Here is a 71,786-nt window from a genome sequence, read left to right as displayed (position 1 = left end):
TGTCAGATTCCCACGGAGCAGCTGCACGGGTGAGGGCCAGAGCCTCAATTCCCTCTAGTCCTGCCGTGCCTCCTCCTAGTGCCTGGTGCCCCAGGTGCCCTTCTGCACTCTTGGGTGGGCTTTTTCAAGGTCATGGGAAAATGATGAGAAAACAGTAGTGTGAAGGTTTTCCTGCCTGTGACCAGTCAACCTCGTATCTATATGGTTTTCTTGTTCTTCCTCTGTGAAAATGGTAGGGATGACTTTGGCCTCACATCAGGGATTAGAAAGAAGAGTGGCTAATGGTTTTGCTCAGTTCATATAAGTAGCTATAAAACTGTAAAGCATATTCTGCATGGGCACAAAGAGATTACCTTTATACCCAGCTGACTTTGCAGATAAGTAGCCCTGAAGTATTTCAAATAATGCAAATGGTTGGGGCACTTCTAATAACTTGATTTGCAGAAGCACTTCATACTTACTGTAGTGCATGAAATAGAGATAATCTGATTTTTGTAATGACTCTTCACAAGCGTGACTGACGGGGCACAGGCTGACTTACCTTTATTTGGAAAATGGAAACTAATAGGTGATTTTCCTCTGACATATATGCATTTTACACCAATGCAGTGCAATAGAAAAGTTTAGGGGGTTACTCAGTTAAACATTTGGAACTCGGAGGATTATCAGTTCTTTGTTCTGTCTTGTTTTGGTACTAGTACTGCATCTCAAATGTCCTAATTTCACAAGTACTCGCAGTGTAGGAATAAACACCCCAAACTTCCAATACAAGTAAGATGAGCAGTCCTCGAAAGTAATCTCCATATTTCAATGTTGTCACCCACAGCATAATTTGGAAGGACAATCAGGGGAGTTGTTTGACATCACACACACAAGGGGCATCAAACATCTGTGCCATTCAAACAAATTTCCATTTCTTGGTATGGATTTTAGGGCACTGCTGTGGAGGCAACACCTTCCCCTCTGGTGGTATGGTCACAGGGCAGAAAGGTGAATGGAGGTCAAGCTCTTCTGCGCTGATGTTGTATCTGATTATTTTTCCAAACGAAGATTGATGCTGCCAATAGGCTCTTGTCCTTTTGCTCAGAGAGGAGGACAGGCCGTGCGCAAAGAGTGCCGGTCCCACCATCCAGAGCTCTTCTGGGAAGCTTCTAAATTCCCAGTGTCCAACTTCACAATGAAAGACGTGCAACGTTTTGTTTAATCAGTGATGAGAGTCAGAAGTAAGCCAAAGGCTCTAAAAGATTAGGCAGATGAATCATCTTAGGAAGATGTAAACAAACTGCAGGGCAAGAGAAATACAAGATGTGATCATTAGTAGTAAATTAATCCTGAGTTTGCAAAGCAACAGAAGTGTCCTGTGTGTTGCTGAACTGCATAGGTATCCCATCCTAGGGGGGGGGTAAGGTCTCCTTTCTGTTCAGCTGTAACCTGCCGGGCGCTGTCAGGACACCTCATTACTAGACCATTGTTGAGAACTGGAGGGAATTCAGATAAGAGCAATGAAAAGCCTTTGGGGAATTTAGAAAGAAAGAATAAAGTAGTTAAATATGTATGCTCTTGTCAGCTGGCAGCTATAGGGGAACGCAATCATCTGCAAATACTTGAAAGATGTAAACACTGAGGAAGAAGATGACTTATTTAGCATAATCTGTAACTAGGCATTAAGGACACAGAGTACAGACATGGACTAGTAAAGCTAATAGCAGGAGAAAGTACTTGACGATAGGATGTGTTAAGGAATAATCTCCCAAGGAAAACACACAAACTTCAATGTTGCATGTTCAAACCTAGACAGTGCACAAGAAGGAATAAAGCTGTGCTTTTATGAAGAGGCACTGACTGTGTAATCACCTCTTTTCCCATCCTTAGATTAATAGACACAAAGGCTCAGTGGACCAAAATTGTTTCCGGTGAGGCCTGAAGAATTATGCCAGAAACGTCCTACTTTGGGCATTTTCAAATACTCTAAACCAAACACAACCACGTATATCTTTTTCTGATGGTTAATCTAGTATGAGTATTTTCGCAGTGACAGGTACCATAGCTACCTAATCCTTCTTTCAGATAGCTGGAAAGGACTCTGAATGCACAAAGCTATCAATACAGAATATGATGGTCCATCTGATTTGGGATTACAGAAGAAACTTTTTTGTTTGTTTGTTTGTTTTTTGTTAGATGGATATTTTAGGTTCCCTCATGGTAAATACTGAAAGTTTTAGAAAATAGGTAATATGCTATTTGGTGTAGTTACAAAAATTGAAGTATGATTCAGTTCTATGAGAGACCTAGGCAATTATTGGAGGAATTATTTAAGGAAAGCCTCACAAATCCAAATGTTGTATATTTTCAGTGTGACTTTTAGTGAAGTTCAGCAGCATATGCTTCAGGTGACTTCTCTCTGAAAATGCATGTACTTTATTTTTGATTTCAGAAAAAGAAACTTCTTCAGAACAGAGCATGTCAATAGAAATGGTCTTAAAATGATGTTCCACTTTTTCTGGGTCTTTTTTTTTTTAATAATCAAGGATAAAATGTATGTCCTCAGTCTGCTTAGTTTATTATTTATGTCTTTATGGGTGTTTTTTAGAAATTAATTTTGTACTCTTTTTCTGAACCTGTCTTGACAGAAACAGCACTCTGCAGAAAGGGTTAAAAGACCGAGTCCCTCCTTGCTGAAGATATCAGATGATAGAGAAAAACAAATTACTTTTCATTCCAGTCTTTGTACACAAGGTTTTACTTAACCTTTATGTTAGTAAATGGCACTTCTGCTCTTCCAGGAAGATTCAATATAATGTTTTAAATATCTTAAACGCTGAATTAACTGGTCTGCTGTAATCGCCAAAGTGTACTCACACCTATTTAACACCTGGGAATTGGTGTGTGCTAACATGCATCTCCTGCCGAACACTAAATCTCGCTTTCCTTGCTGTAAATGTTATTTTCTGGAGCAGTTAGTGAAATACCTCCTAACACAGCCTCTCTCTTCAGACTGCTGCAATGGGGTGATCACAAGCTTCGTATATTCCCGCGCCAGCGAGGGATGCTCTGTTTAAGACAAACAGACGTAGAGTAAAAAGTACTCAGTTGCCTGCCTTTGATTTCATTTTCAATAGCGCAGCCAGGAGACAGAGTATGAACTGGGAAGGTTGTTAAAAGATGGTAACAGCAAACGTGAGTTCTTTCATTGCCTGTCTCCCACCGCCTGCTTGGTGCTTTGGGCTGGTCTCATCCAAGGGTCTTTCTCTCATCTTTAGCTTTTCATGACCCCAGGCTGTGTCTGACCTGGGACGCGAGTCTCCCCTGTTCAGACTGGAGCCCCGTATGTGCTGAAGTGGCACGAACTGCTGAACTGGGGTGAGAGATGCGTGCCACGTCAGCCGTACCTGCCGTGCTGGGAGGCCACTTTCTTCTAGTACCTCGGTGGTCATGCAGAGGCTGCTTAATGAACTTCCCAGGGTGCAGGTAGTCCTCCAAGCCACAGTGACTAAAAGCAATGAACCTTATTTTGGTTTGTTAAACAGAAACTGTGTTAGTGTAAGGCAGTGGTGGAGGCTGAATCCGAGGGAAACCCTAGTACTAAGGTGAGATGTTTCTGTTACTCACACTCTTAGATATCTGTTTTTCATTTTGAACTTAGGTTTTATTGTGCTCTCCTTCCAAATGAAGTGAGCCTTCACATGCCTGGGTATCCTTCATACAGATTAATATTACTGTGAGCTGTTTCTTTATCAGTGCTATCAAGATATCAGAATTTAGTAATTAATGTGCCTGATAATATAGTACAAGTCCTAATTTTACAATTGGTATAGTACTAATATTTGTAGAAAATGTAAAAGGTTGTCAGCTATATCAAAACTTTTGTGCATAACACACAATACATCAAGATTAAAAAAAAAAGACAAGTAGAATGCTAAAAATTAATTCCATGGCTTGGCTGCGATATCTGTGTATTGACCTAAGAAGCACAGAATGACCTAGAGTTTTTTTTCCTTGTCTCCTTATCCTTCCAAGTACCTGTAGAAAGAAATTATCCATTGCTTCTGACCTTAATACTGTCCCCTTTTAATAGTGTTTTGGGTACCCAGTTAATGATTCAAAAAAGCAATTTGGATTGTCTAAGGGACTTTGTAGCAGCTGATGCGAGGCAAGTGATTTTTAGAAAGAGCATGATGGATGTAAACTTAAAACCAGACCCAGAGCCTGCACACGCATGCTGCTGTTTCTCCTGCATGTGATTAGCAGGAGAGATTTTCAGAAGTATCAGGACAGGAGGTGAAACGGAGCCATAGAGAATTGTCTTCCTAAAGCTCAGCAGAGTCTGTGAGCTGCACTGTAGCTGGTCGTTTGTGCATGCCTTATTAAAATTTATGCTGCATTAAGGAGACTATCAAGAGGCATCTCTTTGCCTTAACGAATGGTAATGAAGTTTTCAGAGGTATCCATTCTTTCACAAAAGACCATCTGTCTTTGGCAGAACAGGTTTTGCTGGAGCCTTGACTGATTGCTGAAGACAAGTTTAGCTATTCTGCTTGGCGAGGAAGGATTGCTGTGTATACTTCTCCTCTTTTGTTTTATCTTTCTTTGGGGTGATTGATGGACTCAAACCAGTCCTTTCTACAGGATGTGAATGCCATGCAACATCAGATGTGTGATGAATACTCGATATTCCCATGCTGAAATTGATAAAAGCCTCCCAAAACCCAGCTCAGACCTTCATATTATGAGGGCGCCGCTGGCTCTCTGACTCTATGGGTTAGCCCAGGGCTGCTTGTGAGCCCTGCGGGATGCTGCTAGCCAGAGAGAGCCATGTGGGGAGTGAGGGGTGGAGAGGAGGTAGAGGGGAGCAGGATGAAATACAGGTGTTGCCAGTAGAGAGGGGAGCTGGCTTGTTTACTTGCAGGGGAGGGTGGAAACAGAGAGGTTAAGAGGAGTGGGACAGGCACCTGGGTGGGTTTCCTGGAGAGAGGTGAGGGCTGGGGAGAGGTGTCCTAGGTCTGGCCTGCTGACCTGGGCAGTGGTGATGCCCTCTGGAGCGCCTTGGTGGGTGTCTTGTCAAGAGAAGCAGGTAAGGATGCAGGGAGATGGAGGGGCCCAGGGCAGAGGAGATCCAGGAAAAGCAGATGGCATCTGTATGTGGTTTGCTATGCTTGGTTTCTGGTGTCTAGGAAAGAGCAGAGGCCCTGTATGGTGAAGTACCTCTGTACAGGAAAGGGAAATGTGTTTCTGGGCTTTTTTTGTCTTCTTCAGCCAAATAATTTCCAGGAAAATAGTGAGATTTTACAAAGCATTAGATAATGAGACCTCTCGTGCTTTGTCAAATCTGGTTATGAGGCAGACCCTGGGGCTGGGCAGCAGACTTGCTGTGACTTCATCTTCATCTCCGGACCCTCGAAGAGGAATCAGCTACCTCGTGCCAGGAATGGGAAAGGAGGCCCTCGACACCCCTGTATCTAGCAGGGAGACCCCAAGCCAGCACATGGGGAGATATGGAGGGGTCTGTTAACACACTCCCCAGGGCTTCTATAGAGGTTTTGGTGTCTGCGCAGAGGTTTTTCTGTCTGTCTGCGAGCACAGGTTAGCACCCTCCTGCGGGATGGAGGTGTGTCTTGCCTTAGGGTGAGGTGCCCTCTTTCACTTTAAAACTGGGGGGAAAAAAAGAGAGTATATCTTTGTGGTCTTTTCATAAGCCCCTAACAAAACGATCTCATTAAGAGTGACTTATGGTAATTTGTCAGTAGTTGAAGTGATGTAAACCACTTCTGTGTTAAAATGCACAGTTTGGTTAAAATAGAAGTCTTTAAATCTTGTAACTCTGATTTACTGAAGTCTGCTTTAACTGACCTGTCGGTGTCTGTTACCCCAATTCAAATATGAAATCCCTGGAGATTCTTCAGCTGTCAGAAGATTATGGATGATTAGCAGAGGAATTAGAGGTCTGCAATACGTTATTGTGTAAAGAATAAGCATGGAGGAAAAGATGATTCATCACTGCTCTACACCAGCCCTGTATTCACGTAACTCATTCAAACTCGGCTGAATTCAATCACCTTGTACATGGCTAAGAAAGCTGGGAGGGAAATGTGCTGCACCCAGTCTGTGTGCATGCTGCTCATCCTCTCCCAGCTGCTGTGTTTGGCAAAACCCTGCTACCCTAATTCCTCGGGTGGGGAAATTGAGGCATAAACTGGCTCTGAGCATGCAGAAAGTCAGAGTTACCAGCAGGGATACAATGCAAACCTCTGGTGGGGATCACCAGTAAGGAGGAACTCATGTGCCTCCCAAAACCTGAGCGTGGGCTGAGGTGACCCACCTGCCTCAAGCCCCTTGGTGGCCAAAGCCAAAATTTGGGGTCCCTGGAGCAGAATCCAAATGGGCTCAGAGCTACACCTGCATGCACTGTTATCTGCTGCTTAAAAGCTGGTCAGAAAGCCAGAAGACTGCTAGAAAGCGTGTCATAATGCCAGGTAAACAAAGCTTGCAGTTTGGCCTTCGGTTCAGGGAAAACACAGCGTTTTTTCCCCTTGTCCTGTTGCTGTGTGAAAGGCAGGTGAAAGTGCTTAGGGGGGAAGGAGTGTTTACCGTGACGCAGGCTTGTTTTGCCACGTGGGTGGCTGGTTACTAGAAGATGCATTGAGGAAACTTGCTTAATGAACCCACAAAAGCCCCCCCCCTTTTGATAGGAAGTTGGTGGCTTTTACTGGTAGCACTAAGTCCCCAAACAAATTTCCTTTTCAACCTCCCCTTTCTGCCATGAGCGCTGTAAGTAACAGCAGGCTCCATGGAAAACCCGAAGGTGACAATGTTTTGGAAAGTAAAAGACCTCAAGCATCAACAAATGCTTGTGACAGAGCTGAGCTGTTTGATGTGAGAAGAGGTGTAACAAATAATCTGTTTGCTTGTCTCAGCCTGCAGCTCTGAGAAATGAAGTATTACCTGGGAGCTTCTGTGGAAATGCTTCAACTTTTAAAGTAAATAAGTAAACGCACAATCCTGGAACTGTTCAATGTTAATTTAAAGAGAAATTAAATTAAAAATAGTCTTCTTTATTTTAAGTCTGATATCTACAGTTTAGTCCAGTCCTTTGAGCATAGCCAATGCTTGACCACATTTCTCATTCACCATTTGCAAGCTGTTTTGCTTGACGTCTTTTACGAATATCAAATTAGAAAGGGTTTGCTTGACTGAAATCTGACTCGACTTTACAGACAGCTCACTGTTATGAGAATCCCTCCCCTTTCAGCTTTCCTTTGAAGAAAGTTATTTGAATGCTAGAAAGTACTGAAACTCTGTTCAGTGCTAGTGCAGAGGGAGAAATGAAAAGCTTTTATGAATTGTGATGGTTTTGGTTGCAGTCTGTTCTGAAGTAACCTGACTGATGTACAGGCTTTACCATTTTCTCCTTGCTTGTTCATCACTACTGTGGGATTTGCTAGTATGCAGTTTCTCAGGCATGAAATCCATTTCCTTGATGTGTAACATATAATCCAAACTTAAATGCAAAGTCTTATTAAGGACTGATGACAAAAAAATTGAAAACCTCAGGACCTTTTATTTGTTTTTCTCCATTGACCCTGCTGCATCTGTACTGGGCCCATTTCCAGCTCAGAAACTAGCTTTCTCATGTTAAAGACAAACTCTTGGCATGAGATTATCTATCAGTATGGAGCATTTTACTTACAGAAACCTGCTCACGGTTTCATACTGAAAAGAGCAGAGCTAGCGGGGGATCTGCCTACAGCTGCTGGGATTGCTGAGTAAACAAAAGTATTCTGGGATCAAATACTAGGCTGTGTAGGGGATAGCGTAGGTAAAGAAAGCCTTTTCTTTCCCACAACCAGAGCTCTCCTCTTTAACTTATTACAAATAACAGCAAAACCATGGTATTTCAAAGTGTGAATCCATAATTCAGATGCAGCAGGATGGCATCATGTAAACCTTTTGACTGGTTTTGGGGGAGAAAGGGAAGCAAGGAGTAAATGTGTGATAAAAGAAAAAGCCCATCAGGTGGAACACCTGCCTGATCACTTGGTGGTATTTTTTTGAATTATTTAGAAAGGGAAATTGTTGGAATAAAATTTTGGAGGACTCTTACGTGCTGTCACTGTTATTCCTCTACTTTGTCACAGTCTTCATGGAAGAGGGTTTGAGGAGACACCGTCTCTCCTCCGTGCCGCAGTTCCCGTGCAGTGCCACTAGATGTCCCGTTTTCTATACGGTTTATGCCGCTTTCAAAATCACTGGTATTATTTTGTGTTTGAAATATGGGAAGGGATTTCAGCAAGTCAGCATTTGCATTATTCATGTTTTCACTTCTCCTTTGACTATTACCGTAGCTATTTTTGAAAAATTTGGTGCTAAGAATGGTTTAACGTGGTTTAACTAAAATTCCTACAGTGGCTGAGGCTGGGAATGTGGGTCTGACAAAATGCAAGCATCCTTCTCTGTCACTGTATTCAGCAGAATAACTTGTGCTAACCCGCTTTTGAATTCATGTATAGCAGCACTGCTATACTGGGATATACATCTTAATGAAATCTTTGTACAAAACCCAAGCCCTTGGCTCTGTAGCTACTAACAGCGGGAGGTATTTGGCATAAAGTACTTTTCTGTGGGTTCCTTTGATTTAAAAATAATTTTGAGGCAAAGTTATGTATGAGTTGTGCTGTGTGTTGCATCTCTGTGCAGGTCTGAGCAGAGGGTTTGTGCCTCTGTGCAGCAGTATATGAATTATACCGTGAAATACCACCAGTGCGCATTCCGATGGTGACATTCACTGCTGCTTTCTCGCAGATTATATACACTAGGGCTCCAAAACTAGGCAGGCACAACCGATGCGGGTTTCTGGCCTCTAGATCCCAAAGGACTGTTTCTTGATCTTCTTGCCGTAAGCCCCTGGCAGTTTGTCCCGAGAACGCTCGTAGTGAGTGCTGAAGCTGTCTCTGCAGCTCTGACCCACAGAGCCACAACGTGGGGTAGGAGGGGTGTCGCTTGCCCTTAAGGACTGTGCAGATGGGGGCTGGTGTTGCTCTGAAGTTTGTGTGTTTACTTGTTTCCTCCTGCGGTTAGAGGCACAGCGGCTGCTACCCACTTCTGGGGCGCACGGCTGCTCGCCTTGCTTGGCTCAGCCTCGCTGCATTGCCTCTTACTGCAGCAGTTCAGCCAGGTGAACACTCACAACAGAGAAAGGGAAGTCCTAATTAGCTGTAAATATTTATTTATTTTGGCTGAAGGAAAAAAGGCAATTTATGTCTGCAGCTGTCTTCAGCAAATAATGTAACACCAGGAAGCAAATAAGTTGGGTATGAAAAGAATAAAATGCATCTGCTCGTGTTTGGTAGTTCGGATGCAAAGTTTAAGTGTGCTGATTCGCCGAGTGCCGTTGCACAGATGTGAATGCACCGCCTTTTTCCACAGCTCACAGCCTGCTGCTGCAGACCCTGCTTCTGCAGTGGGACTACAAAGCCTGAGGATTTTAAGAGTGTTGGAGGGATCAGGACAGGAGTTTCTGCCCTCTTGCCCCGTCTCACCAGTCCAGAGCTGCAAGGTGTGCAGTTCTATAGGAGCAAGATTTGCCATGTTTAGAAAAGCTGTGTGTCAAAACTTTAGCGCTCTCTAACCTCAGTTTCACTGATCTGCTGCTACAAGTGCGGGCAAATATGCAAGGGGATAGTGAGGTCTGGATATTCCTCTTCTCTCATCCTGGGAAGATGATTTGGCTGGCTCGGGCGTGGCATCTTATTCCTTCTTAGCTGCACGCATGTCTCTGGGTGTTTGCTTTTTTGAGCAATGACCTCCAGACCTGAAATGTAATAGCAATTTTATTTGTAGGGTTTTGATTACCTGGGACATGGGCAAGAAAGCAGTGTTGCAGGCAACCCGCGAGAAGTCGTTCAAATCACTGACTGGAAATAGACGCAACAAAATGAAGAGCTCAGGATATACAAGGAGGAGGCAGGGAATGGCATTTAACATAAGGCAGTCTGTGGTTCCCCTTGCAAATGTGCTCATCCTGTTGCATCTTGAATGCCAAAAACCAGTCTGGTTTTTGGTCTGGTAACGGATCAGGGTACGTGGCAGTAGCTACATGCACACTGCGAAAACAATGCTTATCTATAGTTTAGGGTTAGTGCTTGTTATTAGTTCTTGGGTAGAGATTTTCATCGAGGTGCTTTTATGAAGAATAAACATTATTTAACCATATCGCTCCTGGAAAAAGAGACTTGGGGTTTCATGGTAGCCTAATAGTGGATCTTGAAAAGGACTCACAGCCCCTGATGTTCAATTCATCCTTCTACTCTGGAAGAAATGACATTACAAAAAGCTGTCAATATGATCAAGAAAACCACGTTTGCCCTTAAGAATACTTTACGTGAATAATAGCTAAATATATGTTCTTGCCGGGGGGTGAAACTCCTTTATGTAAACAGAACTGGAGTTTGCATCGTGGTGTAATTTGTTACTGTGTTCCTGGACCCTAACCTGTCTCTAGTTTACCTAAAGCTCTGCTGTGATTACTGCTACTGGAAGTTGTTGGTGTGCTATATTAATTGTTTTATGCTTGAAAATGCAAATTAAAAACTCCACCAAAAGTCTCTGAGATGCAGAGGCACTGAGGCTTTTTAGAGGAATGTTACCACAGGCATTTCTCCCAAACTAATAGTTTATTTTCAGACAAACAGCTAGTTTAGGAAGAACAGAATTATTCTGTCATGCAGCCAGCTCTTAAAAACATGATGGGGGTGAGAAGTTTAAACTGCTGGCAATGTAGACTACACAGATTTATCAGAAATCCATTATATTTGCTGCCTTGCGTTGCTAAAACTTGGACTCTTTGAATCATATTATCACCTGGAAATCTTGCCTTTCATTAAAGCAAAACAAAAATCCCCAATACGCAGCATTTGTTGCTATATAGAAAGGGACTGACAATATGATCCAGAGAATTATGAAAGAAATGCATATCACACTGCTTGAAACCTAGTCCTATTTTTGAACAGTAGGGCCAGTAATCCACGGAGAAAAAAACCCTTGTGCCTAGCAATGATCAAGATGGGAACGGGAGAATGCTAAGGAATGCTATTTAAACGTGTCTTTGAATTTTTTCTTGAGGCGAGGATTAGGGTTTAGACTGTGGCAGGCCCTTCAACCTTGTATGAGAGCAAGCGAGAAAAGGTTTATGGAATTTTGTCCTACACAGGACTACACCAAAAGTCTCGTGTTTGTGTGGCTTTGTCCATGCATAAACCTTTGAGTGACTTGCTCACCTTTTAAAGTTTCAAAAGAAAGTAAAGAAATGGAGCGTTTTTAATCTACAGTGTCTGTGTCTGGGTGCAGGGTGGCAATGACTTATGAGGAACAATTAAAACAGACTTCATTTATTTACTGGCAGTTTAGGTAGATTTGTCCTAGTTTGGGTGTCAAAACATATTGTAGAAACCAGGAAAGGGGCTTTAGAGGTCTTGAGCAAAGTGCTAAAAATGTTTCTTGTGTTTACAGGAGCACTACACATCCGATGTCAAGGGAATATATGAAAAGTTATGAAAGAAAGAATGGAAGTAAGCTAAGTTCCAGACAAATTATTAAAGCTCTGTAAGACAGTAGTGCCTCCTGATAAAAATGTTGTGTTATCTAGGTGGTGGTGTTTGCTGCACAGAGTCTGCAGTTGAAGCACTCTGTAATTCAGGGTTTTGACGAATAGTGGCTTAGAGGATTGAGATTAACATGTTTTAGAAACCTAATGAAAGGCTGAAGAGAAAACAAGTCAGTGTGGGCTTTTTTTGGTTTTACTTCCAGACTTATTTCATCATAATCAAACTACAATTTTTTGGGCCTGTTTCTGCTGTTACTTATGGGAGTCAAGGCTTGTGCTGTTTCAGGTGAGAACAGCTGTGCAGAGTGCAAAGGTGGGAGGCTGCTTCTTATCCTGGCACCTTTAGAATAATTTATGGATTCTTTTCTTCTTCATCAGTGAATACGTAAACCAAGGAGGCAGTTTTCAGTGACACCGAGGCCCTTCGACAAAGTAAAGAGAGAAAGAACAGAGCAATGCAAAGTCAGTAGCTTGTGACTTGAAACCTGGGTTCAGTTACTGGCTGTGACCTTGGGGAAACCACCGAGCCTCAGCTTACCTTTATTCTCCATTTGAAAATGGAGATAATAGTGTTCCTGTATCTCAAGACTCTTGTGGGGATGCTAATGGTAGGTCCCTTGATGGGAAAGAGGTCATGTTACAGGACCTCTGTTAGAAGTATTTGGGAATAATAAAAGCAAAGGCCAAACTTGTTTAGTGACATTATGCCAGTTCATTTCAGCTAAATTGATTATTATTTCTCTTCCCCCACAGAGAGGGAGACAACAACTCACGGGTGTTTTTTATTTTCTTCCCTCAGATTTTTCAAATTTCCATTAAGCCAACAGAACTGAATTATTTTTCTCTCTGCTCCTCTTTCCTAAGTAGAACTAATGGCCTAACTGGTTAAGGGAAATATCTTTCTGAACTTGCATTGGTTACTCTTGATAGTTACTTAGTGCTATCTCAAAGGTTTGCGATGGCTCTTAAATTGTTCACACGATGCTTGAAGTTCCTGGATGGGGGACAAAACAAGTGCTCTGCTGTTGTTGATGGGCTGTCCCCTCATACACCATCCCTGTGTGGAAGCATGTAGAGCACAAAGCCTAAGTGATCTGCTCAAGATAAATTGTAGTGCAGAATGGCTGGAAATGCAGAAATATAACCTAAGCACCTGGCTCCTTTTCTCCCCCTTTGCCCCAGAGGAGGAGTCCATATCACTGCTCCTCAGGGATGGAAATTCTGTTTCTCTGGAGGAATGAGGCAGCCTGGAGATCAAGCCCTGCCTCAGTGCGGTGCTGCAGAGCTGTCCTCCTAATCAAGATTAGCATCCAGGGCCTCAGACCAGTAGTGGAATCTGGCTCAAGTGACTGATCTTTGCTTGAATTGAGATTATTGCATTAGTGACATCTTTGTGATGTGTCTTTCTCTAAAGAAGATTTCAAAGAAACCTGCACCTCCTCTGACTAAAGAAAATAAAATATTTTTCCAGTAAGATGAATTCAGTTGTCTGATGCTGTAACTGGTACAAATGCTCTTAGCTCCTATTAACCTTTTCACATGGTACTGATGTCCCAAGAGAAATCAAGAATCTGACAGAGCACTGCTCTGTAATGGGTTGTGGATTAGAAGTAATGAATCACTTACAGGAAGTTGTCTTTGCTGGAATACAAGCCAATATTTAGTTTCCAAAGCAAGTCTCAAAGTGCTTTTGGGAAAAAAAAAAATCTTCTACTACTTTGTACTCTTAGCCTGACCTTCAGCAGCCCCCTGATGCTGGCACATGAAGCATGGAAAGAATTTTATCAACTTTCTGTCAGTATTAAAATCTGAGCTTTTTACCTGCCTGTAAACCACTATCACCCTCCCCTCTTCTCCCTTATTTTAATAGCGTTACTGCTTAGTGTTCGCCTCATACCTTCCACCCAAGGTGCTAGAGTGCAGCACAAAGCTCTCTTCATTTGTGCTAATGGCTGAACTGTTTGCTGTCCCTGTGTAAGAGCGGAGGGAAACGAGGCACTGAGAAATTGCCATCCACTGGCAGCCAGTCTGGAACAGAACCGATTTCTTCTCTGTCAGTATTAATCAAAGCATGAACTTGAAATTGCTCTTTTTTTTCCTCCCTCACCTTTGCTTCTGAGTTGTGGTTATTCAAGCAGTTTTGACTGTTTCACTTCCAAAGAGACATTAAAGTGTGGAAAAGCATTTAAGATTGATCTTCAGTTATAATTTCATAAGGAAACGGTCTGCTCCATGAAATTTCTCAAGCCTGAAAATCTCGCTTGGTAAGCCTCTTGCACTTCAGTGCCTCTACAATAGGCTTTTTAAATATTTTGCAATGGGATTTTAAGAGAAAATATTTTAACTAGGACACTAACTGTCCTTGGCCTTTCAATGTCATGTGAAAGTGGCTCTAATGTGATTACTGTGCTCCAACTCTGTTAGATAAATTGAAGGACCTTTCCCTTTTCAGCAGCCATCGGATACACAGCAGAAGCAAACTTTCCTGTAATATGGGCCTTGCTCTTTTTTTCTCTTCTGTGATGCACTTAAAGGTAGCTATGTAGTGTCATGTAATAGCTCAGAAATATTGTTGGTAGCAAAATGATGTAGGGTGCTTTTGGGCAGGAGATGAAGACACCCATTGGACGACTGTCTTGATACAGCAAACTATCCATCTTTCTATTTATTTATTAAAAAAAAAAAAAGTTATTGGTCTTTCTGTGATCTAGGGGCCTGCTCTTGGTGGCAACTGCAAGAGGCCATGCTTTTGAAATGAACTGCTTTTGTGCTAACTTTTCATCCTCTAAGACTTTTACATTGTTTCTGGAAAAACATACAGATGCATTACAGTGTTACAACCAGACTTTGACAACGTTTTCCAGCCCCTTATTAGAAACCCCATATCAAGTTAATTATTTCACGTATCTGATGATTGTTGTATGCAATCTTTGCCTCCCTTCTACAACTGTAACAACTCTGTTGTGTAACTCTGGTGTGATGGCAATTTTGGACTTTATACTGTGGTCAGTGCTCAAGGAAAATTTGCTTGCTTATTTATTTTAAATAAATATGGCTAGACCAACTTGCATATCAGAATTTCAAGCAGAAGTGATAAGGTTTACTGAGATCACGCTTCTTTGGGTAGTGTGTACATACTAATTTTGTCCTATGTAATGTGCCATCCTGCCTACAGGCCCTTGAACCTAGGCCAAGAGGTGCAGGTTATACTGAGGTGTTGGATTTTTTTTTTTTTTAAAGGAAAAATATACAGAGCAATAACTTGGAAGAACAAAAAGTGGCTTTTGGAGCACTTCTTTGGGAGGCAACAAAACCCGTGTTGTCCCAAAGTAGAGAAGTGTTTGGCAAATGAAGATGGTCCCCATGATAGGCTTCCTTTCTTCTCTCCTGTCACCTCCTCTGCAGGAAGATGCTGTGAAGTCCCGTAAAGTAGGGTTTCAGGCTAGCCACTTGTCTCCCAGGTCCTCGCCTTGTCGGGAGGAACAGAAACACACAGTGAGCAAGTCTTGATGTGAATTAATCATCTCATTTTTTTGTCATCATGCAGTTTTGGAATAATATGTAGCTTTTAAAATCCCTTTTCAAGAGCTTAGGCCAAGGAAGTGGTAAGCTCTGACACAGCAGCACTAGCCAACGTACCTCCAGAGAAAAAAACCTGACCCCAGAGCATATCCCCAAATGGTTGCAATCCCACCTTTGCCTCCTGAGGAAATGCAAGGTTGCTAATGTAATCTGTGCTTCTGAGGTTACTTTGGCTTTCTGGCTGCTGAACACTGCCTGGTTGCTTAATCAAGGCACATTCAGCCTCGGTATGATATTTCAGCATTTCGTTTCCCTTTGAAAGTGTGGCTTTGAGACCAGCCCCAGAATTTCACTCTGTATGGACAGGATCTGTGCTTTGAAGCAGACTGGGAACCGGCAGGGCCCTGCTTGCAAAGCTGCAACGTGTGCCAGAGCTAAGTACATCTTTAAGGCCCTGCCACTCTGTTTCTCATCATATTTTATTGCTTTTTATTGTTCCAGGTGTTTGCAGCTCTGTGTTAAGGAAGGATTGAAAGCGCACTGTGCCGGCAGCAGCACTGGGAAGCAGACTGTTACATCCTGGTATGATTCTGCAAGTGTTTGAAGATGCAAAGAGCAGGGAGGGGCTTGGAAGGGAGAAAGACTGCTTTCACCTGATGTGGTTTTTTTCCTTGTGTGAAAATTTGGCTTAATTTAAAAAAAAAAAAAAAAAAAAAGAAAAAAAAAGAAGAAAAGAATTACACTAAGTCTAGAAGGCTTATTTGTGGCTTGTGGGTGAACACTATTGAATACTAGAGCTGCTGTCAGGTTAAATACTTGCCGATGGTGACCATGAAGGTCTTGCATCTGATTCTTATGAGTCACCATCTGTAACTGTTTTAGCCAAACTTAAATTGTTTCCCCTGAAGGCAGTCAGTGCAATATGTGTTTCCCTCCAGTTATATGTTCATGTCTTCAGGTTCATTCTGGATTTTCTGTTGTAGCTATTTCTGCCTCTTCCCTTTGCATTCAAATCGATGCAAAGACTGAAATTCTGTGATGATCAGAAATTTTTTTTTTTCAAACATCTGCTCTTGCCAAATGGACTGGCAAATCTTTCACATGATTTTACTCTAACGTTTCCCCCCACTTCCCCAGGCCTCCTTGCTTCATGAAGTTACGCAAATATTTGCTTGCTTAAACAAATATTCCTGACATTTTAGATTGACTAGAGTAGATTTTACTCCTAACTTCATCTGTTGGCAAGATCGTTCTCTTTTCCTCTGTTTAACCTTTTCCTACCATTGCACTTCATCTTGGATCACGTATTTCGGACCCCCTTGAAAGCAGGAAAATATTCTTGTGATGGGTGCGCTCGACCCCTTGACCAGACCGGCGGTGGTTTGGTGCAGGCTCCGGAAGAGGTAAAGGCCTGAGCCATAGCCAGGCTGTGAACGCCTCTAGTTTCAATCTGTTCCCTGAAAACCCACAAAGGAGCAGAGTGGCACGCTGAGCATCGATGCGCATGAGCTTGGAACATCGATCGTGCAATTAACACATGAATAGCGGGTGGCTTTTCCAAGACTCATCAAGGAACAAAGCAAGTTGTGGGTACAAGAAGTCTCCTGCGTACCTTTTCTCTGGCATGTAATTTGACTGCAAGCCAACATCTTTATACCTTTATCGTAACAACTTTGTCCTATAAACAGGACAGCCTAAGTGAGCCTTCTTTGAGCTCTCCCTGCTAGGCAGCGTGGCTGTATGGTGGTGACCTCCCCTTGAGCTGGGACGCCTCTCAAGGTTGCTCCTCGAGGCAGAGAGACCTTTTACCAACAGCAGGTCTTTGGTAAGTGACCAATATGGCGCATAACCTTGTAGCATGGTGACTTTGATTTTGTCTTGGTAACTTTGATCGCATGCTGAATTGATGCTAGTGAAACATTATGTAAACTTTGCGTGTACAATCCCTAAGACATAAACCATTGACCAAGTCTGAGACTAAGATTGGACGTAGCTGCACCTAAGCTCCATCAGGAGTTTAGAAAGCAGAGGTGTCTACTCTGAACCTCGTGACTCAACGGGAGGCTCTTCCTTACCTTTGCATCTCCGGTCTTTCTGTGAACCGTTCTAACTCAATGTAGCTCAATTTTCCTTTGTATGATTCTTCCATGCAGTAATTAATAGAGTGAACCTTGCCATCAAACATTGTTAAGTTGCACTTCTACAACATCGTATTAAAACCACTTTTGCTAGTACCTTTCTTAGCAATTCCTTAAGTGTTCTAAATTGCCCATTCACGACAGATTGGCATAGTCAGCAGGATCCTAAATCAGCATCCGCGACAATTCTGTGTTCTCGCATCCAAGATTTTTTTCCCTGTCCTTCACTGATTAGAAATCCAAAGGTTACCTTCCGTTGACTGAACGTTACCTCATGTTTGGCTGAGGGTAAGACTGTGAGCATAGATGAGAATAACCAGCTATTGTGTGTAAGCTGCTCAAAAGTAGAAGAGTGGACAAACATTTCAAATACCTTGAAATGAAAGAAGGTAGACTTCCTCCACTGGAAATGAGAAGCAAAGCGTACACAGAGACACTGCAGAACAAAAGGCATGCGTTAATTTGATTCCAAATCCACAACCTCCAACACAAGGTTGAAAGGGAAAAATGGAATTAAAGACATCTGTTTGATAATTTCCTTGAATTTCAGAGTTGCTGTAAGTAAGGATACTAAGTAAGGCATAGGAAACAGAAATCCTATAATCCAGAAAAATCCATCCTCGTAAGTCAGACGGTATGAGAAGAGGTGGGGAGAAAACAAGCTTTTCCCCCCTGCCTCTTCATGTGCTATTATACGCATGACACACTTGCAACATTTTAATTAAACTAGCAGAAATTGTATGTCACGTTGCCTGGTTTAAACTATACTTGGTGTTATAGGAAGCCAAGAATTCAAAGGTTGGATTGCAGCGCTGGCAGCCAGGAGGGGCTTGCTGCAGCGGAGAGGAGAGGGAGGACTGCTGCCTTTCTGAGGCAGTGCGGTTGCATTCCAGGTGGTCAGATGCTAACTGCTAAATAATTTGTTAGACAAACATACACCTTTTTTTTGTAATTATTCAAGGGTTTGTTTTAGTTGTGAAGTTTTTGTATCAGTAAAGGTAATGTACCAATCTTTGGTGTATGCCATTTGCTACAGTAGAGAGATTCCGTTAACATATGTCGAAGTGACAAGGACTACAGCTTTATTAGTTTCTAGACACCTTATTAACTGTTCACATGATACTGATAGAGCCTTTTTTTAACTTTTGTTTTACCCAATAACTTTTCCTTATGACACATCTGAGTCACTAATGAGGTTTGAATTCCATTTGGCTGTGCTCACACCTGTGTCATCTGGTGCTTGGCGTGCAGTTTCCGCTGTGCTTATGTGCCTCGACCTGACCGACAGAATTTTGGAGTGTGCTAAAGAGGGCAGGTTTAGATCCCGCTGCATTTCTTTGTGTGTGCATCTGCACGCTTTCTAGATGGTAAAGCTTGAAACATGATCGCAGCATGGCCTGTATCTGCTCTGGGTGTAACGTGCAAGGAGAAAAAGACTTACTTTTGCAGAAAGAGGTGGGTGTGTGTAAGCAAGGATGTGCTTAAAGTAAAAGCAGGCCGTTTGGATGTCAACCGCTATTTTTTAAACCATTCATAACCCATAATGTTTTCTTAAATATCATTATTCTACATCTAATCCATATGTGCATTTCCACATGCATATTACGAGCAGCTCACTATTCCCTTTGTGCATCTTTGAGCATGTGTAGAATACCACTTCAATGGATTAGATTCAAATTAGACTGTAATAAGTAAATTAGGCCATTTTAGCACACCCTTTAATCCTCAGTCCTGCAAAGGAAGCCAGGTGGGTGGATCTCATGTTTTTGCTGAACTGTATATGCACTTATAGGGCAACAAGGAACGATGGACAAAACACTTAAATTTACATCACGATCTGCATTTCTGTCGGTGTTTTCTGAGGTAAACACACCTCTCTTTAAGACAGAAGTGACCGTTACATGTTAAAATGTTCACGTAGTGAGAGTATGTTCATGTCTTATTTTGGCAAAGACACTAAATTCCATTTGTGTTGCAGTCTCTTTTCCTTCTCTCATCTGACACACAGCTGGATTGCATTTGTATGGGTGAGGGAGCAAGTCAATTAGATGAAAATGCTTGTTGAATAGCCATGCAGACTGTATCCTCGTTGCTCTCCCAAACTGGATCTATCTTCTCTGTACCCGGGTGGCTGAAATGGTCCTGCTGTGAGATCTTGAGAAGTAAAGAGTATCATCACCCAGGATGCTTACCGTACTGGTAGCGTAGAACTACTGCCCCTACGTTCTGTTCCAGCATTGTGCTTGGTTTGCTAACCTAGCTTACTTGGAAGCTAACCTAGGTCAGCTAATACAACGCCTGCTTTAAAATTCGGTACAACTTGTCCTTTAGTGACGGGATGTGATCCTCTTCAGATTAATGAGAGCTGATTTTTGTACAGAATTCATCAGGAGGGGGCTTGAGCACCTGTTGGAGGCTATCTATATGCAAATGTAATTTTTCCTTTAAAAGGTGTATTGGTACTAAGAAACAAAGCACTAATTATACCCTTCCAGGGCATAATGGAAATGGAGGAGAAAGCAATCATCTAAAGGGGACGAGCCCCAGGGAAGCGAAGGGGATGGAGGGAAGGCTTTCTCTTTGCTCCTTCCGAGCTCGCCGCCTTTACTTCCAGGGGACCAGACCTGCGGGGTGCCCCTTCAGTAGGCAGGGAGGGAGAGCTCGGCCCGGGTACCGCCTTCCCCAGCCGGGCCGCCAAGCCCCGGCTCCTTGCGGGGTGCAACCGCTGCCTGCCCGGTCTCCGGGCGGCCCGGGGGAGGCGGCCGTGGCTCGCCGCCCTGCCGGGGTGGGGCCTGGCCCGGCCCCCGGGTGAGGCAAGCAGCGGCCGGGCCGCCTCCCTCCTGCCTCAGTCAGTGCTCCCGGCAGCTCTGGGCGGCGGCGGCTCGGCGGACCGGCTGGCGGTGAGGGCGCTGCCCCGAGGCGAGGGCGGCGGGCAGGGCCGGGCGGGCGGTCACTCACTGTCGCATCTCTCTTTGCAGACTCGGACTCGGCACCGGCCCGGCGGATCCCAGAGATGGCGAAGGTGAGGCGGGCGGCGGTGCCGCGCCAACGGCCGCCGCGAGGGGCCAAACGGCCGCCGCGAGGGGCCAACGGCCGCCGCGGGCCCTCGGCGGGCTCGCCGCTGCCCGGCCGGTCCCGGGACAGCCTCCCCTTATCTGCCTCCTTACTTTTACTCCTCACCCATTTGTTTTAAGTTTCCCTTAAATCGCCCCATCCCCAAGCCTGGGGAGAGGCGGCGGGGAGGGGGACGGGGAAGGCGGCTAATCATGTGAGGCCCACGTCAGGCACAACTTTTTTTTTTTTTTTCCGCCAGTTTCCACTAATTTGGCCAAGTTTTCAGTAGCATGTGTTTATATTGTGCCTGGGTGGAGGCTCCTTCCACTGGAGGAGGAAGGAAAAAAAATACCAGCGTGGCTGTGCCCTGTGGAGGCTCGGGCTCGGTACTCCTGTCCCCAGCTTTCCCCTATCTAACTTAGTTTTTCTGGAAGCCTTGCAGCTATCGCACAGGACTTCATCTGGTGGTTTTTTTTCCTTTGCAGCTCTTGTGTCACTGCTGTTAGGTTCGAGCCTGGATGAAGGCTTGGAAAACAGGGCGGATTCCAGTGTTTGTTTCTATAGTTGCATCTGGAAAGTAAAATAAGAGTTTAATGGCATACTTGTGGGTTTTGTACGGCTGTAGGAGGTGAAAGCCTTCAAGTTGTATGAGTGCCTTCACAAAGGTCAGGGTAATTGCACAGTAATGTAGTAGTAGTTTCATTATTTTAACTTAATGAATGGAATGATTAGTGGTGTTTTAGCACTCCTGTGAATATTTACTCATATTCTGTCTGGATTTAGTTTTAAAAGAAAGAAAGGTACTTCACTTTAAAAAAAAATCTTTATAATAGTATTCCACTAAATCCTTAAAGTTTGGGAGTTTGGGGGTTTTTTTTGAGGGACAAAGAGGGGTTTTTCTTTCTTTAAACATCAAGCCTGATTTGTAGGATGCCTCTTAGGAAAACAGGGACCCCCTACCCATGCCAGTGCAGGGATTCTGACCAGACAGGTCTACTTGGACAGCATTTTATTACGGTACGTGTACCATTGCTTGTAGGCTTGAGGGTAACTACTTTTTAGTAAAAGCATGGAAATTTGCAATTCTCTTGTTTGTTCCACAGAGGCACAAACTTTAATCCTTGATCTTTGTAAAAGGAGTATTTCATTCTTCCCTAGTGCAAACCAGTTACTCTTGTCTTCACATAGTAGAGTTTTCTACTGCCTGAGGTAACACTTGGGGCTGGGTTACTAACTGTGGTGGATAGTGGTAGGTTGAAGTCATTGGAACGATGAGGTCTTGTACTACATAGGCCTTGTCCTCCAGTTTCCAACTTCAGAGGGCTGCTTTCCACCAGTAGTATTCGTTGCCTGTGTGATTATGCAGCCATGAAAGGCTGACAATGTTAAAGCTTTGTAGCCTGCAGTTCATTTTATAAAAATAAAAAAAGTTGAAGAGTTAAGCTGTGCTCCTCATGGCAGGTGTCTGTTCTAAATTTTGTTGTGCCATGAAGTGATGGTAAGAAATGAAAATGCCTGTCAATCATGAAATGTCGAGTGTCAATTGACAGTAGTTAGTTACACGTACAACTAAAGGTTCAGGGTTCACAACGGCTGCACAGCAAAGTGTACTGAAGTCCAATTTAGTCTAAATATATCACTGAAGAATAAAACCTTTGAAGAAGGTAAGTTATCATTGGAGTCTCGGTCACTGAAGCATTTGTACTTGCTCAGTTATGGGATGATTTTTGTTTGGTTTTTTTTTTTTTTTTTCCCAAAAACCTGAGGGATTTTGTGCGTTCCATGTTCAGGACAAAAAGGTTCATTCATTTTGTGGAAAACTACAGCGTGCCGTAATGTGCTGTGCAGGCTGGTCTCTCCACGCCTGTGTTTATCTGCTTTCTTGGGAGGAACGCTGCTGTCCCAACAAGCTGCCTTTTCTCACACATCTGTACGTGTAGTGGTTTTTGTTAATGCATAGATGCACATGGTATGATCTCTTCCTGCTCGATGAACAAGCTGCCTTGGAAATGCTACCCCGTATTTGCTAATTCAGAAATCTGGAAAGAAAGCAACAAGAATATTTTCTGCTTGCATGCTGTGGACGGATCTGTTTTGGTCTGCTACTCCCAAATTTTTCCCTGAATGTGAAGTTGGGAGTATTTTGTGTGTCCATTTGTAAACTGCCGGGAAAGGATTGCTTGCAGCTGGTGAAGGTGTGGCTGCTGTGGGCTATATCTGGAGTTCCTGTTCTGCCAGTGTGCACGTGTGACTTGGAGCACAGGAATAGTATTGCCAACAGCAGCGCTTCAGAGGATTGTCTCTCACATTCCACAGCACAAATGCTTTTTCAGAATCGGGTCCTAAGCAGCTCTTCGGCTTTGTTGAGGTTACTCGTGAGGACAGGTTCTTCAAGTGTTTTTGCAAATGTCCCTGCATGGGTTCCTACGTCGCTGTTGCTTGCTCTTCTCTCTCTCTCCCACCCCCTCTCTTTCTTTTTTTTTCTTTCTCTCCGCCCTGTCTTTGGTATCTCCATGGTGTACTGACTCAGAGTTCAACACAGATGTTGTGTAATTCCGTTTTTTGTCAGGAGTTTAAATTTAGTGGGGCAGATGTGAATATAGTCTGCTGACCAGAGCTTACTCCTTCCATTTAAGTGGACAATCTGAACCATTACTAAACTTTGGTGCTTTGTAGAGGAGTCTTTATAGTTGTGCGTTTGCATCAGCTCTGTGCCTATATTCACCCACTCACAATGTAATTTACATCCTACTGACCTTGAAATTTTGGTAAGGATGTCATGAAATAATTATCTATTTCTTACATGATGTTAGTTTTAAGGCACAATTTGAACAGGGGTCTCTGTGTGGTCTTCAATGGCCCTAAAGGCTTTCGATTTACCCATGAACACTGTGTTGTGCTCTATCTGCAAGATGTCTGTTCTTGTGTAAGAAATCTTAAGGCAGTCTTTCATTTATTCTAGGACGTCACCTTCTGGGCTCTCTTCTGTCTGCTGAAAATAGCATGCCTTCTCTGTTTGTCAACCTGTGTGCTGGAAAACATTCTCTGTTTCCATTCTTGCCACTCCACAGTTTTCCTGTGTCATCTTGTAAACAGATGGCTGCTTTAAAAAAGTCACAGATCACCTTTTCTGCACTAGACATTGGGCTTTCCAGTGGCAAACTGATGAGGCCTTACTTTTATTGCTGCAAGGCAGCATCGTGAAAGGGGGTAGTTCTTCATCTATGGGAAATCTGACTGGTAAGAACTTGCTGTGAGTGGGGACAGAGCAAGGGTAGCCAGGAGGAAGTCTGAATCAGTGCAAGTACGGTCTTTTGTTTGCTGATAACAAATGCTTTGTATTTAACAGTGGCTAAACATGGGATCTTGTGGGTGGGAAATTCTTGTGTGCTTGGTGGGAAAGATTAAAAGGAACTTCGTTAAGTGATCTTACACTTATCTTACAGACAATGCTGTTGCCAGGATATGTTGGCCGCATGACATCAAATTGTGAAGCCAAAGTTGTCTCTTGGGAGAAGTTAATGTAGCTCTGAGGTGCTGGTTAGAAACATCTTGCCTGATGAGATTGTATCTGTTCTCCTTCTGCAAACTTTTGCTAGAGCAGAAGAAACAAAAATAACAGGGATCATGAATTCCTTCATTTGGAGGGGCATAAGTTCTAAAGCAAGATCATCTCTTGCTTTGACGTCTTTTTTTTCCCCACCCCCCCTTTCTTTTTTTTCCTCTGCCTTTCCTCTTCATGCTAATTTTGTGTATCTAGGGGCTTCGTTGGTCTCATTGGTAGGTGTCTGGAGAAAATGGAAGCTGCTGTTTATTTCTAGTGCATAGTCACAGATTGCGCTTGCACTACACGATTGCTTAACTGCAGTCAGTGTATTGGGGAATGCAGAAAGAAAAGAATGTGGTGGGTAGGTTTTGGGTGTTACGATCTTGTGATATTCTTTCTGTTGAGGTCTTGCGTGTTGTGCTTCTCTTTATATTTTACTGCCCAGTGTAGGGTGTTGCTATTTAGTAAGGGATCACTCCAGATTACAAAAGGATTTATATCAAAGACTACTTGTGTTTTCCTTTGTGTTGATGTGCTTTGGGTTCTACTGGGTGGGAAACTTACTAATGAAAATAAAAACAGCCTATGAGGCTGTAGTGTTATTGTGTATCTGTTTGCATAAATGGCAAGGAAGGTTCTTAGAGATACTACAAATAAGATAATTTATTTACCTCTATAAAAAGTTACAAAGTTTGTAAATAAATGTTAAATAGTTGTCTTCCAGTTCACCGGTTTTCATATTAGGTCAGGATGGCGTAGCAGTTGTGATGCTGTGATCCATCTGCAAGAACCAGTTTGTTTCGATAGAATTTAAACTCTACTTAATGTTGAAACTGTAGCTGAGTTGTAGCTGAAATTGTAAATGAGTGTCTGGCTTTTGTCAGAAACTTTTGTGTGGATCTGTTATTTTGTTAGAAATGTCTGGTTCATAGCTCCTATTTCAGATTCTCTGTGACTGAAAGCTGACTTCAGGGGGTCAGGCAGTGATGGTGGTTTAGAACAGGAGCTTGCCCTCTCTTTCTCTGGCCGAAAGGTGCCATGTTTGGGAAGGAGGAGACAGCTCTTCCCTCTGTGGGCTGAGTTTGTTACTGCTGCAGAGCTTTCTGCCGCTGTCCATTGAATTTGCAAATGAGAAATGGGGACTGGAGTAACTACTAAGGGTGCTTCCTTAGTGTTGGTTTAGTGGTTTAGATGGATTTGTGGTTGTTAAACATGGTGTGCCTGAGTATTTCCTGCCATACCCTGATTGCCGGGCCGCGCTGTGGTGCTCTAAAAAGCTAGGTGAGGAGGTTTCTGATGTGAAAGTTAGGGATGGCTCGACACTTTCCCAGTGATGGGCCAGCTACTGTCAGTGTCACATCTGCCCACATGTGGCTTCTGAAGGCTGTTAGACTGTAGGCTGGACTTGGGCCCTCAAAGCTGTATCCAAGCTTGTCTTAGACTAACAGCCCCTGCTGTGGGTGTGCTCCCTTTGCACCAGCATATAGTATCAAGGGCAGCAGATGCAGCCGGAGATTCTGCCATTATAGCTGCCGTCTTTGTGGTACCCAGGTGATGCGGATTTTTATTATGCTGGATGGCAGACCTGCAGCAATATTTCTGTTTCGCAAGCTAGGTGCAGCTCAAGTACTGTGCGAGGGCGATTGTAGCAGGTAGGCAGCCAAAATCCAATAAACGCTGTGCGTCAGAAGGGAATGCCTGGAATGCAAATGGTGCCCAGATATCAAGAAAACTCTTTCAAACTACAGCTGCACCGGAAGAATTTCAGGAACTGTTCATCAAGCTTAGCGTATGTTGAGGCTTTCCACACTGTGCTTTGGAAAAGAGAGTTATGGAAGGATTATTCTTAGTTAACAAAAATGAAGAGGATGACGCAGAGAGAGATTTAATCTAGCATTTAGTGTTCACACATATGTTGTCTGAAACAGCCACAGAGGAATGCTGGGCCGTTGTCACAAGACTTAGGAATTGTGAAGGGGAATTCTACTTGCTTATAACAAGATAAGCAAAGGAAAACTTTGACTTAAAGATCAATAACAGTTTCCTCCAGGACCTGTTGACCATTGGTCATGTCTGAAGGAGAATTGTGGTAGTTCTATAATATTAGTTATGTTAAGATAATATGAAACGGAACAGCAGGAAATACAATTTTAAATAACCCCATGCTGGCTGGCGTAGTAATAAGGGAGGAGGAGGAAAATAGAGGCTTTTCAGTCTTTATCTGTTTTACCAAATTGAATTTGATTTATAAAATTGAGTCCCAAATCCTTGAGATTTTTTCGTGATAGCCTTTGGAATTAGCTAGGAAAATGCCAAGTACGTATCGCTGTGCCTAAATTTGACGTACTGCCTAAAAACTTGCTGTAATGGGAAAAGAATGCTTCAGGGGAATTGCCGTGCCTCTGAAGTGTGCTGGCTATTGGAAAGCATCTACCAGAAAGAAGTTTGTTGTTGCTGTTAAACACCATGATACTTTGTGTTCTGATTTGCTGAAACACAGCAGAGGTAAACCTAACTGATTGCTGCTGCTGCTGCTGCAGTGGGAGGGGTAGGGAGTCTGATGGCAATAACGCCCAGGAGGCCTGAGAGGCAGCAGTGCTTCAGGGCAGTTTCTGGTTAGTGCTCTCCAGCTCTTTTCTCTCTGTGCTCTTCTGGCTGACCTATCTTGGATGAGTACATTGACTTGAAACCAAAGCCCTGTGTGGCTGAAATTGCGAACTTGAGGGGAAAGAGGTATCGCAGAGGCCAGATGGCTGTGCTGCCTGTGAAATAATCCGGTGCCAGTCTCAGTAGGTGTCTTGGCACTTCATTTTGTGCTCTTTCTTGAGAGTGGAAAAATGCCCTGCCTGTACTGATTACTACTTTTGTAGGAATTTCCCTTCTTCAGCTTTTAGAAAAACCTCCCTATTCCCAAAACCCAGCTGTTTCCCCTTTTGGCCATTGCTTGACTTTTACAGTTTATAAATTAACTACTGTGCTACACACATATAAGTTCTTGGACTGTCATGTTTAAATAAAGGTAAGACTTTTCTGTAAGTGCGATTGAATTTCCTTTTGTGTCTGACCCAAAGAGAAAGTCCCTGAAGAGCCATGTTCCATGGAAACCTACTGGAATTATTTTTGTGTTTGGATGGGCTGGTCTTTTACCCTTATATTTGAACTGTTATTTCTTTCTAGCTGTAAACTACTATGAGAAATGTAGCTGAATCACTTGAGTAAAAAGTTGCTTATGCCAAAAGAAACACGATGAAAAATTGAAAGCCATTGCAGGATTCAGTGGGTCATATTTACAACGTGATGGAAAAAATCAGTGTAATACTGGTTGAGAGCTCCAGTAGGTTTTTCTTGAGGAGAGGAAGTTCTTACTTCCGAATGTGTCTTGGATCTTTGTGCAGCTTTTTGTGATCTGTGCAATTAATTTTCCAAATTACTTTAACATGTGGTGATTTCTTAGTCATTTTCCTGCATTCAGGCTTCAGTGTTGTAAATACCAATCCTGCAAACTACCATTATGTAAATATACCTGAACTTAGCTGGTGTACTGCTGACTAAAACCATAGTAGTACCTTTTGAGTGAGAGCTGTGTTTAAATACCCACAGACTGCTATTTAGTCAGACAATCGCAAGAAAAATGCAATCATCTTTTGGACTGTGGATTCAAATTTAGTCTGAGCTCATGTATGGAGAACTGAAAGGTGCTATCTTCTATTTCATGGACTTTTCCCTTTCCCCCCACCCTTTTCTTCCCTCTGTAGTCTACGAGAGGCACCGTGACAGCCTTCTCTCCTTTTGATGCCAGAGCTGATGCAGAAGCTCTTCGTAAGGCCATGAAGGGAATGGGTAAGAATAATTTATTTTAGTAAAAGGAAGGGGCTCTCACTCTTTCCTTTCTGAACTCATTTTTTTATATTAGCAGGTGAGGGCAGGACATGCATCTACACGCCATGGAATGACAACCCCAGGACTGTGGGAGTCTGGGCATGTCCTAGTTTTGACTTTGCTGCTCTCAAGGATGTTTATTTTTAGGTTAGCATAAGGGAAGTTGCACATTCGCCATTAAAAATTGCTACTCCACAGGCTTCTCTGCACACAGAGTTTTACTGCACAGTAAGCTAGACTGTGGATTTACAGGCGAGAACCGTGGAGAGTTACGACAGTATAGTAGGAGCTCTGTGCTTGGAAAATGTGCGACAGCCCCCTCGGTCGGGAACTGCGTAAGCACATTACAGTTACTGTGAACAAAGAATACAAGCACACAGCATGAATGTAGACTAACAAGTGGTCTGCAAACTCACGCTGTAGCTTTCTGCCCGAAAACTTCCCTGTGAGAACAAATCCTAATTTGCTGCTTCCTTTGAAGCCACCTGCGGGAGGAAGCAGAAGGAAGGGAAGAAGGGAAAAGTGAGGCACCTCAGCTTATTGGCAGATTCAGTAGGGCTAGTAAGATGCTGTGCTGTGAGGGCTACCCTGCAAACTATCATATATAAAATGGACAACAGCTCCACATTTCTGTACTCCGGGGTGTTTGGGGTTACTGGATGGAGTTTTTCTCAGAGTTGGCAGATTTTTTTTATTCTAAAGTAAATCCCCTGGAGAGCCCAAAGGCAAGGCTCCTCTGTAGAATACAAACTGTGACTAAATGTTATAGCTGATGCCTGGGGTGCTGGGAGCAGTGTCTGGAACAGAGCACTAATGGAGAACAAACAACACGTAGGTCCTCCAGCCATATTTTTGCAACAGCAGAACACCAAACCTGGCAGCTCAGCTCGGGGTATGGTGACATTTGTTATGGAAATGCTTCTGCTGTTTGCCAGTAGACTGTTATTTTCAAAGCATCTTTCATTGCCTTTTGAGTTTGTGCCACTGCTGTTTTTTAGAGTGTGTTTGTAACTCTGTGTTCTTTCTGACTTCAGGGACTGATGAAGAAACTATTCTGAAGATCCTTACCAGCAGAAACAATGCTCAGCGTCAAGAAATTGCATCTGCCTTTAAAACCTTATTTGGCAGGGTGAGAAGAAGAAAAGCACCTCTAGAAATGAGCTGAATGTGGCCTATGGTGATTACTTAAAACTGTGAGGCACATTCATCATGCTGTCTGTAAAAAGTTCCTTCGAAGAAAATCTAGTTTTGCTTCTGTCTCCCCCTCTCTCCCATCCTGCCATATCCTTTATTGCTGGTTAGAATATTCCTTTCAGGCTAGCAAAGAAGTTACTTACTTTTTCTGTATTTTGGTCCAATATGTCTCAGATAGTTTTTGTGCAAAATCTCCTATAGTTTCCTGTTAGTATGCTTCTAGTACTGACCTCATTCTCGGTACAGAAGGAGCTATCAAATATTTTGATGCAAAGTCTGCAATGTAAGGTGATAGCAGAAGAAGCATTTTCTAGAGCTAGTAAATATGACAGAAATAAAGCAGCCTAATAACGTAGGAGAGAACAAAACCAAATATATTGGTAGATAAAGCCATAAGTGAGTTCAGAGCAAAGACAGCTTGTTTCTTTCTTCCAGCATTGTTGGATCCTTTAATATTCTGGCTGGGTAACCTTTGTTTCAGATAGCAAGTGCAGTGAACAACCAGGGTTTAAACAATTTCTATATTGAAAAAAAATCACAATATTCCCTTGTAGCTTTATTTGGCTACATTTGTTTCAGTTCAGATACCAATTAAAACAAAGAAGCCCTGTCCCTTGCGCTTTTTGATGCGCCTCCAGAGTCTCCTAGCTTGCAGACACATGTGCATCCGTTTAAAATGGTTAGTCCTTGTTCATTACAGCGCTGTTTGTTCTGCATTAGGATCTTGTAGATGACCTGAAATCAGAACTTACTGGCAAATTTGAAACATTGATGGTGTCTTTGATGAGACCGGCATATATTTTTGATGCTCATGCACTGAAGCATGCCATCAAGGTAAGAGGAGTGAGGGAAGGGAATTAATACATTATATGAAGTGTTTGTTGCTCTTTTGTTGTTTTTTTAGGAATGAACTTTTGGTTGGTAAGGGGAATGCTAATAGAAGTAGCCTTTTTTTGTTTGTTTGTTTTTAAATTAGGAATGTTATGCTAGCACCTGCTAGTATTGCTAATGCTGTGGTTTTGCCAGGTTTCTTACTCATCCTAATAACTCATTAAAGGTGCTTTAGAAATCTAGTCTGTATAATGTTTTATGTGAAATTATTTTCATGAGAAACTATGTAATCTTAAGAGAGCAGTGTCGCTGTAGATGCAGATTAAAATCTACATAGCATAAGACTTGTTCCTTCTGATTTAAATACAATTAATAGATGTGCATATTGCTTTTAAATTCTTTTTGCTGCTAAAGTGCAGTGCTGAAGTCCTGTGGACACTAGATTTTTCTGCTGTGAGCAGCCTAGGTTTTATAGCTATACAGCTGTATGCATAGGCTGCAAATTAGTTCAAGGCATTTCATTAAAATGTGGTGTTATTTGTATGTCTCTCCTTGACTGTTATTTAAGCGAGAGAGTGTTTTGCCCCGATGGATTACAGTGCAACTCCAAAATTGATGGGCTAGCGTACTTGCGTAAACTGGTGTCCACCAAAATTATGAGCGGGTATTATCTGTGTTATTGAATGTGTTTTAAACGCTGCCTCCAGTAAGACAGAAGAAGAGTTGATAGCCCTGTCAGTGTTTCCTTTCTAACATTTCTCCTTAGCTGAATGCATTTAGTCCCTTTCTGGGAAGGCCAGGTAAACAGCCAATTTACAATCTCTATGTGTAGATATTTTAGTGTGTTTTCTTCCATGTGGTCCTATTTTTTCCCGCCCCCCTCTGCCAGACCTGTCTGATATCATCAGCCTGTGGAAATTCAGGAATTGGATGTCCCTGGATTAGTCACAGAACCTGTTGGTTAAAGTAGAGGACGTTGAACTTGAGTAGTGTCAGGTAGTGCTTGGTTGGGTGACGCTTGCACGTAAACTACCAAGGTCCTTGATGACCACCTGGTTAATATGTAGGCTTTAGTCAACTGTGCAGGCTAGTGCTCATGAACCCATGACCCAGCAAATAGTATCTCAGACAACAGAAACTTTAATCCTGGAAATTTTCTGTAATGTCTTTATCTGCAGTGGGGGAAGGGGAGATGGCACCTGACAAAGAAACTGATAAAGGCCTTGTTGACTAAAAGGAAAAACCGTATTCCCAAGCTCCTCTTGTTGACTTGGGGGTCAAAGACTGACAGGGAAATGACAGAACAGATGGGTGTAGGTGGGAAAATAGAGATAGTGAAACAAGAGTGGTTTTGTTCTTGTCACTTACAAAAAATGATATTAAACATAAGATCATAGGATTTCAGAGAACGTGTCTGCACAGGAAAAGACGTCGATACTAGCTGCAGTTTGGCTAAGGTGGGTAACAACGGTAAAAAAGATGCGATAGCAGAGACTTCAGCGCAAGATAAGGCAGCTAAGAGCATGAAGTCTGTGCTGAAGGTCGTCCTATCAATTTTCACTGCAGCTTCTTAGAACTAATATATCTGTGCCTGCCTCACTTGTTGAGTAGTCATGTTAGTGAAACAATCTGTATTTTGAAAATGATTACATGTAACCTGGCAGATTTGTATTTTGGAGACCATTGTATGCAGTTCATGTTCAGATTTTTCTTTACAGCAAAGGCTGTAAATAACACACTGAAGCAAAAAATACACAGTCTTGTATTTCAGTGTTGCTTTTGTGAAATGACTCATTTGGAAGCGTAAAGAGCAATGGCTTATTCTTACAGCAAAGTAGACGCAGACTTGTGGAAACAAGATACTGGCTTGGCTTTTGTAAATTTTATCCTTGTAAAAGTGAAGAGTGCCTGTTGTGCCTGCTGTAATTAGAGTGCAGCAGCTTAAACTATCTGGGTTCGCAGTTCTGTTGTAAAATGTGTTCCTTTGCAGTGGAAGAGAGAGTGGGTTTAACATAGCACAATTCAGAGAAGGGTAGAGATCGTTGCTGGGTGGCTCTATGTTTATCTGTGTACTAGTTGATGAAAGACAGTATCTGAACTACAGCTAAGGTAGAAACCGTTACTCTATTCATTCACTTACCTTGATGTCGTTGACTGTAACGGTGAAGAACTGAGGCATATCTGGGTGTGCTTGGACATGGAAGGGCTCATCCGAATCCTGCAGCAGTGAGCCTTTACGAAGTGTTGGGTTGGTTTTGAAAACAATCAAGCCGGAACTGGAAGAAATTCTTTCTGAAACCCCCACAATATACCAGAAAGAAGAAGAAAATTTTTCTTTATTTGGTCCAAGTGTATAAGCTGATGCTTGCTTTTGACTGTCAAAGGGAATTCTTATTTTCCTTTTATTATTCTGTCAGCTGATTTATACTTGCACCCCTGCAGGGAGCAGGAACCAATGAGAAAGTGTTGACTGAAATTCTTGCCTCCAGAACACCTGCGGAAGTACGGAATATTAAACAGGTTTATCTGCAAGGTAAAGTTCTATATAAAATAAAGTTCCAGGGTCTCCATTCAGTTCTCTTAATATGATTTTAGCTCATCTTTCAAATTAAGGTCTATCTGTGAACTGATGGATGTGTCCAGTAAGAGGGATTTCATTCTGCTGTGTTGCAAAACTTCATATTGAAAGAAACTGGAATTTGGATTGTAAACTAAAATAGTTTTTATTTTGGGGCAAGGACTACAAGTTACGATGTTTTGAACTTTATAGATAGACTTAATTCAAATACATTTATTTCTTTCACCCATTATTTTCACCCCTTTGACTGAAAGGGGGTTTTTAGTAATTGGAAACTAGAAAACCGGTGTCACATAAAAACCTGGAAGTTATTTTTGCTTTTGCTCAGTGTTCTGTTAAAATGCATTTGAGCTGAAGCAGGTGCAGCTTTTTGGTTGTCCACAGGAGTATGTGCTTTTACCCTGTGATTGTGGGGCTGGTTTTTTTTAAGGCAGTGTTTAAATCAACATGTTTCTTTTACCTCTATGCAGATTCCTGCCACACAAGAAAGTCTCATGTCTTAATAAAGTTTGAGGCAAAACTTAGAGTCTCCAAGGACAAAATTTATTAGTACTAGACTTTTCTGAGCTCACAGTTGTTGCACAGCCGTACGACTGCCATATTTTAGCATAACTCCAGATCTGTATGCTCTCTAGTCCCTTAAAGAGCTGAATCTATGCATGTCACCTTGTATTTCAAAATATTTTGAGTAATCTGCTCCTGATACTAGGTGTGAGATGCTATCTTTTCACCTCTTTTACAATAATGTTAGGTTATAAGTGAAAGCAAAATATGTTCTAGTTGTTAAAGCTGTTTCTGATAAATGATTCTACAAGCTGTGAGTGGAATTAACTTTTTGCTTTTCCTTGCTTTCTGCTCCAAATAGTGAGGAGGTCTGTAAAGTGGTGAATGGGTATTGTTCTTTTGCAGAGTATGAGGCCAATTTGGAGGATAAGATCACAGGAGAAACATCAGGCCATTTTCAGAGACTGCTGGTGGTCCTGCTGCAGGTCCGTATCTCTGTGTGCAGGCACGTGTGTATGATTTTTGCTTCTGTTTTCCTGTCTGATGTACACTTGTCACTTTCTGCTTACTAAGCTGGGATTCTGGATAGACCTGGTGATAGCAGGATTGATTCTGAAACTGCGTCCTTTCCCCTGACTTGCAGGGTCAGTCCTGAGCTCTGTTATGGGTCACTTCCACATCACTGAATTGGAAAACTTCTGCGATGCTCATAGGTATAGCAGAATGCCTGCTGCCTGGGGTTTTGAAGGCAATAGGAGAAGAGAACGTTTATTTCATAAAGACATAGGCAAGCAGAAGGGAAAAATAAGGTGATTTTGGAGAAGATGCATTAGGGGTTTACTTCTCGCAGTAACTCTTACAGGCTCAATATAACAGATAAGCTGTTTTTTGATTCAACTTTTGATTCTTCAGTTTAACAATTTTTTAAAATTCTCTTTAGGCGAATAGAGATCCTGACGGCAGAGTTGATGAGGGTCTTGTTGAGCAGGATGCTCAGGTGGGTGAATGACTTGGGTTTGGGGGCATTGCTACAAGTTATCTGGCAAAGAGAGTATACAGGTAGAATTCAAATGGGAGAGAGAAATTGTTAAGGTTCTCTGTGTTTCTTAATACACTTTCCTGTGCTTTTATACATTCTGGGCAAAAGAAGTGTCAAAACCTGAACACTGGGATCAAAATTTTTAGCCCTTTCACGTTTCAGTGTAAAGTATGTCTTGTTTTGCTTATTACCTAATGAGGTGCCTGAATGGAACAGTGATTAGATCACTGGAAGAGAGAGTTGTGATTGCTGAGGCTTTGTGATGCTGAGAGACCCACTGCTGGAAAACTCAGAGATGTTAACGATTCATTCCTCAATATCTGACTTGAGCTTCTCTCTGAATTCAGTCCTTACATATCACGTGTCATATACATGTCGTAGTGACATGTTAATGCTATTTGGTGAGGGATGCCTCCACAGAGGGTGAAATGCTAAAAAGAGAAAATATACCAATTATTCTGCTTTACTGTAACCAGATGACAGTCTAAGAACTGCCTCTAAAGAGCTTCTAGGGACTCAGCTATTGCCCTTTGCAAGTATTGCCCATGACGTTGTCACTGATCACTAAACCTGTGCTCTAGACGGGAAAAGGAATGCCGGCAGTAAATCGGTATCCTTGATCCAGTCTCTTGCTGGATGCTGTCGGCTTCGTTGTTAGTTGTAGTGATGGTCAATATTTCAGCAATATGATTACAGAACTCATTTAATGCACGTTTCTTCTCAGTTATTTCAGGTAACTCTGGGTTAGACATTTTCCTCTCATAAATAGTCAGTTGAGATGAAAAAAAATACATGGATTTTTCAAGGCGACAAGGAGGAAAAGCAGAATACCAGATCAATAAACCATTCTCCTGATAAGGCAAGATGGAGAGAGAGGCTGCCAAAATGGATTTTATTGGCACAGGCCTATCCTTTGTTATGTAAATTCAGAAAGCATTGTTCTCCTGCTATTAAAATTAATCCTGTGGAAACCAGGGCTTGGAAATTAGTGAGGGAAATGTTTGAATCACAAACTAGACCATTTCATGAAATTGTGCCAGTCTTGCCTTTAGCTGGGCTTACGTAATTGAGGAAACCCATGAACCACAGGCCTTGGTAGGTAGATAGATTCCTTTTGGCCTCTTCAATTGATTTTAAATGAGCATCTAAATTTAGGACGCACGATACCTAAATGTAGAAAAAGTCCTGGCTTTCTAAATGGTCTCTGTGGTTTGTTACGTACATTTGGCTTGAGCTGGGACCCAAACAGAGAAGTGTTCTGTCACATTTCTCTTTACTGGTATCTTTACATTCAACTTCTAACGTAGCTGGAACAGATTCAGCAAATTTTCTAATTATTATTGCCAGGTACAGATGGTCAGAATTGAGGTATGTGACTGTGCAAATGTAAGGCTATTTTTGGTTTCCCGATGTTTCTTGTGATTGATATGGTATTTTGGGAAGCATTTGATACATTAGAGGGCAGCCTTTTTACTCAGTGGTGATTTTTAATTTTTTTTAGTCTATGATTACTAAACATTAATTCAAAGCAGTTGGGGAACGGGCATTCATACTACGAGATAGTATGATTATGCAGGGAACTTGCAAGACTTTTCGGAGAACGCCTGAAGGAGAAAGTTTAACTTTTTGGAAGATATTTTGTGAATATCACTTTCCTTAAAGTTACGCACTTGACGTACATTTTGGGTATTCCACAGCAGCAAGGCAGGTAAAAACTTAGAACTCATATAAAATGCCACTCACAACTTCTAGATCTCTAAAGAAATGCATTCCTGATGTTTCTAAATGCTGTGCTGGGACTTCACGTTTGCTACTGGATGGAGAGTGCTGGTATTCTCTTGAAGAGATTAGCATATATTATTCGAAATAAATATACTTGCAGTGCCTTAATGGCTCCCCCACCACCAACCCCTTTGTACTCTGTACCATTAATATTAAAAAATGCATGCAGCAGTCACAAATGCGTTTTGAATAAGATTGTGGGACAAACATAAATAGGAAATTTGTAACATCCCGTTCAGGTTTCACAATATGGACAAAGAGATGGCCAACAGCGTTGCTGTGCAGAAGATTTGGTTATGGGGATTTTTCTAAGCAATATTTGATTGCCTGAATATAGGTGGTAACCTGTTTGCCTGTCCTCTGCTCACTAAGGAGGGAGAAAAAATACTATATACTAAGATATGTACAAACCTTTTGCCTTACATGGTGTTTAGCACACGATTTGGAAAAAAGCTTCTGAGTGTCAGGAAAAAGAGCTAATTTCATTTTCTGAATTTTTATTTTCTTTCTCATTTTCCCCCTCCTGTTGCTTATTCTAACTTTTAGAAGTGCTTTACTTTCCGAAATGCTGCTAATGGCCCGGTCATTGTCTGCATTGAAGACAGACTTGCCTGAAGAGCAGGGAATGTGCTAAAATGATTAAAATCTGTTACTGATCTGGTTTCATATGGCTAAGAATTTAGCAGCCCACAAATCCTGTTTCCAAGAGCTTCTAAATCCATCTTCCCCTGCTTTTTGGAAAACTTTCTCCTGGGCCAAGTTAGCATGGTTCTCCCGTTGATATAAGTCATCATGTAATAAAGTTTTGCTAGTCTGATTTGAAAAAGGGGAAGAAAAAAAAACCCACAGAAAAAGCAGTATTGGGAATGGATTTTATCTCCTGTATTGTCACCGTCTCAGAAAACTTCAGGCTTATGAAAGGGACGATGCGCACAGTCAGTTTTAAGGCCTTAAGCAGTATTACTCATGTAAATGCTTTCACAATTGATTTCAGAATTTATCATTTATTTCTTTCTAAAGTCAGTTCAGTACTTGACAATTTTATTTCATTTTTTTTCCCTCCAGCTATAGCTTGTTAGTAAGTTTAATGCTCCTTAGAGTGAGACAAATAGAGCTTTTCAACAGGGTGTGTGGACACATAACAAATGCTGTTGTTTGGTCTCTCGAATTTACAACAGGTTTTGTTTAGAGCTGGGGAGCTGAAATGGGGAACAGATGAAGAAAAGTTCATCACCATCTTGGGAACCCGAAGCGTTTCCCATTTAAGGAGGGGTAGGTGGTATGGTTCACGTATGCTTGAAAACTTCTGCCTTAAGTCTTGGGGTTATGCAGCTGGTGGTAGAAATGGTAGAAAAGTTGTTTCTGGTACCGCATTTGTCAAGCCCAGAAATCTTTAATCACCTCTTCCCTCTACTTAATACGTGTAATTTTGCTTCCAGTAATTCAGTTCCCACTAGCAGTGGTGATCTGCTTGAAGGAGTGGTGCAATAGATGTGAGGGACAGCTGGGGTGTTTCTTTCTGGATGCTTGTTTATTGTTTGTTTGTTTGTTTGTTTTTTCCTTTTTGAAAGAGGTTGTGGCAGTAGAAGCGATGCTGAGAGTCTGTCATGAGTCATCATAATCTGATGGAGATCCAACCCTGAAAAGATCAGCACTTTTATAGGTTCATACTTTATTAGCTGTTAATAAAGAGAGAATAATATTTTTCCCTGCTCCTTACCCATTCATAAGTCTGTTTTACCAAGCTGTTTAGGCCATTGGAAATAATGACCAGTCAGTTTTGCTTTGGTTCTCCAATCTCTTTGTTTTCCTTTTTGAATCCTGGGATTCATTTGGATTTTCAAAGGTAATTTGATTTGTGCAATACTGTTTAGTTTTTTACCATTAGTTGTATTAAAGTAATCCTAAAGTTTGTTTTGATGCACCCAACATTTACTTAGCATGATAGAAATGTAAGATTTCATAAAAAACTTAGGTCTTACGGATATTCATGAACACAGACTTGAATAGACTGCCAATAGATCAGTTGGTTTGTGTGAAGTGAATAAGCAAGCACACTTTCTGTTTTGCAGTGTTTGACAAATACATGACTATTTCTGGCTTTCAAATTGAAGAGACCATTGACCGTGAAACCTCTGGTGATTTGGAGAAGCTGCTTTTGGCAGTTGGTAAGTAAGTCTTAATAGCTCTAGAACTGGCCTTCTTCATTTGCTCCCAGGCCTCCTTCAATTGTAGTTGTTACAGGAAGTGGCATGAGAACATGGCTCCTTTTTAAAGTTAATCACCTGGGATCTGTTTTTGTATTTAGAGAGCAGGCCTTTATTTTTTTCCTGTAATAGATAGGGGGGAAGTGGGGAAGTGGGGCAGGCGGTGGTGGTGAACTGCATTCTGTTCACTCATGTTCACCTCTATCAGAAAGCGAGACAAAACTCTGCCTTCGTTTGTATTCCTGGCATCTCGTTTAGGACAATGTCATAGCAGATTTGTAACTGGGAGTAGAATTTGCCTAGCAAGGTATCTATTCTATTAGAAATACATGGTGCGTTCTAACTCCTAGAACCCAAAGAGTGGCGGTAGAGGAACAGGCTCGCTGGCAGCTGTGTGCTTCATTGTCCACACGGGAGAGAATGATCCAGTAACACACGCCGTGTTATGACAGTGGAAGATTGTCCTGTATTGAATAATGGTCAGTAATTTAATCCTTTGCCTTTTTTTTTCAGTGAAATGCATCCGAAGTGTGCCTGCCTATTTTGCCGAGACTCTGTATTATTCCATGAAGGTACGTACATGTTTTCCATACGTCATTTTCCATCTCCCCTGGCTACAATTCCTCTCCCTTTCGCTTGTTCTTCATTTCTTCTTTCACTGCAAATGCCAACAGGATACTGTATCACTAAGCATCTGCAAAAGGTTTGGGGAACGCGGGTCTGGGAGGGGATACAAACGCTTCATAAGCTTTACTTCGAGTTCATTGTAAGTTTGTCAGACCGTAAATCTTTTACAGGAAACAGCAGTCTCCTGAGCTGTTTTTGGACTCGGTCTTGTTACACGGGAAAATGTCTGGCTAGATCCGCTGGGCACCTTCAGCTAAAGAAAGACTACTAGAGTGTCTTTAGGTGGTGGATACATCAAGGAGGCAAAGATGACCAAAACCTAAATTGCACACTGTGCAGATTTAGTGCTCTTTGTTTTGGAGATGAGTATTTACAGACTGAAGGTATAGTTAGCTTTGAAACACATTTTGATGACTATCCATCCCATTTTGAGAAGGAAAAGAAACTCGTCAGAGAAAAAGGAAAGAGGCTTAAACAGCTACAAAAGATTCTGGAGTCCCATTAGTGAGACAGCTGTGTTTCTGTTGGCTTTGCCTTCCCTTGGATGGGAAGAGAAAGGCAGGGAAAACTGTATTTTTAACTCACAGTGGCTAATATTAATTAAAACCGAGGTAGGTAGTCTATTGTTTTCAGGCAAGTTATCAGCTTCCCTGAAGAATTCCTCCCTTCCCCTAGCTGAAAAGCACCGAAGTATGTTTGTCACCAGGTGGTTGTGTTGATGAGGTGTCAGCATGAGAATTAGTGAAAAGAGATGAAATGATAGCTTAATTTTTAAAGGCTGCTATACTGCTTTTATAAACATCAGTGTAAAATAAGGTTCAGGTAGAAAATACAAAATATTATACCAGTATGCTGAGAGCTGTATGAGGAAGATTACTTTTTTCTTATTTATCTGTTTATTAATTTTTATTTTTTAAAGAACGCAATAGAAAACCTTTTCCTGTAGGCTTTAGAATCTTCTACATTTCTATTACGAGGGGCCTGATTAATGTCTGCTGGTGAGATCCCCAATGATTTTTTTAATATAAATAAAAACCATTAAGCACTTCAGATAAGAAAGATGCCCATTTACTACTTTGGCAGAAGAGTTTGTACTTCGAATTAATCAGTTTGGCATGACAGAGTTCTACAATGCGCAGAGTTTGCTTTCGTGATTAGGCGGGGCAGAGCCTGGTTTTTACCAGATTCTAATGTCAAATCCTACTCAGAAACCACTGGACTCACGGCATAACTTTTGAGCAGCGTTAGGGCATTTTTAGATGTAATCCAAGAATATTACACCCAGGCGAAGGATTGAGTGGCCCTGGACATTAGGCTGAAGGTGATCGTGGGGGCTCTGCCAAGTCCTTCCTTGAGGTGCATTAGCAGGTCAGCACGTGAAGATTCGTATCGCTTCAGCCTGCGTGGAGTCTGACTTGTCTGCGCAGGAGGGGTGAGGGTGTTGGTCTGGCACAGCCTGCCAGCACAGGAACTTAAAATGTTTAAAGCAATAAAGATGAATAAAAAAGGGGAGAATGTTTGCGTGGTTGGAAAAGGTTTATGAAGTTCGCCTTCATAAAACAGCTGGATAATTTGTGGAATGAGTTGCTCTGCCTGGGTCTCGCTGTATGATGTTACATGCTTTGTATTGGTCGTTATTAGGATTTATGTAGCCAGTGCCAGAACCGACTGCAATTCTGCAGTCTTAGACTACATTGAAAGGGTGATGTGCATGTGATTCTGACCATGGTGAGCAGATACACTGCTGTGTAATCTTGGAACGGGATTTTTTTTTAAATTTATATGGGCATTCAAGGTTGAAGTGAGATGAAATATGAGGTCTGACCACATGGCACTTCATAGAAGTCCAGGGATTAGAGCACCCTGTGCGGTTAGCCCTCTGGTCTCCACGTTGCAGTGTGAATGTCTTGTGATACTGTCCCAAACGCTCTCTGTTTTGGAGTAGAAGTGTAGTGCAGGAGTGTTTTGAGACACCACTTGTTGCACTTGGCGCTTTCATGTTGCGCTCTGGTTGTTTGTATTTGTTGTTTTGCTACAGCATCTGTCCAGAACAAGCTCCTGTTTTAATATTATTTAAACTTTTCTCTTCAGGGGGCTGGCACTGATGATGATACCCTGATCAGAGTCATGGTTTCAAGAAGTGAAATTGATCTGTTGGATATTAGACGAGAATTAAGAAAGAATTTTGCAAAATCATTGCATCAAATGATTCAGGTAAAATTATTGTTCTGTTGTCGGGGAAACGTGGGTGACCGAGATGTCATTGTTTCCAGTTGATTTTTATGGGAGGGGGCGGATGTGAGTAGAGCTGGACAACGCGGTGCGCTCTGAGAGCGAGCAGTGGTGGTTGGTCTGCAGTTTTGTGAAGTACCACATAGCGTCATTTAAGGGGGGGACACTTCCTACGAAAAGCTAAAGGTTTCTTTCCAGTGTTCACTAGGAGAGCAGACGTGGTTTTCTGAAATTACAATTACTCATACACCATTTTTAGCTACTGCTTCATTTCCTTTTTCTTGTCTGGGTTCCTCCTGATTTTCAGTGCTTCAGAGAGGGTGCTGGCTCCAGAGAAATAATATTGGGGTTGGGAGTCTGAATTATTACGAGGCTGAAATTTAAATCTTGGATTGTGGTGTGGAACCTTCTGCACCATTTCAGAGAGGAAAGCATTTCACTGTGGAATCAGTCTGAATCATAATCTCCTTTGAGTGGATGGGAAAGAGCAGGAAGGGAAGGAGCCAGCAAGAAATCCAGAGCCAGCTGTTGCTGCAAAGTTGAAGCCAAAATGCTTTGTTTCCTAGGAATTTTTTGGGGGTATTTTGTTTTATTTTTAAAGGCTGCTTTTTACGATTTTCTGTTATCATCCCTGACATTATGCTCTCTTAATTAGGCTGGGTGGAGCTGCTTTTGACACTGTCAGTCGGGCCCATACGGCTGTCCTGCACAATTAGTAGCAGAGCTTCCCATTAATTACAGGCAGCAGGGCTGGGGCCTTTCTAAGTGATGGCAGGTGCACTTTGCACGTTTAAAGGTTGTTGCTTTTGCTGCCGCTGTGGGCTTCCCCTTTGCTTGGACTTTCTCCCTTGCAGAAGAATGCATCCTAATATGCAATGGGCAGCTCGGTTCTAGTAAAGCTTTCGGAGGCTTTTTGTGTTTCTGAAAGTCTGTCTGTGTAAATATAGCTCTAGCATGAGAGACGGAGAATTTCCTTGCGTCATTCCTGAGTGGAGAGTCATCCAAGTGGATTTCCTGTGGGTGGGACAAATGTATCATCTGTTGGAGTCCTCCTTGGCTGCTGTTTTTCTTCACATTTCTGTGGTTGTGACTCATGGTGACTGGTCTGTTGTATTAACAGAAAGATACATCTGGGGACTACAGGAAAGCACTCCTGCTCCTCTGTGGTGGAGATGATGAGTAATGGTGACAGCGACACGAAGGATTTGTTGTACTCCAGCTTTGCAGCCCTTTAGTTGGCATGTCTAGCTAAGTTTTTGTATCTTAATGCTTTGTGGCTGTTTGAATTTATACTAGTATTGCAGTTATTAAAAATGAGCGTATTGTTATCCAAGCGATAGCTGATTCCCTCCTCTTCCTGACGTCCCAACTTCCAGGAATTTCAAGTGCCTTCTGTGTGAGTATGCAAGAGTCGTCTTCATGGAAGATGGGTACTGAGCACAGCACCCAGTTCTTTGCAAGTGTTTTGCCGAAATAGGAAAAAAATAATCATGTATTTCACTACTAATTTGAAGACTATCTTTATTCGCTTTTATTCCTTACATTTCCACTGAATGTTATGCTAGCTCTAACATTGCAAATGAAGAAAATATATCCTTTGTATGTAATATTTGAATGAATTTGCTGAACATAATACAAGCAATCATTGGAAATCTAAAGGACCAATAAATTTTTTCCCTCTCAGCACAATTGTATGTGGTTTTTAATGGGCAAAGATGTATTTTCCCTTTCATTTGAGTCCACTGCTTCAAACTGTTGGTATAGTTTTCCTGCTATTATGCAGGCTTCTAAGCATATATGATACTTTGCAGCTGTACGTCTTGATGTCTAGTCTAGTATATGGGTGCTGTGGTGATGCCGCTGTTCAGTATAGCTGGAATACCAAATTGTCGGCACTCGCTGGGCATTGCATTCTCATTTTGTGTTGCTTTGTCTTTTTCTTCACCTCCAAAGCTGGGGGAAGGAAGGAGAGCTGTTCACACAGTGCCAAAGTAGAGCAGATATGTTGCGCTTATAGGACCGGTCGAAGATTTCTGGGATGGAAGCAGGTGAAGAAGAGATGGGAAGACAGTGATCTGTACTTCAGGGATCTTGGGTGAAACGAGGATGGTTGCAGCACCACTCTCTCATCAGGTTAGCAGGGAGCAAAGCACAGCGTGCGAGAAACAGCAGTCTGTTATACAGGCTGCCTTAAATTCACTGCTTTAGTTCATCATTTATGACTGGCTCTGAAAATTAAATTGACGTGTGTGAAGGAGAACAAAGAGACTTCTGTTTCATGCATTATAAGGTCTAAACACTATGGTTCTAAACTTAGCTTATCAGTTCGTCACGCGCATCAGCTGTAGAAACTGCATATTTTAATAGTCCTGTTGAAATTGATCCTTCAGATTAAGAGCTTTAAAACTTTCATATTGAATAAATGTAAAGTTTTTTTTTTTTATATTGTAATTCTGAATTATTACTGTCATGAGCTCTTGCTGATAAGTACTTGTTTTCCAGTGTAAAATATGAAAGCTCTTTTTGTAAGTGAATGTTAACTAAAGCCTAAGCCACTCTAAAACCTTCTTTGTTTTCCATTCTCTCACACATGCACTCACTCTTTCCTGCTCATGCACTCTCACTTTCACTCTCTTTCACTTCCCTGCTTCTTTTTATCGATATTTAAGACTTACAGACTTAAAAGCAGCACTTTTTTTAAAAAAAAAAAAAAAAAAAAAAAAAAAGAGAGAAAAAAAGAGATAGCTAAATGCTTCCCTCTGCTCTTCCTGGACAGCTTACCGAATGCTCCATGTCATTGCTGTACACGGGGGCGGCTGCAGGTGTGATTTGCATCTCCACCATAGTTTAAACTGATCTAAATGGTGCTGCTGTAATCCTGCCCTGCCCTCTTCTTCAGGCTACAGGTTCTCACCTCTCCTACATGCTGCTGCTGAAGCTCTTCTAACCCTTCGGGTGAACTGATCCAGGGCCCCGGGCTGGCAGAATCCAGCCGCACAGCCACGGCCCGATGCCCTCCGTAACTCACTGCGGCATCTGGTGAGGGCCGCTGCTGGTGGAGGGAAGGGCTAGGAACGTGTGCAGGGTCAGAAGAAACCTTGTGGAAAAGAAGATGGGACTCAAGCTGGGTTGCTCTGGATTGGTGTCTGCTGTCACAAACTGCACCTGGGATTACAAGAGCCTCCCAATATTAGCAAAGGGATTCTTCAAATTGCTTTCTGCAGGTACAGACCCAAATTAAGAAATTTAGGTTGAATGTGAAGTCAAAGGTGGTACTTGAAATCAGATTGCATGAATCTCATGTCTGTGTCTTAACCATAACATTTCCTCTTCCACTTTTCCTTGACTGTGAGGGAGACTGGGCCAGAATCCAGATGTAGAGGAACTACTTAAAAATTAAACCAAACGTACGTAGAATATATTTGAGACTTTATGCATAAAGACTTAAATACAGTCACTCTAGATATGTCAAAGCTGTTTGTATGGTTTGCTACTGTACCAGTTTCAAACCTGGTCTGTCTATATTGTGTTTACAGCTTCTCAGAGTGGTACAGTATAGTATTTTGGAATATGATCAGATGTTTTCCAAATAATGTGATATAATGGTAATAATATTCAAGCAGTAATATTTTTATTTAGATCTTTAAGTGTTTGGCAGAAGAAAAAGCTTAGTGTGACCGCTGCCTAGAAATATCTCGTGATGACAAAAACGTGAGGTGGGGTTTTTTTTGGGGGGGGTCTTTTTTGTTTTGGCTTGTTTTGGGGGGTTGGTTAATTTTTTTAGTCAGTAATGATGACTGTGATGTTCATGTCCGGCTGGGTGCAGCACGCGTGGGTCTCCCCCTCTCAGCTGTACCCGGCACCTGCGGGAGGGCACCCACAGCCTCCTCCCTGCCCAGCCAGCAAGCATCCCCTCCCTCCCTGCCCGGCAGGGCGCTCGCCTCCTTCAAAAAGCAAACAAACCACACACAGTTTTTCTAGCGGCGACCTCAAGAAGTGTTTCCTGCTATAATCAGCAAAAACGCTGACTGGAAAGGCTTGTTCCTGGCCTCGTCGTGCCCGCAGCTGGCGCGCAAGTTCCACCGAGGGAGCTCGGTGCCCGCGCCATTCGCCGTGCGGGCGGCGGGTGGCGCTGCCCTTCCGCGGCGTCTCCCGCCGCCGGCGGGGGCTGCGGGGCCCGGGGGGCCCGGCGGGCTCGGTCTCTCCCAAATCACTTGCTGAACGGGGTTTTTGGACTTCTTTCAGATTGCTTTCTCTGGTTTCCTCGACCTAAAGCGTGGGTCCGGCAATTCAGTTTGTTGTTGTTGTATTTTCAGAATCCCTTAATATGATCTTGTTTTCAGCATAAAATGAGAGAGCGCTGATGTGGGGGGGATAATGCACGATATGCTTTACTACAAATAGAAGCTGGGTTTATGCACGTGACATCTTTCTTAATGTTGAACGTTTACCTTCTACAATCTGAACATACACAATATCCACTATTCCTCTCCAGTCACAGTTATGAGAAGTTAGAAAATAACTTTTTGTTAAACTCATGCATTCACAACTTGTGAGTTTAGTGGAACAGATTTTTCTGTGCAGTATTATTATAGATACAGAGATTTCTAACTTCCAGTCTCTGGTTTACTCCCACATTTTGGTAAGCCTGTGGCATTCTTTTGTATCTGTCAAGCAGCAGTCTGACTGCCCTGCGCTGTCTGGAGGCACTGAAAGGCCTTGGGGGATCTGCTGTTTTAGAAAGTAACTGTGTAATTAGCAGGAAAAACTGATTACTCTCAGGGAGCAGAAACGAGTGGCAAGGTGAGCTTTTGAATTTTTTTTAATTTCAGCCAGTTGTGGTGACAGAGATGGCAACTGTACGATGTGATGGCAAACTCTCAGAGCAGGAAAGAGATGCCGTAAGACATGGACTAATCTGGGCTGCTACCACAAGAAAGATTTGGCCATTTTTTCTTATGGGCTTCTGTTGTCTGAGGAATTGTATGCCTGATTTTCTTCTGTCAGATCTGCTGCTAATCGGCTAGATCAGAGCTGCTGATTCTTGTCCCAGCATAACTTCTGGAGAGTTTTTGATGCACAGAGAAAAAACATCCATCTCGTCCCAGAAGGAACAGCAAAATAAACATCCTCAGTTTCTTCTGCAGTTTCTTAGCGGGTGTTCTAGATTCAAGGGGTTAAATGCTGTGATATTCTGCGTATGCAAAAGTTTCGAGCCCAGGTCCGCAACGACAGTATTTAGCATTTATCTTCCATTGATATCTATGGGAAATGGGCTCCTAAATCCTCCTGGATCTAGAACACATGCTAATAGAATTTCATCCATGGAATAGTTTAATAGTTTTAACTTTTTGGCTACTTCTAGCCTTAATTTCAATAGGTAGCAGCACTGTAGAACAGGAGGTCCGAGTCTTGGTCATTCTTTTACGCACATCTATGACATGTGTCGTGACAGTGAGGTAACCTGAAGGAAGGAAAAAAGCCAGCCTCTGTAGGCAGTTATTTCCACACAGCTTGCCGTAAATGTACTTTCCTCTTACCCACCCTGTTCTCAAAGCCTCCCTCAGTAATAACAGGCTACAGGCTGCGTATAACAAGGCCTAAAAGGCACAACAGTATCTCTGAAACCTAGTGAAAATGTCATTAGAAGTCTTGCTCCGTATTAGTTGCCAAGTATTCATCCCATCTTACGTTCTTTCACACTGATTGCTTTGTCTTTGTATGTGGAAATATTAAATCAGTGAAGTTACTCTGTGGATGCCTCTAAAGCTTCATTAACTGTGTTTTACCTTTTTATCTGTGCTCACCCTTCTGGCATTTTATATTTACTTTCAAAAAACAGTCCTCTGATGACAAGGATGGATGGATAAAGTTAGGAGTTTATGGATCCTGACGATGTTGCCACCACAAAGTGAATATGAATACTAAAAATAAAATAAAATAAAGCATTAATTTTTAATGTGTTTCAGCAATGGCAGCTTAGGAGTGGAACTGACTTTACAGTGTTGCCATCCACTGCTGCTGACAAATAAATTCAGTAAGCCAGCGTTTAATCACAGCTTACACTTTTATTGTATTCACCATCTCAATAGCACTGCTTGCTTTACGTGTAGACCCATATGCGGACTGTACTTGAAACAGTCTCTCTCAGATTGTTCCTTACTAGACACAGCCAAAATTTTCCATAGCAATGACATAGAGATAGTTGACATGACTTGTGAAGAGAAGAATGAGGCCGGGTTTGTGTGTGTGTGTCCCCGCCTTTTTCCTCCTGCTTTATGTTAAGATTTTAAAACATTTTATGGATCTTGTTATCTTCAGGTAATCTAACTTGCTGCTTCACGAAGAGCATATGCAGTGATTCTCCCATACAGCTGGGTATAAAACATCTGTTAACCTTAAGGATATAACATAACAGCCACCTCATAATGCCATTTACAGTGAGTAAAAATACACTGGCATCCATCAAAGACCTCCTCTGGCTAGAGGAAACAAAAACCAGTCAAAATGATTGCTTAATTATGTAACCTGTTTACATAATGTTTGGCCTTGGCTCGGAACCCCCTCTGTCACCTTCACTCAAGGCTGATGTATCTTAGTCTGTATTTATTTGGAGTCTCTCTCTCTCTGTCTGATCTACCTCACCAGGCTCTTCTGTTGCAGAGCAGGATCCAAGCAGCCCTCCCAGCATGCGTGGTTCAAGAAAACACTGCATTTAAACAAAAGAGAACTTGTCACAGTTTGCTTCAGTCCATGCGCAGGCAGAGCCTTGATGTTATTGTGGCCTATAAGCTGTGGATGCTGCGTAGAGACCGAAAGGATGCGGGGACTGCCGCTGCGAAGAAAAATGACTGGTGGGGAGGAGGCACGAGAGAAGACTACGAACTGATAAATGACCAGGAGAAGAGGAGGAGTCATTATTTACTGTTCTCATACTAGACGAGCCAGAGACCCTCAGCAAGATTGCCAGGTAGTAAGTTTAGAAACAAAATGAAAGGAAAAAAATTTCACAAGACATGATTAAATTACGGAACTTGCCGTTACATGGTATTACGGAGAGCATGACTATAAATGATGCTTATAAAAAGACAAGTTCATGCAGGTAGGTCCATTGGGAGGTTTTAAACCAGATACAGTGTGTAGCTCACACTGTTCCCAGCTGCTTTTTCTGGGAGCTAGCAGGGAGCCCTGTATTTGTTCTGTTTCTTTCATGACTGTCACTGCTGGCTACCAGTTACTGGATTAAATGGCCCGTTCTCTGACCCAGGTGGCAGGTTTTATGTTTTTCCCCCTTAACTCCTTGGCTAGCAGTTAGTTTGTCTTCCCCATGGCTGCCTGCTAAGTCACATGTTAAAAAAGCAAAATATTCCCATAAGACTTTCTCCACACAAGAAAGTGCTGCATTTGTTAATTAATGGCCTCTTGGGAGTGACTCTGATGAATGCCTAGATGAGCTGAAGGGACTCAGTGGAGACAACTGTCTGTCAGGAGCGGTGTAGATGTGGCTGGTCTTGCCTTGGGGAGGGGAGAAGACAGGGCAGTGTTTCTCAACCTATTTTAATTGAAGACTCACCTAAACCTATTTGGAAAAAAAAAAATCAATGAAAATAAAGGAAAGCTTTGAACATGCATCTATTTCTCCCCTGACCCTTCCCATTTTATTCATTTGCATGGGGGTATATGTGTATGTGTGTGTGTAGACAAATGAGACCTTTCCAGTAAGTGTTTGCAGTGGTTTGTTAGGCTGTGTTGCTGGTATCTGTAAAATAACGCTGACGGCTCAAGGGGCCTGCCTCTTCTGCGGCGTGAAGGGGGACAGCAAAAATCCTGGGATTTGAAATCCTGGTAGGTTTGAAAGAGTAATAACTGCGTGTTTGAATTACAGCCTGGTCCTTTGCTGATTCGCTCCTGTGTTTGTTAGTGGAAAATCCACTGGTAATCCCTGCCATTATCCTGCAGTAAACTGATGGGAATGTGAGATTCTTCTTCAATCTTCTGTATTTCCTTCTGAAGGAGCGGCTACCTGCATCTTGGTCCTTTCCTCCAAATTTGTGCTTTCTCTTTTGCTAGTTGGGGTTTGGTACTGATTTGTGTTTCCTAAGAAGAAACACACAATTGTTTGGACAGGTACACTTTAAAGGAGGAGCGTAGACAAAGAACATTTTGTTGGTAACGTTGTGTATAATTAACACAACTTTTAATTTAATAGCTGTAGTTATAATTGCTTTCCAGATGCACTGCCAACTTCAGAATATGGTGTCACTGAAGAGAACCATTAAGTTACAGATAGTCAAGTTCAGCAAATGTCAGTCATTCTTAGGCAGATGCAGGAAAAAAGTAAATACTGAAAATCTACAATGAAGCTGCTGAAGTGCTTAGTATCTGGTTTTGGGCACGCCCAGAAATGCATCACTCCTGTCACAGCTCAGTCAGCTCTCCCGCCAAAACCCAAATGGAATTTGCGACGACGATGTTTCGATGTTCCTTTATCCATCTGCGTAACCCACGAGACAGCCTTTCGCAAATCAATATTGAATTTTGTCCTTTTTGTGGTTGCAAAAATGGAAGCAAAAGCCTAAGTATCTTCTCCAAGTTCAACCCAGCAAGTCAGTGATGCTTTCCCCCTTTCTGGTATCACAGTTATTAAACCAACAGAATGCTCAGAACACTACAGAGATGCTAATTTCTCATGGGGTGGCAGTACTGTATGTGAATTGCTAATGGTCGTATGTCACGTGGGAACTCTGATTGGAAGTAACGAAGATGTAAAGTTTTGTCATCTTATCCATCATTTTAATGGCAATATTGTTATGCATAGAGGAGAAGAAACTTCTGAGCTGGAAAATATACTGAACTGATACTTTTTCTGCATGAAGTCTTATTCAGCTGTTGACTCACTTTTGGCATCGGTTCATCTAGCTTTATTATGATATGTGATTTAGTTCCCGCTATGTAATATACTTAATAGAACTTGATAAAGCTAAATGAATATTCTACCTTATGCATCTCTGCTGTGTAGAGAGATCTTAGCTAAGTGTTGAACAAACTCATAAATCCCCCAACCGCAAATTCTGTAAATGCTTATCTTTTGTCATGTTTTTCCCAGTGGGGGGGGATGTCTTGAAAATAGGGCACTAGCATAAGGACAGAGTTTCCTTAGAAAATTACGGATTGGTGGAAGTCACTCTGTGCTAAATGTGGAAAAACATAGCAGAGAGGCAGAGAAAAGCTTCCTTTATCTGTCTCTGACAGGGACCTGCACCATTGGAGTCGGTATCGCTGCCCACACAGAGGATGAAAGTTCTCCTTGTTTTTGATGTTGATGGTGAGCTCGGAGGCTGTGAAGACAGTTGGAGGTGCTCCAACAAGAAATCATGCACCTTAAATTATTCAGGCTTCAGAACTTGCCAGAATACCTTACAGGAGATTTCAGGAGCACATTGATAGCTAGAAATCAGACCCTAACAGAGTACCGTATGTGTTAGACAGACACTAGGCGTTATACAGGGACATTCTCAGGTGCGGACTGCGATAGGTCACCTCTAACAAGATGATACAACCTTTTAATGACATGAAGATTACTGAGAACTTGGGATCATGTGGGATAAATATGTGACTTCTAACATGCTTGAATAGGCCACTTCAGCAAAACCTTTTTGTAAGCCATCTTTAGAATTACTCTTTCACGAGATACCCTTACCATTTAAGCATCGGTTTTGGTTTTGCCCTGGCTGCAGCGGGTGGGGGTGCCTTCGGGCTGCTAGCCCCACGGAGGCCCCTGGTCAGGCCCGCTGGGGGGCTGCCTCCTGGCTCCCTCCTTCAGGGCTGCAGGCTTTTCACTGTCCTGAACCTACCAGCCTCGTCCTGACCACCCGGGAGCCATCTCTTCTCCCTGGCAGTGTTCTGGGCTGTAGAGATACTTGCGACCTTCCTCTCTGCCCAAAATTGCACCCTGTATTTTACTTCACTTGCTGCTAGTTCAGGGGCAGTACTTTCTGACTCGTCTAGTTATTGGCATCAGAGCACCTAACAGCCAGACAAAATGATCTTAAGTATGATGCTGACTTTTAAAATCTGTGAGAATCTGTGGCTATGTCTATAACAGCAACTTCCTCACAGTAATTGAGAGCAGAAATTTAGCCTGCAGTAGCTGCAGTTCCTCATGACTTCACTATGACTGGGGTCCCTCAGGCTAATTCACATTTCAGTAATCACATGAAATACAAAGGTGGCTTTTCTTGAAAAGATAAATGCAGATAATCAATAAGGCCCTTCCTGGCTGATGGCTGAATTCAGTTTCTTTTCTATGACTTCTAATATGCAGCCACAGTTTATATTTTAAAGAGATTTTAGGCTGTAACACAACCTTCTTGTTCAAATATATGACTATTTCCAGGACCTGCAGAGAAGAAAGAAGGAAGGAAACAAGATAAGAGATGGGAAGTCATGAAAACAGTGAAAGAAGAGAGACCTGGAACACGTTAACTTTTGTATTAGGTTGTCAGTCACGTACCAACGAGTATCAGGCACATCTGTTATCGGAGGGAGTGTGGTTACTCTGCCTGGAGGTGCCTCCAGGTTAATCACCCTGACAACCAAAAATGAGGTGTGAGCACAGAATGCACTGTAGCATGTCCCAAAATGGCCGTCAGGAGAGGAGCAGGCAGCATCAGGAGCTGGCGCTGGTAAACCTGACCCGTGTGAGGAGGGTACATGCAGCCATCTCTCGCTCGGTTTACGTAGCAGAGGGAACTAAGCAAGAAAGGTGGCACCCTTGGCAGGCTATGGAGTAGCCAGGAGGAGGGAATTGCCGAGGAAGAGCTCTGCCTTCCAAAATCAGAGCTGAGAAAGCAAGCCAGGAAGGAAAGGGACTCACCATGACAATCCCATATTACTTTATGGCAGTCTCACTCTCAGAACGTATTTCCCATGTCAGCCTTGAACAAGACAGCTGCTTTATTTTGAGAGGAGAGGTGAAAAGTTTTCCGGGCAGAGGGCAGAAAAAAGTTAATGCCTGCATTTACAGAACGGTCTGAAAAAATGTGGTTGAATAATGAATCAAAATTGCCTTTTTTGTTTTGATGATTGTAATGTGTTTTTCACTCTAGTAATCTCTACAAGTTCCACTGAAATACATGAGGCTGTATGGCGGTACCACGAGAGACTTATATGCTTTAGCTTACAACCTTCCGGAACTTTGAAAAAGAAATAATTTAATGGGTGACAGATCTTTAGCCTGCTCTGCGAAACTCAACTCAATAAGTACAGAGAAAAATGCAAGGGAGACTTCAGTGGAGATTAAGGAAATGTGATATTGTTTTGAATGAAAAGTGTTAGAAAAATGTCAGGGGGTATTGGTTTTTCTAGATTTTATATAAAAACAGCTGAAACAAACACTCAGAAAATGAAATGCTAACATGCGGTACAATGCATAATAAGCAAGATTAAATTAGATTTTGTGATTAAATTTACATGAATTAATGCAGCATATATTAAGAAAGCCCTTGGAAATCAAGGACTGAAGTTTTCCTTCATAATGTAAAAAAAAAAAAAAAGACAGAACATGGTACCCCTGGGCTCGTTAATTTCTGTACACCAAGGTTTGGGAAAAGATCTTTTTTTCTTGCAATTTTTTAATCTTAATTTGTATTCCCTCAAGAAAGGGGTTTTTTTTGGGGGGGTGGGGGTGGGGTGGTGTGTGGTGTGTTTTTCTTGTTCCAGAATTTAGATGAGGCAAGTGGAAGTCCCATAGAAATAAAAACAAAAGACTGAGAGATATTTATTGCTGGCTCAAATTAGTCCGAACCAGAATTTAACTGATGAATTAGTCGCTCAGTAGACCAGAGCAAATTAGTTTGGATATATCTGAGCAGATGATTCTTAGATTTGTTGGCCTGATTCTATGGTAAGCTTATGCAGAGTTATCTGTTATTGTTTATTGAAGAGCGAGCTCACAATCTCTGTAAGAGAAGGCTTGAAGCAATGATTTTGTACAGTAAAAACTTGCTTGCAGTAATGGCATAAATGCGAAATGACTTTATGATTTTTAGCAGAGTTAATGAATGCCAGCTGATTCACAAGACTAAAATTTAAGAATCCAAAAGGCTGAAAATGGAATAACGGAAAAGCTATGAGAAAATGCATGTAAAATTGCTCGAGTCATGTCTGAGGGCAGGCTGCTTTGAATCTTGGAGCTAATTGGCACTCAAGAGCTCTGCTCCCTGCAGGTACCTCAGTGGCATTATGCTGCCTTGAGCGGTCACCGTAACAACAGATCAACGGGTAAATCTGGAGTCTTACTTGACAGAGAGGCCTGTAGCTGTGCCTTTGCTGCGCACAAAGGATGAGTTCCTGTGTTAAACAGTGAAATCTATTGATTCACGTAATGGATCTGATGAGTTTGAGCTTAGTTCACAAAGAAACCCAAGGGATGAGGATGGTATTCAAATCTGCAAGACTCCTATGCATCTGCACGTGGGGAAGGTCAGTATGCGATCCTCAGCTGACAGCATGCTGAACGGGAGCTGGCTAACTGGTGGTAAGGAATCCCAAAGAGAGGGGGGTATCCGAAATCTTGCAGCGTTAAGAGTCTTTGGCCTCTGAATTTGGACTAGAGCCTGATGCCTTTTGGAGAAAAGACTGAAATGCGTAACTTGGAACCCTCTCTTCCAAGCAGGGACTCAAGTCACTGTTTTGTTGAAAACCAGACAAAACCCTGTTTTAAAGATTTCGCATTTATATGACCTTGAAGGAGTTAAAATTTTGTGCAGCAGAGGGAAAACTTTTATTCAGTTTCTTCTTTTTGCAGATGTATTTGTGTTTGTAAAGTCTGAACCCAAAAGCATCTCTCTTCTCAACAGCAGTGAAATGGATTTCACTATTTGATTTACATGAGACTTTCTTGTTTACTGTGGAAAGCTGTATGCGGAAGCAGAAAATGGCTTCCTGCAGGTAAGCTAGGGCTAATAGCTTTCTAGGGCTTTTGCATTTTGCCAGTATATTCTGTAAAATATTGTTTGTTGGACCCATCATCAGAAGCACTTTAGGTTTGTGGAGCTTTAAAAGGAAAGGCACAGTAAATGCCTCTTGTCTGTGTTCCTTGCTTCTCTAATATGATCTGCTTCTAATCTGCTTTTCAATTACTTTTTCAGTGATTTGGATTGTGGACCCTATTCAATGAATTAGTTTCTCGTGAAGGAGCAGGAACCTTCAAGATTTTCTCTTAGATGTCTCATTTAAAATACCATTTCTGTCTGCAATATGAACCACACACAAAAATCAGCAAAAGCTGCATACTAGCCTAGCATACAGTTTGTGCTGATGTAACCCTCCTGATAATAACAAAGGACCTGTCCTGCTGAAAGATCATATGTATATTGCAGTGCTATTGTTTTTTCTTATTCTACTGAGCAAGACTCTTTCTGAAGTTTTTTTTTTTTTCCTGTTTTATAAAATACTAGGCATTTACCAAGACACAGGAAGACGTAAAGGAGGTTGACATGTGAGGAGACAAAGCAGCACAGATGCGTGGGCTAAATCCACGTTCTCCTGCCCAGTTTTTTTCTTGGACTCCTCTGACACCTCTCAGGTACGCTCTTATCCTCTTTGTCTTACATCTGGCCTCAGCGCTGCAGCCAACCTGCTCTTGCCACTCCTTTTATGCCTGTTTTTCAAGGGATCATCCTGTGCTCGCATTTGCACCTTTTGTCTCTCTTGCTCTCATCTTGGGCCCTTTGGGTTGGGTTATGATGTAGCAGCCTTTACGTAAATGATAGCTTTGAGTTGTCTTTAAGGCGTTTTTGACTCCAAGCTTTCTGAAATGGAATGAATTCTGGCAAAAGTTTAAAATAATCAGGCTAGGTAATTCTGCATTTTGAAAGAGGGAAAACTTAACGCTAAAGAAAAAGGAATCAATCAATCCCATTTCTCCAATCTCCTCCCTGCTGCTGTGTGGAGACCTAATTCAGGATCTTTATATATGAGTTTGCAACTGCTTAGAGGAAGAAAAAGTAGTTCATACTTTTTACTGGAATAAATTAATGCTGGCTTTCTTAGCTGTCACAATTTTATGGATGCCACATAAAGGTATGAGTAATATTGCAATAATGGCACAGTCGGAGAAAGTGGTGAGAATTATGGTGGTGACAATTTAATGTATATTCTGAAAACACTCTTACTGTAAGAAAGGGAAAAGCTGCTTTTTTACCCCTACATCAAAGCATCTGACATCTTCAAAAAGGTCTGGCTGGGTCTTTGTTTTTCTTTGTGTGAACAAAGACGTCAAATGCAAAACTGTCAATAAGTTCTTTGTATTGCCTCATGTTGGCTGACTAGTTATAAGCCAAGCTTCAGTAAGCATTATTAATGAATAGAGAGGAATGACTTTCTGCTCGGTGTGTATCCAAAGCAGATTGCAAATAATGGCCAGCATTTTATTTTATTTTCTCCACTTGAGTTTCATTAGATAACTTTTCACAAATTCATGCAGATTCCTATAATGAAACTGAACACAAATGATGCAAATTCTTAATGACCATAATACAGGGTGCTAATCTGGATGGTGAATCTGTAAAGCGAAGTAACCAACATATGGCTGTAAATGATAGACACTGTACCCTAACAAGAAATTGCAAAATACCTGATGACCAACAGGCCTTTTTTTTTATTAAAAAAATTTTTTTTGTGTTTTTTTTTTAATTTCTTGAGCTGTCCTTTTAAGCCTGACTGTATCAAGCAAGCTCCTAGGATAACTGCAAAAAAACTACTCGCTGTTTTTCTTTTCTGTAGGTGCCCCCAACTTCATGTTATGCCATGCACGGTTCTCTTTTTGTAGGCATGCTGTTGGCAATTCCTGCCTGAGTTGTAATGAATCATCCAAAATTAAATTCCAGCTAAAGAAATCTGCTTCTTTGGGCTGTGTGTAAAGGCAGCTGTTCTGGTGGTTCATTTCAGGTAGGCACTGTAGGCAATTTATTTTGGAATTTGCTGGCTGGCATAGAACAGGCATAAAAGGATGAGGACAGAAAAGGTCTTGGGCAATGTGCAGGATTTAATGCTACTGGTCTGAAAGGATGTCACGCAAACTCCCAACACTTCATAAAGCAATGAGCAGCCGGACCAGTTATCTGTTGCCTTACCTCCGCTGTGAAAAGTGCAGACTTTGCCTTGTGCTCCTCTCCCTTTTGCAGGCTTTGTGTAGAAGCTGTTTCAGTTTTGCACAAAAATAACATTGACTCCAGCCCCGCACTTCTGATTGTATGCATTGCTTTGGTTCTTAATCAGCAAAACCTTACATACGTGTGGTTTTGTTTTCCCTGGCGTTTGTATTCTGGTGAATAATTTTAAGGAAAGATGATCTGGAACTTGTTTATTGAAGTAAAGCAATTTTCTGGAGAGCATGTTTTGTTACACTTGCCCGCTTACTGAAAATGTCATCCCAGCTGGTGTGGCAGTACTGTGGCTTCAACATCCTCTTGCTATTTTAGATGCTTGCTGTATCCTGTACCTTTCTATTATGAAAAGAAGAGACTCTCAGATCTGTGGCAGGTCTCTGTTTTTCATATGGCTTAAAATAAGACTGCAATAAATTATTTAGTGGCTGGATCACTTCTCTGTGTGTGTGTGTGCTGAGTTTGCTTTTTGTTTGTTTGCTGAAGTGAGAGTGTTTCCTCAGACTTTAGAAAGCTGTGATCAAATATTCAAAGGCAGCTGGTTTGCCAGCACTGCAGAAGGAAAAGAGAATGGCTCTGCTGTTTAAGATTAGCCCACGGAGTTTGCACTGGAGCGCTCCTGAACTCCTTCTGTAATTCAGTAAATTACTTACACGGTTCAATTACCTCCAGTAATACTTGGAGTAAAACTGCGTCTCTAAAGGAGAGCAGGGTATTGGAAACAGACAGACATCCGTAGGTGGGAGCTGCTGGTTTGTGAAGGGCTAAATGCGGCCAGCACGCTGTGTTCAGTGAGGTGGGCTTCAGCAGACGGAGCTTCCCTACGTGTCAATACCTGGGCTCTGGCAATATGGCCTCTGTAGCCCCTGCCTGCCCCTGGGGACGCCGGCTGTAATGTTACTGCAGTGGTAGCCTGCGTGGTCTCTATTGAATCTTGCAGGGATTGAGAGAACGGGGGAAAGTGACGGTTGTAGAGAAATGGGGTATTTGAAGGTATTAAGAACAAGTAAAGGTTTGAATGAAAGCAGTCAAAATTAACAAGTTAGTTGTACTAGAAACTGTATACAGAGGTCTAATATAGCAATTCTCAAATACTGTCTACCTTAAAGAAAGTAGCGCAGAGCAGTAGCGATGAAATAATGTATTGTGAAGAAGAACTGTCATCGCTATACACATTTTGGGGGATCATATCCTGGCTGAGATCCCTTTCCCGATGAGACCTGCATGGTGGAGATTCGTGGTCTAATGAGAACGAAGTCACGGGGTTACTTATGAGATTGCTTGATTGAAAACACTTCAAGGATAAAACTTTGCAAAATAGGATGAAACTTGGGCTCTTGAAATATCAACCTAGTGAAAAGTCTGAACCTTGGAATATTTTGAGTGTTCATTACTCTTTAAAGGCACTGGCAGTGAAGCATGGAATTAGAGGCCAAACTGCAGGCTCACGTATATAAATTCTTATGCCTTCAAGAAACAATTATAAGGTGTAAGAAATAGACATCAACTTTATTGCTGAAACATCTTTCCAGGATTTTTCAGACTATTTTCCCCAAAACATCTGTCAGAACAACATCCAAAATCTTAACGGTTGTACAAATCACTCATCCCCTGGGTGTGATTTAAGCTGCAGACATTTTGCATAGTAAACAACATTTTTGCTTTACCCTGTGGCTCTAATTATCTGCTGTGATGTGTAATGTGGCAGAACTGCTTTGGTGAAAAGCAGTGCTTCCATTTTGTACTGGCTTACATGAAAACCCCCCCCCCCCCCAGTTCCTAACTTTTCTGTTTGCGACAAGATTTAAGTAGCACGACTTCTCTCTGCATAGTGTATGAATTGCTGGCCTAGAAGAAAGAATTTGGTCGCTGTTGAATTGTTTACTAAGAATTTGCTGAAGTTAAAGACAGATGGAATAAAACTGAGAAAACTCAAATATGAATTCACAAAGATTCTTTTTAACAGCCTGGGTATTGGAATTGGAAAATGAAGGGCTAATTACATGCACTTTAATCAGTATCATAAGGAAGTACTCTCAAGTATTCTAAATTAATATTTTATAAAATAGTTTTTATAAAAAAGGACATAGAAGCAATCATTCCCTACTGAATTACGTGTTTTGGGAGTGTGGTTTTACTTTTCTCTAATATCCTGTCAGTGTAGGACTTCTTACTTCAGTGCACCTGGAGACCTGTGCCTTACAGGTACTTCAGAACAGAGCTTTGTTGCAGGGTAGGTTGCATGCAGTGTTTGAGAAGACTGAAGACAAAGGACTTGTAATCCAAAACACCGATGCCTCTGTCTAACGCCTGATGAAATGAAAGAAGTCTCTCTGTACCGGAGTTGTATTACAAACTTTGGAAATATTAAAAAAAAACCAACCTCCACATCTAGAAAGATGTGCAGATGCTCAAAATACATTTATGGGTCTGACTTCATGTCTAAACTCCTCCGTATCTTAGTTAAGAGGTGAGATTTCTCTCCCACTTGAAATGAAAATGTGACACTGAAGCTAAACCCAGTAACATCATATTAAGGCATACCTACAAAGCAAAAGACAGGTATGTTAATCTATCATTGACAATTTTAATTTAGCTTGCAAAGCAGTAATGGTAATGAAGATGTCACATTACAGATTTCCGTGCACAGCAGCAACCAGAATATGGATGCAGATCCTTTTGTGGCTTTATGATCTGCATCTGTCTCTCTTCTCTGCCTGTGAAGGTTTAAACTAACTTTGCATAAATGTGATCTTGGTAACTTGTTGCCATGCCATCCAAAACAGCTGTCTGCTCTGGCATTACCTGCTGCAGCCAAAGTGGTGTTTGTTGGTTACTTTGTCATGATCTACCAATCCTCTAATCCGCTGGTTTGCCATTCCTCTAGCAGCCTGCTTAGAGATCAGGGCAGGTGGTGGCTGGGGATTAGGTGACCTTTGGCGCTCTGGTTAGCGTTACACAGCAGGATTCAGAATCTAATATGTGAGCTTCAGAAAAGCTCTGCGTATGATAAACAGAAAAGCTGGACTGCAAGATGTTATCCTCTGTAACTCAATGCAGTATTTTTTTCACTTTTATTGTGGCTCTTGAGCCGTGGGCTGCAATCCATTTTGAGAACAAGAGGAAAATGCAGCACGTTTTTCTCTAGCCTTTGGAAAGCGAAGTGCAACACGCTTAGGATCTGGGTGGAAAGGCTCTGTGGAGGGAACCGAGACATCTCTGCTTCTCAAGTGGAAGTGCAGCCTCGTGAATTACTGGCTGCTGCAGAAAACCCAGCTTTTCTCACTGACTGTGTTCTGCTGTACTGTGATAATTGCTTCTAGGAACTGTGCTAGCTAGTGTGCTGGGTACGGTGCTGGCACCCCGGGGCATGCTCTAGGTCTGTGTTTCTGCATGCGTGATGACATCCTGAGCCTCTGAGGTGGACTAGATCTTTTCCTCAATGAGAGCAAACTGAAAAGAGGTTTTTAGATTTAAAAGTCAGAAATTATTTGCATATAAACAAGAACCATTAACATTTTAAAATAAATAATAAAAAAAAGCAATCCAAAAAAAGGTTCAATGGCAGGTAAAACAGTAAAGCAGGAGTTGCAGTGCTATCTTCCCTGTGTTCTAACACAGTGGGTTCTTCTGCATTTGTTCTGACAAACTTCTTTTTGCTGACAAACCCCACCAAGTCCCCTTTGGTTCCCTGTAAATCTGTTACTCTGTCCCTTCAGACACCTGATTCTGTGCGTGCTTTTCTGTTTCTCAGGCTCCACTTGTGCTGCTGACTGGATTTCAGTCTCTTTCCCAGCCTATACCAGTCTGGCCTTTAAAACCTTTTCCCTCTAGTGCTTGCCCAGATGCTGCCAAAACCGATGCCTAATCTCGGTTCCTTCTGGAGGCTCCACAGCATCAGCCACGACTGGGCAAAAAGCAACTTTTTTTGCTGTCCAGTGACAGTCTTTAAAAGGAACACAGTTCTGTGACTTAAACAAATTGAACAGACGTTTTCTACTGTAGCATGTTACTCTTCTACAATGCATTTTATGTTTCCTTGAATTGCATATCATAGGCTGCAAATCTCACTCTGTTTTCAACAGAAAGCCAGTTCTGCCTTTTATTTAGGCTGTCAAAGTCCTACTGGTAGTAGTGCGATGGAGAACAGTGTCATATGTGATTGACAGGAAGGTCATGGGCTCTACGTGACTGGAGTGTTTTTAAGACTAGGTTCAAATATGTCAGAAATGAGAAATTTTAGTTGGTCCTACCCTGAAGCTGCGGAAGGGCTTCATAAGCTCTTTTCCAGGGTTATTTTCATAATCTCTGAATTCAGTGATGGCAATAAATGACTGATGCATCCGTGCATAACAATCAATGTGTCCCAAGAACAAATAAACTGCATAACACATAGAAGAAAGGTATAAGTATAAACAAGCTTATTTTCCCTACTGTTACTGTGCTGCAGGGAGGCTGATTTTTTTTCTTTTGTTTTTGTATGTCTAAAGGTATTTCATCATGTTTAGCAATTACTTCAGACTCCCAGCTATCACGGGGGGCTGGAGGGAAAATTGAGCTTACTGTCCTTAGCTGTTCTGCTCTTTTAAGAAAATACCTGTGATTTTCAGGCTGGATAAATACAGGCTCCTTGGGACCTCTGAGGCTTTCGGGATTCAGAGGGGGGGATTTTCTTTAGCGAAAAGAAATAATGAAGTACTTTGTAGACTAGTGAGCAGCTTGCTGCTGCGTCACAGGGGCAGAGCGCCGATACTCGAAGGCATAATGTCCTGTTTCCCTGAGCAGAGTGAGAGCTGCCCAGACCGTAGGCGTGCACAACCACCACGCAGAAAGGGCCCATCAGACTGTAGGCGCAGGTGGCAGCAGTAGGATCACAGAAATTGAAAGACCAGCCGCGCAGTCTGACAGGTAATGGGGTTCCCATTGGTCGTGGCTATTTTGGAGTGGATGTGTGTTGTGAGTGTGCTCTTGGTTTTGAGGAACTGTTTGGGTGGCAGGTAAGGAATCTCCTAGTACCTATTCACGTGTGCTTAAGTTGCAATGTGACGTACAATATTAATCATTTCCTTATGTGTTGGGATCTTCTTATCCTACTATGTTATCTCATTTAATGTGTTAGAGGAAACTCTTGAGGAACTTTGAAATGAAAGCCGTTGTCTTAGCAAGAAGTACTCCACATTTTTTTTTCCTTAATAACAAGACTCTTAAAAAGAATTGTTTCCTTTTGTTTGAAGACTCATTGAAATAAAAAAATCTACTTCTGATATTGAGAATATGAAACTTTTGACTGATTGATTTACTGCTTACTGATAAGAGATGTGTAAATGCTTCTGGCTCGGCGGGGGGGACTGCCAGTTTTCAAAGCTAATATGTGTGTAAGAAGGTCACTTCTAGAGACGAGTAATAGCTCAGGGGCAGAGATGTGGTCAGAAAATAGGCTGCTACAGTTAACTAGGAAAAGTGCAAACTAGCATGTGAAAAGAAAAAAAATAATCCAAGTGAGGAGGTAGATTTGGGGTAGAAACTTGGAAAATAAAGTAATGTGAAAAGAAACTTAAGAACAGGCTAGCGGATGGCAGCTGCAGTGTTGTGTAACAGCAACAGGAGCCATTCTGGCTAGTCTGGGAACCTTGTTACTAAGCAGGGAGCAAACCCTTCTTCTACTAATACATCTTTGTAATTTAAACCACTGGATTGTAGATGTCATTAAGACAAAGATCTTTGGCAAATGGGATGGAGTCTCACACAAATTGGAAGGTAATGAAAGAACCGATGTGTTACGAAGATTAAGCAGAATAGAGACGAAGGACTGATTTATTTGGTTACAGCCAAAGTAACAGGATAAATTAAGGCAGGTACAACATTTAGGCTGAATATTTAGGATGAAATTTTCTCATGATGAGAACTACTATTTATGTAAATGGCGCCCTGGCAAGCGCTGAAACCTCATTGCTGGGCCTGTTGTAGAATCAGGCTGGATGAAAAGCTGGTAAAGGTATGATAAAGAAAAATAACCTTTGTTAAGAGAGAGGGATGCTGTAGCTCCATTGTGAGGACTCTTCCCTGCTTAGGGCCAGTGAATGAGCTTTCCAACAGCCTAAATGAGGAGCGCTTTATTAGTTCAGTGTCATTCCTTCATTGCCCCACCACTTACTTTTTAGAAAAGTTTGTAGCAGGAAGGCTATGAGCAGTGACAGCCACGTAGATGCCAGCAGCCTAAGGCCATGCTAACAGAGACTGCTGGACATCTCAATAGGTGAGGCTTATTTCTGCAGCTCTAACAAGGCCTGTCGTTAAAATTTGTAACCTGGGGTACTCATCGGATTTCATTTAAAATTCAGGGTTGTGCTTGTTATACTGTTACTTGAAAGCTTTGATGCCAAACGCCTGTTTTTAACACGCAGTAAACATATCTATTACGAAAGACTGCCACTTTCAAGGTTCTCTAGTAGTGATGAGTGGCTATTCTACCAATTAAATTATCACGTGCTTAGTTATATGTAATTTTAGAAAGCAGACTTGAACCTCATGAACGATGTTTTTCTAGAGTGAATTAACAGTCCTTCAAAACCGGTATTTTATTACTATCATACTGATATGATTATTTAGTGATATGACAATTACAACCCTTTAATGCTAATATTACGGTAGTGACCTCACTACAAAGAGCATACAGGAGATCTTTCTTCTGTTTCTGGTTGCTGCTTTGGCCACCTTCATGGGAAACTCACTGACAGTATGTTAAGAATGAACCAAAATTTAAGTTTAGTAATTTTGAAGTCAGCATTATGGAGTGTGACTAGCTAATGTGTATACTGATAACATGAATCTTTTGAAGATGTTTTCCCTAAACAAAAATGCAGGTTTGTGTGCCTCTTCTATTGACTTTACGTTTTGACATTCTCCCACACTTAGTGCTTTCAACAATATGTATTATATCAAAATCCCTTTCTCAGTTCATCTGTTCTAGACCTTTCCTTCTACTTAAGTTTCCAATATTTTCCTCTCAAATACTATTTCACAGAAGTAATATTTTCTTTTGTTGTAACGATATCCATAAGGCCTGTAGCTGGTGCAAGAATGTAAACAGCCCCTCCGTTTCAGTTCTGTAAGTTGGGATGTTTCTCCAGTGCTATAATAATACAATTTGAGCAGTCATTCGGATGATAGATATTTCTGCCTTTGCTTTCTAAGCCCTACCCAGGAGTCTCTTGGGAAGATCCAGCAATCTGTGAATGTAGCTCCTGTCACATCTCTCACAGCGTTTTGTTGATTACGTTATACTTGTTTTGTTTTGCAGAAAACTGTTTATATAATCCCACTTACTCTGGGATATTCTGTCCTTGAGGGGGAGCACTTGGATTTTAATTACTTGGCAGATGAATTGCAACTGTGTTTTTAATTCAAGTCCCATGTTTAATTTACCTCTGTGGGCATATTAGCTTGCAAACTTAAAAATAAAATAAAAAGAAACTTTTTGGTTTTTTTCAAAGAGCTATTCTAGGCATACCTTTGTTATTCTTGCTTCCCACCCGCTCCCATCCCTCTCCCTTGTTTCTTCTGTTTTCTGTTTGGTATCACCTTTGATACATTTGGACAGAGCAAAGAAAACAGCTCGTTAGTTTGTATTAATTAAGCATGTTTTGTGATCTGTATTAGCCACGGAAGCAAGGGTTAGATCTGAACTTGAGCATAATTGTGTGTCTCATTCCACTGAAGAGAGCGGAGAGGGTGAAGCACCGCGGCCTGGAGCCCGCACCAGGCAGCGCTGGGGCAGAGCGGGAGGGCCCAGCCTGCAGGCACCCCCCAGGGAGCAGAGAGGGCAGGAGGGAACCCTACTGCGTGCCACTTGCCTGGCCTTGGGCATCTTCTTCTTTGTGGGTTTTTTTTTTTTTTTGGTCCTTTTTTTTCCCCCCCCTTATAGCTATTTAAAAACATACAAGCAAACACAGAAAAGAATTCATGGCGTGTGTATGTTTTTCCAAAGAGCTTTGGTAGCTGTATAGGACATATGTAACAGAGGACCTGTATAGATAAACCTATACAATAGGTTTATATAGGATCACAACTAGGTGAGATAAACCTATACAATAGGTTTATATAGGATCACAACTATCAGCCTGTTTCTATTTCCTCTTTCACGCTTTGAGTGATATACTCAAATATTATGATAAAGAAATTTGTGTAACTGGATGAGGATGAGCTATTTCTCCTTATCAAACTGACACAGGATAGCTTTCTTGCCTTTGACTTTCATTCAGTTTTCATATGCATTTCACGGAGCAGCTACCCTTTTTGCCACCTCTGGCTGTAAATACTAAGAAATGATGTGCTGAGGAGGGAGGCAGATAGTGACAGGCTGCTGCCTCTCACTGGCTTGGAATTGCTGTAACGTCACTTGCAGTGGTTTGGCAGCCTGGACCTAATCTGAAGTGAGCTGCAATCTTTTAGTAATTGCCTAAAAGGAATTAAAAGTTACAAGCCAAAGATAAAGAAAACATTCTTCTGGAAGCCATAGAAATCTCTTTAGTATTCTTTAGTATTGCTGTAAGAGACTGACAACAGGATTCACCAAGGTTGTTTATGTGGAGAGTTTCTCCAGCCACAGAAGGAGGTACACTGTGTGGCTTATTTGTAAATTAAGTAAATTTGTAGTAAATCAAATTTGTAAATTAAGAGGTGCTTTCTGCATATTGCCTTTCAGACTGAAGGCTAACCTGAATCCCTACCACGCAGCTTTGCTATGAGAAAGAATCCCTTGCTGAGGGTGAGTCGCAGCACTTTTCTGCCCCATTCGGACAGGTTACAGAGAGTTTCCTGGGAGTGGGATGAACAGCGTTTCTCTCCGTCAGCACTAGTTTTACAGTCAGATTGGCAACCAACCCAGCCTTAGAGGTTACTAACATCTCTTAAAGCCAAATCTGTAATGGGAAAGGGAAATGTGACACCTGCTGCATTCAGTTCAGACTTTAGTGGTATCTCCCATATACAGAAAGCCTGAATCTGAAATGCGAAATAGCTGCCAAGGACACCCGTTAATCTCCTCAGGTGTAGCCCTCCTCTACTGATGGGCCATATACAACATGGGAAGGAGAGGGGGTTTCTGATGAACATTTCTCAAAGGATTCAGTCTGCTTTACAGGATTTTACTAGTTGAGCTCACAGTTTGTAAATGCTCACATCCTCCTGTAAAGCTAACGGAGCCTCGTGTTTCACATTTGGCTACGTAAAAAACCCAACTGCTACAAAGCTGCTTCTGGCACGGGATATCGTCATGGGACATTAACAATTCTGCCTGAGAGTGCTTGTAGGGGAAGCAAGAGATGGTGCTCACTGAGAAGAGGGAGAGAATTTAAAGTAGGGAAAATATAATCACCAATTCATGAGTGAGAATGGTGAACTCTGGAAGAAGGGGGGAGTTTTAGGAGCGTGGGTGATAGAGATGTTTAGATAAAGAATGCAGAATTTATGTGAAAGAAACAAATTGGATGTTTGCTTCCAGGAGCTAAAATCTGTCAATGCCCTCACAGGGCGCGTTCGATGCTGCCTGGTGAGTTAGGACCACAGCATAAGTGGCAGACAATATTCGGGTTCTGTGGGGAAAATACAAGGGATTTCAGAGCAGCCTAGTTTTACAGTAAAACAGAAACAGTTCTGCTTTCCCTCCAAGTGAGAGACAGCTCCCTTTTCAGAGCTTTCAAATAAGAGGTAGGGGAGGAAGCAAGCTTATATACTCTGTACTTTTATTTATATTTATTTCTATTCAGCTGGCTGAATATGAGCCGGCAGTGTGCCCAGGTGGCCAAGAAGGCCCCTAGCATCCTGGCTTGTATCAGGAATAGTGTGGCCAGCAGGACTAGGGAAGTGATCGTCCCCCTGTACTCGGCACTGGTGAGGCTGCACCTCGAATCCTGTGTTCAGCTTTGGGCCCCTCACTACACGAAGGACATTGAGCTGCTGGAGCGTGGCCAGAGAAGGGCAACAAGGCTGGTGAAGGGTCTGGAGCACAAGTCCTGTGAGGAGCAACTGAGGGAGCTGGGGTTGTTTAGCCTGGAGAAAAGGAGGCCGAGGGGAGACCTTATTGCTCTCTACAACTGCCTGAAAGGAGGTTGTAGCCAGGTGGGGGTCGGTCTCTTCTCCCAAGTAACAAGGGATAGGATGAGAGGAAACGGCCTCAAGTTGCACCAGTAGAGGTTTAGGTTGGATATTAGGAAAAATTTCTTCACTGAAAGGGTGGTCAGGCCCTGGCACAGGCTGCCCAGGGAGGTAGTTGAGTCCCCATCCCTGGAGGTATTTAAAAGGCGTGTAGATGTGGTGCTTAGCGATGTGGTTTAGTGGTGGACTTGGCAGTGCTAGGTTAACAGTTGGACTTGATGATCTTAAGGGTCTCTTCGAACCTAAACGGTTCTATGATTCTATTTGACTAAAGAAAGGAAGTTAATGAGCATTCATGAAAGCAGGCATGGGGTTAGACTTACCATGGTTTCAAAACACCTGTTTAGGTTTTGTTCTATTCTTTCAAATAAACTCGTGGGTTGCTGGGATTAATCCCAGGCTTTTTGCTCTGCTCAGTACCATAATAAACATATAAGTTAGCTCACTCTCTATATGTTCCTTCATTAGCCATCAGTTCAGTTAAATAAAAGATACTGAATACATGTTCACTTAAAGCCTCTGTTGCTCACTCAGGCCTCGTTCCGGGGGCTGCTAAACTCCCATGGGTGGGAATCTAATTGCTCAACATCTGTCAGGATGTGACTGACACACGGCAGGATCCACTCCAGAGCCTGCAGTTTATGAATTGTCTTCTCTTTTTTGAATTATTAATGACTTGGGTGTGCCATATCTCTTAGGGGGGGCAACAGTTACACTTGCTGGGTGGCAGAAGCAGGGCTGAGCGAGGGCACGTACCAATGCGACCCTGAGCGCCCTGCTGAGAGCTGGGGAACGGCTGCATCCAAATGCTCTGCCTCCCAGAGCTGAAAACACCAAAAAATACAGGTTTCATGTTTTGTACCTCAGATATTGCTGACTCCATGCCCAATTAGTCATCTCTCTGTACTTCGTGTAGTGATTTACCCTTGTGCAGTGTGGCTGTAAAATATTTCAGCTCTTTATGGTGTGCAGTTGTGCACTTGTAAATAATTACACAGGGTATAAAGCAGTGGAGAATGGGGACAAAATATGTGCCATTCCTCTCACTACACTGCTGCTACAAATTTAGTTACATAATCCTGAAGTAAAAGTTTGTTTAATGTGGATGCAGAAACAATACCTTTCAACTTGGTGATATTAATCTGTGACAGCGAACACGAAGTTTGATGCTTGTAGTCTTCATCTGAATTTAATCAGCATACTTCTATCTCTGCCTTGGTTGCTTTTTTCCCTGCATGTTTAATGAAACATGATAGAAAAATAAATCAGTGAAACAGATTCTATGCTAACTCTTACTGTTGTAAAAAAAGGCAAAATATTTTGTGGAACTTCTCCATCTTAGAAAAAGTTTAATATAAGCTGGTCCCATCTAAATTATGTTGTAATGGCCTTTTTCTATTTTATTGTTTCTATTCTATTTAAGTTTCAATCATTTTCAATGACTTTGTTTCCACTTCTATAAACCACTTTTTCCTCCCTAGTAGAATGAAACCCATTTGCAGTTCTGAATTGAACTAGTAGTTCAGTAGTTCTGAAAAAAGTTTGGTGTTCTTTCTTTCTTGTTTTGGGGTAGGTTTTTGTTTGGTATTTTTTGGCTGCTGTTGTTGACATTTTCATTCAGAACAAAAAACAATTCACTGTTGGAATTTCCCATACAGCAGAAGATCCAGATCTTTAAACAGCTCAAGTTCTTATTTAACCTTTCAATTAAGACTCTTGGATTATTATAGCTATCAGTTACAAAGCTCAGCTTTAGTGGTGGTGTATCTTTTTTTAAAATGGGTAATGTGGATCTTCTCAGTCACATTTTAATAGAAATTTACTTGGAAGCCTCTACACAAAGGACATAGTTAAATGACCTCCCCAAGGCCTGCCATTTGCTAACAGCCGAATACAGATTAGCAGATGCTTTGGCAAGGAACACCAGTGAAACTCATGAGCAGTAGGTGAACAGTTGTCGGAGGGATGGCAGTCCCCTCCTGGCAGAGCAGCTGCTGATGTTCCATTTCTGTTTTAGCTTGGATCTTGTGGCTGCTTTCATCTTTGCTCTAGATTACAGCTGAAAGAAGACCTCTCGCATTCAAAGCTGTGCTTTAAGAGGAGGGCTGTATTTACTTAATATATATTTCAGAGTATACCATATAAAATCTGATGCTTATCTGACGTGTACAGGGTCCACTGTCTACTTAGTGACCTGCCATTCAAATGATATTTGTGTTCCCTTTTCAATAACCATTGCTGTTTTATTTTATAATTCTGGTAAAGCTGGAGAGCATACCAATGCAAAATTGGAGCTTGAAAGAAATGCAATTTGTGTTCTTATTATTACATATCTTATAATGATATTAAGCACATGTATTTTTCTTATTCCAGGTAGCAGGGTGGTTGCTGGAAAGTGTTCTTCTAGAGTGGCAATGCCCCTCCCTTGCTCATCACCTGAATATCTCTAGAAAGTCAAAGGAGGACACATCTCTTCCTCATTCATCCCTATAAATACAGATATCCTATATTTGGTGGGAGCAGAGAAAATGCTTCTCCCTTCCTCCCTCATGCTGTCAGCACCGCTGGGCAATGACTTTGCTGTTAGTCTGGAGTCTCTGGGCTTCCCGTGCAACCTCGGCACTGGTGCCTCCTGTTCACCGCGCTGGGCAGAACAACTGTGGCTGCCGATGGTGTCCCCAGCCGGGGCACTGACAGGCTAGATGGCTCGGCCCATGCAGACAGCCCTGCGAGGGAGCCAGGTGGAAAGGGAGGAGTTCACCCATCCTTTCATTTTGTTCTCTGTATGCAAAAGTCTTATTTCTTGCTAGTTCAGATCTTGATACTTTTCTTTTTATAGAGCTTTTTTCCTCCCCATTATTTTATTCCGAGTAGAATATTTTATTCTCAGTAGAATATTTTATCTGGAAAAGCTATAGCCACGCAGAAGGGCTGGAGAGTCTGACCTAGTAACTCTCCATCATTTTGCATCATGCAATCATTTGTATTTGCAAAAAGTGGCAGTAGAATGATACCTAATACATATGGAGTGGGCTGAATAATTTTGGCATAAGTATAAATATGTGATGTGAAAGAAATATAAGTATCCAGCCTATGCTTGCAACCTAAATGCTTTAATGTATGCTGTGCTTTTTCTTTATAGTCGTTTTAACCTTTGCCTTCAGGGACATGCAAGTATTATAGCAGAATTTAATAGCAGTAGGTTGGAATGCCTAGTATAACCAGAGCTCCAATATTAATTCTAAAAGTTACTCATTAAGTATTTAACTAGATATTTAATGGTTGAGGTCAACACTACCAAGAAGCCAATTTCAACAATAGTCAACACTAGCCAAGAAGCTATTTTTGCTAGTAATCTTCTATTAGATGAGTCTCTTCTATACTTTACGCACGATCTGTTAGTCTGTGTTTTTAGAAATTTAGTTTCTTTCCCTTAGCTTTTATAATTTCACACTAGTAGCATGTTCTTTTCACTGGCATTAATTTCTTACAGGAAAATTAAGTACCATATTCAGCAGGAAAATATTTTGCTGATGACATGTTTTCAAGGGAGAAATGGTTACTTGTGACAGTGTGATAGTTAATGTAATGCATATGGTATGGGAATTTGTGGGAACACTGGGTTGAACAGACTCCTTGCAGAAGTGGATGGTTAACTACTGAGAGAGTTTGAGAGCGAAATTCTGTTCCAGCCAGGGCACCAGTCTCACAGGCCTTGGTGCCTCTGCCTGCTCTGAGTAACTGCGCCGCAGACACGAGCTGCTTGGAAATGCCACCGGTTCCACGTGAGACTTGGGATAACTGTTTTTCATTCACTGATTATTAGTTTTTAGCCCACGGGACTCTCTTTCTCCCCTCTGGTGTAATTTTGTAATTAAGATGTTCAGGAGTCTGATGTTAATAGCTTTATTTCCCTTTGTACACCCCGTGGGTGGCTGGTTTAGTCTCAATTTACATTTTGCATAATTAACTCTGAGCTTTAAGGAGACTGAACAGACAATTTACTCAGGTTGCAGGATGCCGCTTTTTAGAAGATGCGCGCTGTGCGCTTAGCCAACGCGGCGCTCATGTTTCGCAGTAGAGAAGCTGGTCTGGGGGTTCAGCTCTGCGAGGCTTTCAGCAGCCCCAAGTCCCAGTGCTGGCAAAAGCTAGAGTCAGCGTTCGTCTGGGATGAGGGGTGAAGGCTGGGGATGTGGTAGCATCGGAGGGTGAGGATGGAGGCTGCTGCTTGTAGAGGAGAGGGATTACTGGCTAGTTCCTCGCCAGACATGAGTTGCTCAGCAGTTGTTAAGGCTACAAAGCACAGTTTGGTGCTGCAGAAGCTAAAGAAACAGGATTACAGCTGTATTTTTAAAGGCTTGCTGGACTCTGAGGAGGCCTGTGCAGCTGAGACTGAGGGTTATTGCATTGATGAGAGGAAGTAACACAAGTTCTTTACTTCCCAAGGTTTTCTTTCATATTTTTAGCTGTTTTCCAGTGGTTCAAATAAAAGTGATAGCTGTCTTAAAGGCTCATTAAAAATCAGTTTTGCTAGTGTAGGCTGGCATTTCAAGCAGAGAGAGTGGTATAACAGAAAAACCTCTCATTGCTTAGTGCAGCAGGATAACTACTGAATGTGGCATCCCTAGTTTCACAATAAATAGGAGTTGCTAATTCTTTTTTGTGAGCTTGCATTCATGGGGCTTTGTGGGTACAGGAGGGAATGATACCAGGACAACTTGGCTGTTCCTTCCCGCCTAGTTCAATATAATGACTTGATTCCTCGAGGTGGCCCAGTTCAGCTCCATGCAGAGATGAGCTGCAAGCCTCTGCCTTTCCCAGAAAAGCACGGGCTTGTGATCTGAATAACGGCATTCTCCATATGTATCTGCCTAAGATGTAGTCCCGTGAGGGCTGGAGGAGAGGGAATTGGCTCTTCTGACTCAAGCCAGTGCCTTTGACATGGGTGCATGCAGGTTTTCAATGTGTAGAGTAATGTGGACCTACGACTCCTTCCAAGCTTTGGGGTCAAGTGGAAGGAATACAAGAAAAGACAGAAATGAATTTGCAGGCTTCAGAGAGATGTATATTTGTAATTGTTCATATACTGTGTTTGTAATTGTTTATCCTAAAATCTATTCCTAAGGACTTAATGCAAACTATATGCCTACTCTATTGAGAGCATTTTAAAAGTTAGTGTCCAGCTTCTGCTAAGAAAGGTCACGTGTAAATTCTGATAGATTAGAAATTATTCTAGGTTGCTGTTTTTAAGTTAGTAGCCTATGGTAACTATGTGAGCAGTAGCCTGTGGTAACTATGTGAGCATCCCCAGCTACTATTTACTGATAGGCTCCTTTTTATTAGCTAATGGCAATCTTGCAAACCAGATTATAGTAAGAATTTATTTGTGAATAGGAAAGTACTGAAGCTATCTCTGAAAGGCATCTCATCAGTAAAAAAAACCCCTCAAACCTCACATGCAGCCCTCCCACCAAAGCAAACAAAAAAAATCTCCCCCCAAAACCCCTCAATATGACGAATGCACAACTAGATAAATGGTAACTAGGACAATTCTGTAAGTAGATAATTTAGGAAAACTTCATAAAGAAAGTTTTAAGTAACTTCATGCATTTTATACAGACTCCCTACCTGACTTACTGCAAAAGTATTACTGAAATTAATTTTGAGACGATCTCCTAATTCCCTCAGAGGTAATGTGACTGACCAAACTCTTGCTACTCAGACTGTGTTA

The 71,786-nt window shown here is 42.0% G+C and overlaps 1 protein-coding gene across 1 annotated transcript; it reads left to right on the top strand.

The window, feature by feature from the left end:
- The first annotated feature begins 20,048 nt into the window (after positions 1 to 20,048).
- Positions 20,049 to 42,419, top strand: ANXA5 (annexin A5). Its single transcript, XM_082315750.1, has 13 exons — positions 20,049 to 20,156; positions 20,235 to 20,278; positions 27,613 to 27,697; positions 28,771 to 28,865; positions 29,651 to 29,764; positions 32,204 to 32,294; positions 33,249 to 33,328; positions 33,784 to 33,840; positions 36,843 to 36,936; positions 37,737 to 37,832; positions 38,385 to 38,443; positions 40,590 to 40,712; positions 41,851 to 42,419. The coding sequence occupies exons 2-13, from the start codon at positions 20,270 to 20,272 to the stop codon at positions 41,911 to 41,913; spliced, it is 966 nt and encodes a 321-aa protein (XP_082171876.1). The 5' UTR covers positions 20,049 to 20,156; positions 20,235 to 20,269; the 3' UTR covers positions 41,914 to 42,419.
- The last annotated feature ends 29,367 nt before the right edge of the window (positions 42,420 to 71,786 follow it).

The sequence above is a fragment of the Platalea leucorodia genome (assembly GCF_965183815.1).
Source record: "Platalea leucorodia genome assembly, chromosome: 6".
In the NCBI taxonomy this organism is placed as follows: domain Eukaryota; kingdom Metazoa; phylum Chordata; class Aves; order Pelecaniformes; family Threskiornithidae; genus Platalea; species Platalea leucorodia.
This window is presented reverse-complemented; position numbering and strand designations above follow the sequence as displayed.

Excerpts from the sequence above, each read along its gene's own strand:
- ANXA5 (XM_082315750.1), top strand. Across the intron at positions 32,295-33,248 it reads TAAACAGGTTTATCTGCAAG|AGTATGAGGCCAATTTGGAG; the intron begins GTAAAGTTCTAT and ends GTTCTTTTGCAG. Across the intron at positions 38,444-40,589 it reads CTCTGTATTATTCCATGAAG|GGGGCTGGCACTGATGATGA; the intron begins GTACGTACATGT and ends TTTTCTCTTCAG.